Source organism: Topomyia yanbarensis, chromosome 2, assembly GCF_030247195.1.
Source record: "Topomyia yanbarensis strain Yona2022 chromosome 2, ASM3024719v1, whole genome shotgun sequence".
Lineage (NCBI taxonomy): Eukaryota > Metazoa > Arthropoda > Insecta > Diptera > Culicidae > Topomyia > Topomyia yanbarensis.
The window spans coordinates 116594905-116666993 of record NC_080671.1 but is presented as its reverse complement, the minus strand read 5'-3'; the positions used below and the strand labels follow the sequence as shown (position 1 = coordinate 116666993).

Below are 72089 nucleotides of genomic sequence, written 5' to 3'. Positions count from 1 at the left end.
CACCAAAAAATGCTACAATATTCCAATATGGACCTAACATAAGAGGAATTCCACGAAGATCCGTCTGAACATCTTTTAAGGCTCAAGTTACCTTTTTTAAGCATGTGTTAGAATTGAACGCTTGATAATATGTGTTGGAAAAAAATGGGTTAAGCTTTGCCATCGGATTATCCATATAAAACCTTTTCAAAACTCTGAAAGAAGAATATCAGTCCATCGGCTTAGCTGAATGGTGTTTTTGAAAAAGTGGCTGTTGTTTTTTCATTGCGCTGTTGTGTTGCGTACCCCTGCACGTTGTGGTAGTGTGGCAAAAAATCACAGTCACAAAAAAAAATCCAATGGGAATGTCACGCGGCGGTGACATTCCCATTGGAAACCAACATTACTCGACTAATTAGCCAGATACCACTTGAAATACTCGAATCCGTCATCAAAAATTGGACCAGTCGAATGGATTACCTCAAGTGCCAACATGGTCAACATTTAAATGAAATTGTTTTCAAACAATAAATGGCAAAAAATGTTCTTTCGATTGACAAATACACATTTCGCGATTTACTCCTTTTTTCAAATTTTTGCGATATCAAAAAGCATCATGATGAAACACACTGTATTAAATTATTCAGATCAACTTTCTTCCAAGAGAATCAATTTCAACTGTCAATTTTAAATACTTCCAGCGATTGTTTTAGTTGATGCATGCTCTCTGCGACTTATTCCAACCAAAAGTTCTTTTACTCAGAATTAACCAAAATTTGTTGGATAACTCGATATGAGGTTTAGCCAAAGTGGTTATCTTCGTTCAATATTAACACCAGAGTCTATTATTCTCATACCTATTCAATGAACGACGAAATTCAGAGAATTTATCTTCGTCCTTTCCCTGCCTCTTTCGAATCGATCATCGACAAATAAAGATCATTGCTAGTGTATTTTCGTTTCCCCAGCAGTAAGTTCAATATCGAGTTTAAAAATATCATTCTGAATCTCAAAGCGAAAACGAGCGTGCGGAGAGAATAATGAAAACGCTCTGCTACATGCTTGCTTTGTCCTAGCCCGTTGTCTCATTTTCGGTTTCGCAAAGTGCGCAAAGTGTATGGAAAGAAGCTTTGTTCTTTCGTCAGTTTCGCCTGATTTTGGCAAATGAAAAAAAAACATTTTCCGACTCTGATTGGCACTACACCATTCCAATTTGTCTCGATCAAGATTCAACGTCCCAGTTCAACTGCTGGAAAATAAGCCAGAATCCCGATTTTTTCAGAATTCTGGCTCTAGTGACAACTGATTCAGGCTCCAATTCCGAACAGATTTGAAAGGGATGTCCTTAATTTGCTCTAAGGCCATTTGGTAACCCTAACTAATGTGAGCAAACACTACTGCATTTTCATTTGAATAGATTGCAAATACTACGGAAAATGTAATGAATTTGATTTTAAATAAAGTATAATTATGGTTTTTTGATATTAAATCACACTACAAATAATCGTGATTGAGACCACCAGTTTCAGCTATTGACTTTTTGGTAGCATTTTGTTATGAAGAAAATATAAATTCGGGAGTTATAGATGCATACATACTAATTTGCTTTTGACATGTTTTGATAGCATATACTCTCGATATATTTCATAGAAATGTGAGTATTAAATCCTATTAAATCATTTCTAAATATATTTTTAATCCGTTTAGTATACCAGCAATTCATTTGAAACATATTGCAACTTTTAAAGGGGGCAGAAATTATAGTCCTAATCAAAATTATTTTTAGTTCCATTCAAGATAATTGCATTCCCAGTCATGATCCATATTCTTTAGTCAGTAAAACTGTTATTATGGTTCCAATCACAGATTAATTTATATTTCAATCCGCAAATTACCAAAATTATTAGTTTTGCGTGTCATCTAATACGTTTTTGCTAAAATATTTTCCTAATTTTATGCCGAAATCGGATATGTGTCGACGATACTGCAGAAAAAAAAACAAATTGTCCCACTTAAGATCATTTACCCTATTCAATTATCTTGTCTTTGATTATATATTAAAACAACTGGTTCACTTTCCAAAAAGTGTTCAGTGTTCCCCCGTTCCACGGTACTATCCATTGTGCTGTACATTGGAGTTTGTCTGTGTGTTGGACTTCAAACGGTAATCGTCGATTTTATGTCTATTTCGAGCGGGTACCCAAAGACGTTTCGGTAAATGTAGAGGGTCCACCAGGCTCGCTGTGCTAAGGTAGCAGGGAATCTTTGCAGCAATCTCTTAATCTTCGCCACATTAACTTAATTACGATAAACATCTTAATGCGCGGGGACAAGGAAATGGATACCTTCAAAGTGGGACTACCATAACGGGCAGTTTTGGTTTTAGAGTGGGCTGGCGTGTGTTGGGTCGATTGGAACGAGATGGGGACTGGTAAATGTTCGATTTGGTAAGATGAATTTTATTTTTTGCCATGTTAATTGAAGAATGAATAATACTTGAATTACGTTGTTACAGCAATTCACTTTCTGAGTAGAGAGAAAAGTGATCCTTTCAGATTTACTCCCTTCGGGCATTCGTTGGCAATTATCCAATGTTTCTGTTTATTTATGTTTAGCATGCCCCAGCGTTAAGCTAGGTTCCGATGTAAACTTGGAAGCATGCAGATTTATTTGTTTTTATTTACCACAGTAGTGCTACCGACTTCTGTTTTAGATGGTTGCCTAAAGATAAAGCTTCCGCCTGGGATGTCTGTTTTGGAAAAGGTATTATTTTCAATGGTGCTTTTCTATACGGTAATAGGGTTAGAAAACATAACCATGAATCCCGAGATGAACACTGTTGCTGGAGGGTTTGGTTGGATTTGTAAAGTTGGTGAAACACGTCGCATAAATATTTATTGTGGTGGTTCAGATAATTTTTTAGACACTGGAAAAAATATTTGTAAAATGATTGAAACTTTTCATCTGTCGGCATATGTTGTAATAAACTGTTAATTTATGGATGCATTTCTCTCCTTTTTCCCAATTCACAATTTTATGTTGTCACTCTTACTAAACCCTCTTCAAAACATTCCCACTTATCATACAAATATATTGTTTGCTTGTTAAAATCATTATATAAAACGATTTTTGTGTTGAAAGTTGGAAATTTTAGGGAAACGAAAAAAACTATTTTGCGTGTGATAGCACAATGCAACGTAAAAAATATCACACCTCAAAGTTTTCAAACAATTAAAATTATCGGTACGTTTCTTTACAGTAGTACTTCGACGTAGAATTAAAATTTAGTTGTATAATAAGTTGAAATTAGAGCTAAATAACTTACCCCGCAAAATTTCAACTAAACCACCTGCAAATGATTTGGTAGTTATTCAGGATTTATTAACTATACTTGTTGATCAGCTCAGAAAACCGGTACTTGACTTCCGAAGGTCTGTCAGAAGGCTAATACTCATATAACTTCTAACTTTAAGAGCGCCTTTGCATAACCTCAGTATAAATAAATAAAAACTGAATGTCAACCCTCTAAATTAATTTGGAGATATGTTTACTAGTTTTGGGTAACCTAAAACTAGAAACTGTCCCTGGTTTCGCGGTTCAAAGGCGTGGTGCTGGTCTCATAAATCTGCATTTGTCCTGTATACAAAGAATCATTGTATTCATTCGGTTCACATGTTAGCGAATCAGTCATTTATCTATCAACTTTTGTTTCCAATTTTCACTCTAGGGCTATGTTTACTACGAGGAACTTTATGTTAATAGCAGAGCTGCAAATTTTCAACAGTTTGTTTTGAACTTGAAGGAGGAAAAATTCTCAAATCATGCCCTACTATGTTCAATTCGCAGTTGTTCGTTTCCATTATTCATTCAAACAACCGACCTGCTCAATCATTTTCCATTCATTTTCAATGTCATTGACCCTGTGAATATATCTTTACTGGGGTATTGACTAGGTTTTTCAAGCAAAACTACTCTGAACATAGTTCTTACTGTCCATGTAAGCTTGAAAACGCAAAACATGACGACATTTAACCTAAACTGGACTCTACAGAGCAGATGACAGCTTTGGTTGGTGAATGATAAAGCATCAATTTGAAATTAAGACGTACGATTCAGTTATAAAAATCCCGCCAACTTGAAAGTGAATTATTGAGGGAGGCTTTGAATTTGAATCATGGTTGGGTTTGATTGAACTGAAAGTTGGCATTTGAAAATGAAAATTTGCACCACTGGTTAATAGCATTTACGGAGAGCGACTAAAATGTAGCGACTAATTGAATCTTTAAGTTAATAAGTTAGAATTGATGCTACGATTTCATTTCTTTAGTACGTGACAGCCCCGCAAACATCTTTAAGTTACTCGTTAGTACGTTGCCTTAGAAAGAAACAATCCCTTCTGATGCTTGAACAGTGAACACTGAACACGTCGCGGAGCAACTCTTATTCTCTATTGATGTTTAAAAAAAAACAGAAATCAAGAAAACCAATAGAGAAAGAATAATTAAAATGTAAAAAATGTCCGTTTTCACCTAAAAGATGCTATTTAAAAGAAATCGCAAAACTTTGGTTTTAAACTGTGAAGTACCGTTCCAATTTTTTTCAAAAATTTCTTCATGGTGATTTAGTTGGAATCACAAGTCGTTGCCATCTTTTTATTTGTTCTGCTCCCAAGCCCAGCGAAAATTCGATCAGAAATGTCCATTTTCACCTAAAAGATGCAATTTTTCAAAAATTTCGCGAAACTTTGGTTTTAAATTGTGAAGCCCCCATCCAATTTTTTTCAAAAATTTCTTATATTATGAAAACAATAATCAAACGTCGCACCCCTTAATGACGTCCGATTGGGCTAAAAACTTTCATAGATTACTTTTTCGATGTAATAAGCATTTTATGTAAGACTTTATACGAAAATTTAAGATGACCATTTTCATTGATATCTTGCCTCTTGAACACCCCTAGTTCTCCATACAAAATTTGGTATTAAACTGTGAAGTCCCGTTCCAATTTTTTTCAAAAATTTCTTCACCAGGGGTTTGCTGGGACCTCAAACTTTCGCCATTTTTTTCTAGTTCTGCTCCCAAATTTTTTTTTAATTTTGTTTCGCAGTTTGATCAATAAAATTGAATCGACAAAAGAGAGCCTCTTTTCCATACATTCAGTAATACAAATACTTTCAGAATTACGCTACGATCTTTTCCATACATTCAGTCATACAAATACTTTCAGAATTACGCTACGATCCTCTCATTCCGGGTTGAATAAAATGACATTTCCTAAGGTAGAATACATTTTCGCTATACTCACGACTTTGATGCGTCAGGTGCAATACCTTTAATTGAAGTTATTGCCTTTGGGCATAGTAAAGTAAAGTAAAGGTATAGTAAAGAGATACTTATCCTGAAACCAAACAAACAATATACACGGAAAAAATTGTCCCCAAAATCGTGACTGAAGTGCCATGAATTCTGGAACAATCACGTTTTTACGTTACGAAAACAGGACCATGACCAAAAATTATGGCTTTTATAATTTTAAAATGTTCAATTTACCTACAGTAACGCCCGCATAACGCTTTCATTTGTGGAAATATTTGATTTTGTTTTGTTAACTTCAGTCACGGTTTCCGCCAAGAACTAGTTCACAACTTTATGAACATTATTCATAAAACCAAAGGTGATCATGATTTTTTCTCATAGTTATAGGAACAATAGTTCATAGCATCGAAATATTCAGGTTATTTGTTCGTGCACTATTTCATGAAATTCGTAATTTTATTCATGAGCCCATTCAATTCTAGTGAACTAATTCATGATCCCTAATATATTAGTCCCAATCCAATATCCATGCTCGTGAAATGGTTCACAAAATCATTAAATATTATTCATGCATTCGTGAACTGGTTCATGATTCCTAATATATTAGTTACGATTCAATATCCGTGCTCGAAAAATAGTTCACAACATCATGAAATATTATTCATGTATTCGTGAACCGGTTCATGATTCCTAGTATAATAGTCACAACTTGCCATTCGTTTTCGTGATATAGTTCACAAAATCAAAATATTATTCATGTATTCGTGAACTGGTTCATGATTCCTAACATACTAGTCACGATACAATATGCGTACTCATGAAGTAGTTCACGAAATCATGAAGTATCATTCATGTATTCGTGAACTGGTTCATGATTTCTAATATGTTAGTTACGATCCAATATCCGTGCTCGTGAAATAGTTCACGAAATCATGAAATATTATTCATGTATTCGTGAACTGGTTCATGATACCTAGTTTAATAGTCACAACTTATCATTCGTTTTCGTGAAGAAGTTCACGAAATCATAAAATATTATTCATGTGTTCGTGAACTGGTTCATGATTCCTAGTACATGATCTACGAACTATCTAGTATCTACTTGCGTGCTTGTGATATTTAGAAGATATCTCCAATCATTTACAATTTCCTGCAACATGGTAATGCAATTTTTACGTGACTATCACAAAAGTTGGAGTATTACTCGTGCAATCATTTTTGTTCCATACACTTTTTAATGAAATACCCAGCTGCTAGCGACCAGTAATAGGTACGAGCAGTAGATATAAAAAAATATTAGAATCTCGAACATCATTATTCATCTGATAAGATTCATTGTGATGTCCGGACAGAAAACGAAAACTGCGCCGAGAACTTCAAATAGTGTGCGTGATATAGTTTACAAAACCAGATATCGCGAATGAGTCTTATTGTAACGATTAGTAAAATAAATTATAGACCACGATAAGGCGAAGAGAATTTACGAATACCATGATAAAACCGCTGATATCATGAACATTAGTTACATTACTCTTTGAAATAAACTCTAAAATAAAATATCATTATAACATGAACCGGAATTACGAAAATCGTGACTAAGATCCTGAAATCATGAACACAAATCACATAACTAGTGACAAAAATATCTAAAATCGTGGCCAAGATCCTGAAATCATGAACATGAATTGCTCTATTCATGACTAAAATGTCACGATAACATGAACAGAAGTTACAAAAATCGCGACTAAGATCCTGAAATCATGAGAACAAATTACACAACTAGTGACAAAAATATTCGAAATCGTGACAAAGATCATGAACTCATGAACATGAATTACTCTATTTATGACTAAAATATCACGATAACGTGAATGAAAATTACGAACATCGCGACTAAGATCTTGAAATCATGAACGTCATGAAAATTCACAAGAATCACGAATAAGCTCTTGAAATCATGAACAACGTTTGACTGTCGACTGTGTATTCCCAAATCATGAACAAGAATCACAACAAAAACTAAACAACAAGAGTAACCCAACCAAACATTCTAATGTAACGCCATGTATATATTCGGGGCGAACTGGTTCTTAGAAAACACAAATAGTTTCATGAATACGAGGTTTATTATTCATAATTTCAGGAACTTTCTCACGGTTTTCGTAAATCGTCCAGTTCATGAAATCGTGACCTTTTGTTCATGAATTTATGAACGGATTTTCTTCCGTGTAGATTTCTACAAGAAGCTGAATATTTTCTTCATATGATGGATTTGTGATTCTATTCCACTGGCCAGTTACTGACACCATCTTGGGCCTATAAATTTAAACGTTTAACACAACATATGCGTTACTTCTTTGTCAGACGGACTTCGACAATACCTCTGGTCCCTGGTCCAGCCACGGATATCGTCTGGGGTGGGATCTCAACGGGCTTTTAGCAAAGGCGAGCTCGAACGTGAGAGACGGAATTCTGAAGGTCGGCTATAGGGTCACCAATCAGTTACACAAGAATGCGAATCAATCAAATCAAACTTAATTTTATTACCTCCAATGTGTGGATGAGTGTATTGGCGGCCAGCCGGCGATGACTGAATTCGCATGTCTTTGGCTTTTCGAGGCGGGTGGGTGTTTTGTTGTGACGGGTTGAGCGTTCGCCGAAGCAAATCGTCGCTGTTGTGCTATCTTATGACAAACGCCATATTGGGGTAAACTGAGTTAGATATGCCACATTACTCGTCTAACGAGTCTCTATAAGATGGCGTTTCCAGAATTTTGGTTATTGAAATATAGCGAGAAAAGTGATTATAAATTGTGAGTTTTTTGCTTCAAATCATTATATCTTGGGATTGGCTCAAGTTATATTTGAGAGATTAATACAGAATAGGTAGAAGCATCAATTGTCTTTTCTTAATTGTTTCTACCATTTATAAGTTTCATTATATTCAATCTCAAACTTTAAAAATCGTTTTTCTCGAAATGTGCAAAATGGCGCTTGTCATAAGATAGCACAACAGTGACGAAATGGCAAATGAATAGGCGATGGTGTTTCCGCTGCTGGATCGGATGAACGCTAACGTTACAATAGCAACATTAGCTTGCTGGACCTCTGCTTTTCCAGTCAAGATCTTTCAGGTATGCTTAGAGTAGATGTTGCCTCAGTTAAACTTGTTAAACCTTGTTGCCATCATCCTCCACTTCAAACAACTATCGACAATTGATCAGCTGTTGTTTTTAAAAGCACCTCTGAAACTATGAAGGGGATCATGGGGATACTTGACCAAGCGCAGAATTCTATTATTGACTATAACGTGTTCTATTAAGTTCTCAAAAAATGTACAAAAATATGTTTATACTTGTTTCGGTCCCTTAAGCTAATTTTAAAAGTTTTGAATCAAAAATACTTTCCTTATAGAAAGTCTTTCATAATTAAAAAGTTTGCGTTAAATGATATAATTTTTTATCTAACTTTATATGGACATGTCTACTTGACTAATAATTCCTTTTAAAGTACTCATATATTATTTTATTCTTAATGAACTAGTGAAATAATTTTACATAAATCGGAACATTGAAATAGTTATTACCAAAATTTGTACGTCATTGAACGCAATAACTAATGTTGGGAGACTTGACCAAGATTTTATGGGGAGACTTGACCAACTGGCAATAAGTTGAAGAAATTTAATTTTTTTTCTGATATTTACTATGCTAGGGTAGCTACTGTTAATGTCAATCACGTCACAAAAAAATCCCATCTATATATTGCAGTACTAGTAATCAAAGTTAGCAGTAACATGGCTGATTTCGTGACGTGTGAACATGCATGTAAGCGGTGCAGTTAAACCTTAAAAGGAAATGCATTAAAAGCAGTCAAAATTTATGAAATGCAACGCTTTTATATATTTTACTGCTACCTAAGGAACTCGACAATATGGAAAAAAGGATACAGTATGTTTTATGTCATTATTTTTTGTACTGATTTTTCAAAATTCTCTTGGTCAAGTTTTCCCAGGCGATCACGGAAATTTTTTTATAACTTTTGAAAAAGTAAACTAAGAATTCTGCAAAAAATAAGAACACGCACATTATCTTTGCCCATTATATCTCAATAAATTTGGAAGGATTGAAAACTTTTTTAGAGATTTATGCAGGTTTAGCTAAAAACCTGGTCAAGTCTACCCTACTACGACCTTAAAAAAAAACGAAAAATTTGTGACCATGAATATTTTTTTTCAAGTTTAGACTCGAATTCTCTGTCATCCAATAGTGATTGCAACTCTACTGCTATGTCATGAACGCATATTGTATTGTGAGCCATTGACCAATTGAGCATGAGCCGTACAATTCGTAGTTGCTACTCCATGATTGACCAGAACAAGCGAAATTGCACAAAGAATCAACGAATGGGGCCTGAGAGTAGCTATCCATTCTCAATGTGCACGTTTTGAGAGTTATATCCTTTGCAATGTCAATAGCGGCGCCGGCCACGTTCTTACAGTCATCGGGGAAGGAAAGGAATGTTAGTGCAGCAAACGTTGTTATGGAGACCGTGTATACCTCTGCATATCCACGTTTGTCACGGGAAGGACTTTTTGTTAGTAGGATGGGATAAAGATTCACACAAATCTAGATTCACCTTGATAAGTGATACAATCTATGCAACTCTAAGAAGTGTTATCATGTGTTTATTTATGATAGATGTATCGTTTGTTGAATTAATTTGGAAATGATCGGTTTGTAAAAAAGCAACTTAAACTCCTGACTGCCGACAATCGACAGTGTTGCTCATGTTTAATTGAATCTAACGGTATGTTCACGATTTCATTATTCCTTGTTTCTTTATTCCGGCGAATCACGACATTACAATACCATGAAAAGCGATAATGGTCTTTCGAGACATTGGTCGATGTAATGGAAGATTTCATAATACAAGTATTATTTATCGTGTATAAACTTTGATATTTATATAGCAAATAAAATGAAATTTTATATATTGGTTTCTTTCTCCGCGAACAATTGAATAAGGTGCCGATTTTTATGTTATCATTATTCGCGCGCGTTGTTAAGCTAACTGAAATAAGCACTACTGAAATACCTGAAACGACTAGTTTTGTATATCGAATATGCAACCGATGACGCTAATTTTTACACTAATTACTAGAACAAGATTGCAGACAATATGAACGAAAAGAAAGTAACCTGTCACCTTTTACGTAAATAATCAAGCTAGAAAATTTCTATACTCATGAAGAAATATAGTTAACATGACAAGTTTAAAGTATTTAACACAATAAGAACAATTAATTAATTTGATTTCATTAAATTAATTAATGAGACTAAAAGTAAGGCAATGAATATGACAATAAAACATATGGTCGGTGTCAAGTCAAACCGGACTAATACTATGTTCACACTACAGAGTTAAAACACGTTATAATAATTAGCAACAAGAAAAACATCATCAAGATAGCGTTAAAACACGTTTTAACTCGTAGTGTGAACGTAGTATAAGTGACATTGTATTGGTATCGAGAAAAACGAGTTTAAAGCTTGAATTGCAGTGGTCTTTATATAATAATTTGAAATTAATTTTTGCTATAATTCTTGCTTATTGTGACATATTTCAAATCAGCTAAAAGTCGAATGTAGCTGATGAAATTCTTTATCCAGTGCTACTATGATCATATCATTTTTTGAAGTTTTGCGACTTAGTCCGGTCTAACCCAACACCGACCATATATTCTTCATGCTGTTTAATGTAAATTGGTAAATAGCTGCTGATTCTTCTCACGAGCTGCCAATTCTCAACCCCTAATATATTGATCAATAGTCATCATTTCACTCAGACAAAATCATGTGTATTCTCCACGTACATTAAATGCCGCGGATTAGTTTCCTAGTTGGTCAAATAAACACTAAACAGACAAAGTTATTAGTCTGATCAGTCCAAAGAAATGTCAGCTCAATTATCATCACGTGTTCCCTTACAATGCCATCAAATCAAAGAACATTTAAAATTACATACGACAAAATATGTGCAATTCTGCATAGGTCATTTCACGCGAAGTGATTAAGGCACGTGTAATCGACCTTCACGGATTTTAACCAAATTTGGAGGAATTGTTCATCTTGGGTCAATATATAAAAACCCAAATTTTTGGGTCAATTGAACCACCACTCGGGTCATGGGAGCACCCCCCGTTTTGGCAAATTGCCAAAACTCTTGATTTTCTTTTGATCATATCTCCGGTTCTTTTTACTCTAGAATCAAACCACAAGATGGCTTTTGAAGAAAATAGTTCAAGGAATCTAGAAAAAAATATTAATTTTTGGCGGCAATGCTGCCAACTGTGCGATTTTTTCAGTTGAATATTAAAAGGTTATTTTTCTTTCAATACATATATTTTAATTTTGAAAATTCTAATGCCATCGTGTTCCTCGGACATTTTTACCTAAAAACACTTATAATCTCAATATAATTTGAGCGTATCCTGTCGGATATAGGATATTGATGACATGATAACAGAACGACAAAACACCCGAAGAGATACAATTGTCATTCAAATACGGCTAAACTAAAGCTCTTTACCGCACTGGGTTAGGAACATTAGCATATCCTTCAGTTTGAACTCTCTGTACATAGGTTCATCTATGTATGGAGATCCAAAAATCTGGATACGCTATGCATTACTACAGGGCAATTGCATATCAAATGATATGATGTTCCGTTATCGGATTCACAAAGATCGCATGAAAAATACTCAGCGGGATGAATAGTAGACATGTGATAATTGGATTTGCAATGTGCGGTCAGTGCCCTGACTAGAATACTACAGTTGTGCATAGAAAAATGCCATAAATTATTTGACATTTTCGGACTCACATCCGGCACAAAAGTCTTTGTTTGAGCGCAAGTTAGCAAGCTACGCCAATGGTTGGCTTGTTCGGATGCAGCCCAGGAGCGAATCTTGTGATTTATCCAACTTATCAACAGTGGAAAAACTGGTTCTAGACCAACGAAAGTCAGTCGAAGAAACCAGCTCTAGCCAATTCCGCCCATTCATTTCCAGTAATACCGGAATGACCCGGTACCCATGGAAGGTAGATAGCATTAAGTATTCCATTAATTCGGTGCCTCTTAAATTGATATCTGAGCCGCCCCAAATTATGTGGTGGGCATTTGCATCACTACCGATAATGAGAGAAAACCCATTTCTGCCACAGTAGGATACAACCCTTTTTGAAATCATCAGAAGGTGATGGTTCATTATGCGGCGAGTATGCCGAACTATATACGTATTTTCTGTTTATGTTGTCAACAGTCATATTTACCGAGACAGCACAAATATCGCGAGTTGTGAGGTCGGATACAAGACGTGCGTCAATAGCACTATTCGCAAGTATGCATGAACGAGGCACTTCTCGTGGATTTGTCATGCATTTTTGTTGAAAGTTACGAAGACGGGGTTAAGTAGCTTTCCAATGTAGAAGTTTCCTTTATGGAAAAACGGCTCTTGAACCAAAGCCATGGAAGCCTTTCCTTCCTGCACAAGACGGGATAGATTCATAGTTGCTGTACGTTTATGCTGGAGATTAATTTGTGCTACTCTAACCATATTCGATTACAGCACTACACATTTCATCATCAGCATTTGTTGTACAGCAACTAGAAGATACCAAACACATTGGCTTATAATCGCCTATAGCGAACCCCGAAATGGGTATTAGGGACATGACCATCATTTGAATCCCACGTTTTGCGAAGAAACAAACGTCCACTGTGTCAGAGATTCGCCTAACACAGCAAGGGTAAGACCCACGTGTGCGACTGGCATATTTTAGTCCATTCAGTCCTTGGCACGGAGAATCACCTTCATCTGAGACTCCAGTTTTCAGTCGCTTCTTATGACGTGGGAACAGGAACCCAGTGGATCAATTCTTGGTTATTATACTTTAACCTGCCGGATGCCACATGGCCTAGAAAGATTGTCCGGAGAAAGATAGTAGACTGTTATCAACCTCCTAGTGGACCACAGCCGGTCCACAAGTTAGTTCATGCTGAACGGGTTGAAGGTGTAAATGGCTTGCGTACCCGCGACTCCGCATGGACCAACATGTCTGTTGCAGATTTTGTTGCATTATCAAACGATAATGAATAGAAGCGTGGCAAGCAAACGTGGTAAACATTTATCCACTTTCACTGAATTCTGGGAAAACACAGGAAACGAGAATTCTACTTTTTTTCTAGTAACTGTTGATACGTTGATTGTATTGATCGGATAATTTTCTAACGAGACTTACTTGATACTAGATGGGCAGCTGCTTCTCGAGGCGACTACGCCGAATGGAGTATCCTCATCCACTGGACTCGATCCTGGGCCAATCGCTTCCAGTCGCCCTGAACTTTAAGCACCATCAGGTCCTCCTCAGCAGCACGAAGCCATCGTGTACGCGGCCAGGCATGGGCTCCCTGTTGAATAATGTCTTCGCTTGACGCTCATCCGGCATTCGGAGCACGTGTCCAGCCTACCTCAGCCAACTCATGGTTTATGCGACGCCGCCAGATTTCATTCTCCTGTTTACCACCGAGTATTGTTCGCAGCACCTTACGCTGGAATACTCCGAACGCTGTACGGTCGGCTTCCTTTAACGTCCATGCTTCCTGACCGTATAAAACCACCGGAAGAATCAGGGTCGCATATAGAGCGAATTTCGTAGTCGTATGCAGACTGCGGGACTTAAGCTGGTTACGAAGCCTGCAGTAAGCTCTACTTGAAGCTGCAATATGCCTTTTCACCTCACTGGTAAGGGAGCATTCATAAACCACGTAGACCGAAATTTGAGATTTTTCAACCCCCCTCCCCACTAGTAGATTTTAGAAGACATTTACCAATACCCCCCCCCCCCCCTTCCCCAAAAGTCTACGTAGACTTTTCGAGTTTTTTACATTTGTGGAAAATGTTAATTAGAAAAAGCACTTGAAAAGATTAACTCGAGTAAACACTTTGCTGTAGGAGTTTAACTACATTATTGGAGCCGACTAAATTAATAAAAAAATAAATCAACCCACTTATTATTAAAATCATGACTTTTCCTTGTTAACATGGTGGTTTTAATGTATTTTCATTTTTGAACTTTCAACGGTTAATGCATTTAATGGTCTATACATGTCTGCTAACTAGCGGTGTCTTAGGTGATGATTCACAACTGCAGGATTTTCAGTCGAAATCTTCCTCGAAGAGGAATTTTGGGAGATCGTCTTTAGCACTATCATTTTGTGTTATTCCTATAATATTTTCATGAGTTAAAAAATATATCTGAATATACGCAAGAAACGTTTCCCGTTGTTGTATTGTACAAAAAATACGTAGATTCTAGGTTGAGTGGTCGCCTAAAGAGTAGTTACCTCAATAGTGTACTAGCTTTGAAGTGTCTTCATAAATACATTTAGCTGAATCGACTAGTATGTTGGACACAATACTTTAAATCTTATTTACAATTCGTAATATGAGACTAACAAAAAAAAATCAAAGTCTACGTAGACTTTTGCAAAAATCCCCCCTCCCCCCTCGTAGACAAACGTAGATTTTTGCTAGACCCCCGTCCCCGTCCCCCTACGAGTCTACGTGGTTTATGAACGGCCCCTAACATCGTTATCGCTTGTCACTAGAGTTCCAAGAGGTACATAAATTCATCTACAATTTCGAATATTTTATCATGTGTCACCACTACACTACCACTACCACTACTGGACCCATCACCTTGCTTCAATCCATCCAAGGTTACGAAGGATGTCGAAATTTCATCCGCAACCCTTATACTTGATTTCGATCCATCCATCATTGTACGAATCAGCCGTATTAGTTTCATCGGAAAACCATGTTCTAGCATAATTTGCCATAATTCATTTCGTTTCACTGAATCATACGCCGCCTTGAAATCTGTGAACATATGATGTGTCTGCAAGTTGTACTCCCAGAATTTGTCCCAAGGTAAACATTTGATCCTGCGTTGATCAACCCTCACGAAAGCCGGCTTGGTATTTACCGACGAAGTACTCCTCAAGTGGTCTCAATCTGTTGCTGTTGTGCTCTCCGCTACATGGATTGACTCCCATAGATCGTTCATGTTGAAATCACTCACGTTGATTTCACTAATCCGATATTCCAAATTAATGAGCCCACAGTGTATATGAACGCTGACAATATCTCACAAAACTCGTATCTCATTTTCGTGAGTTTCCTTTCATTTCGGAAACAGGACTTCAGTCAATTGACCGGAATAGTAATCAATGTTGTGCCAACGAAGACTAGGAGACCATAAATTTTGCACAACACTCCTGCTGACTAGTCTCCATCCACAGATTTGCTGTTCAACCATCCGGCTCGCCCGGAAGCATTTTTCTCGCGCAAAACGGAAGCGAACGCCATCAATTTCCTCCCACTCTAGTTTGGAATTTCGGATCTAAGTATAAAATGGAACAAAAAAACTGAAGCGAGAGCCTGAAAGTATGCTAATTAAAAGGTAAACAAGTACCTACCGCGACAGTGGAGCAAAAACTTTGCAAAAATGTAAACCGCATTCCGGCTACAGAGAGGCGTTGTGTCATGGAGTCCGGAATAGTAATGGAAAATGTAGAGACTTCAAAAATAATAGCTGGAATCTCTGCAGGACCGGAACAACCACTAGTTTGCTTTTCCGACGTGTACGGTGGCACGATCAGCGTCCGCTTTATGGCATCACGCTATATAATTTGTAAATTATGAAACCCATCGCCTGGTTGAAGATGGAAGTGGCAACATGTTTTCGCATCTTCACTGGATTTGGCTTGTGGACGTCTTTGGAAAGGGTCATCAACAACCGTTTCTGCTTTGACTACGTCCGGATTGAGTTGTTTGACTTGTTTCACTGAGGTTCAAACCAGACCGGATAGTCTGTTTTTATTATACTGTTTTACGGGGAAGCCCCCGGAAAGTGATTTTAATGGTCGGTAAACGTAATTAAAGCTTCCTTCCGTTGATCCTAGTGCCTTTCGAGAGCCAGCCAACGGCGGCGGGATGGTGTGAGGTGAACTTGCTAGTAAAGCTGGCTTTAGGGATGTTTTTATTTTTGTTGAAAAAATATTTTTGTCTATTACACCTAACATCTGATGAACAGAGTAACTTTTAAGGTCGAGATTGAGTCGGATTATCTTCTATATAGAATGAATGGATTGCAGGAATGTTTGCTGGAGATGTAAGAGCTATCGGTGACACTTTTTGTTTCTGTTCTGTTCACTTTCTGACATGTTCTTGGGGAAGTTTTTTTTTCTTTTGGGCGAAAAAAGGCAAAATTTATTTTTTGTGAAGTAATTAAAAGGCGTAAAAACTTTAGCTCCCTTTTTTGCCTCAACTTTGTATATAACTCCTTGAATTAGGACCAAATTCGGGAATAATTCAAATTTATCAATTTTGATTTTTGTTGGTTCATGTTATCTTCAGATTTTTAGGGTTTTGCACTCTTAATGCTATCCTCGAAAACATTGCACCACAAATTTTTCTTGGGACATCTTTGTAAAGTTTAAGAAATTTAGTGAGTTTTCTTTCTATAAATTAACATAACTAGAAAATTCAGCTCACACATCGCTTGATACCTAAATGATCCCATCGCAAATGCATATAGATTTAATATCGTTGAAAAATACTAGCAAACAATAATTCGAAATTGGTTGGGTTTTTTTTTGGTCTTGCAAGCAATCTGCAGTTACGGCAAACGAGGTTAGATTTATGTCAACCGAGATTATGAACCAGGGCAAGGAACTTACCACAAAGTGTGCCTATCTTTTTTTAACAAGATTGTAATTCTCCGGCTACTTGGTCTGATTTGACATCGTGCCGTTATACTAAATCAGTTATAGCATTCTATAGAGTCATCAAAATAAATTTTGTGCCCAAAGACTACAATACGCCAAACTGTCGAAAGATACTGAGCAATTAGCAGCAGCTAAAAATCCGATTTCGCTTAAAATGAAATGAAAATTTAATGAAAGTAGAAGATAGTTGAAAAAGAAGTTACAGAAACTACTGTGTAACAGTTTATGAGTACCATTCCAAACTGTTTTTAAATATCTCATATCAGAAACTGATTTTTTTTTCTAATTTGGAGAACGAATTAATTTTTGCCAACGGTTTCTACGAAGTGCAATAATTTCGTGAACAACATTTGGTTGTAAAATAAAATAAAAATCTGATATATTAGAATTACACACGATATAAACTACACCAATACCACTAAGTTTGACGCGTTTTACTGAGCTAAGTGAAATCCGCATATACCGAGTGTTCAAACTCTTCGATAGCTGCACGCGCGAGTACGGACCATCAGTGGCCACGGGAAACGTAGTCGGATTTCGGAATGTGACAAAAAATGTAAAACACGCGGTGCTATACGGCAGAAAAATATACGACCTGATCGTGCGGTGGTCTGGAGCCAAGAGACCGTTTATTTTAATCTTCTTTCTAGCTAAGCCTATGAGAGTTGAGATAAATCATATTTCTCTCTTGATCGACACAATGATAAGCACAGATATACATCGATAAATTTTAATTGAACTCTACACACGATGAACAGAAAGTCTAAGCCTAGGTTTATATTAGGATGTATCAATTCCCAACATGCTGCCCCCATTGAAATCAATAGATTTCAATTGCTACTCTCTTCGTTATCTACTGGAACCTGAGCAAGGTCGTTATCCTCAATTGGGAGCAGGCACAATTTAGCGATAGGTCGTCTGATCATTTTTCCACCCACACGAACATCGGCCACTCGCACCAAGCCGTCTGGGCCCGGAATGACGTTGTTGATTCTCCCTAGTCTCCACTGCATTGTCGGAAGATTGTCTTCGCGTACGATCACCATAAGCCCCGGTTTAACAGCGAAACGTTTGTGCCATTTATTTCGATTCTGTAGTGTTGTGATATAGTCGTGGGACCAGCGAGCCCAAAAATGCTGTACCATCTGCGTCTGTCGCTGCCAACGAGAAAGTGTCGTTTCCTTGCGGTCGGTGACGTCAGGTTCGGCGATATCGGTCAACGGGCGACCGACCAAGAAATGTCCTGGAGTAAGAGGTTGTATGTCGGTTGGATCCACTGACATCGGCGTGATTGGCCTCGAGTTGAGCACAGCTTCAATTCGAGTAAGTACTGTACTATATTCCTCGAAGTTCATGTTGGCAGTGCCAGTAATTCGCTTGAGGTGATATTTGGCGGATCGAACCCCGGCCTCCCAAAGGCCGCCAAAATGTGGAGCACTGGGCGGGATCAGATGCCATTCGATGGCCGTTTTTGAACAGAAATCGTCCAACTTGTGCTTAAAGAGCTGGGACTGGAACATGTCGTACATCTCCCTCAACTTGTTTTTGCTACCAACAAAATTAAGGCCATTATCGGAAAATAATTTCGCACATTTACCTCTGCGTGAGATGAATCGTTGCAAGGCCGCGATGAAGGCATCTGCCGTCATATCCCCAACCAGCTCCAGGTGGATTGCTCTGGTTGCGAAACATAGAAACACCGCCACATACACCTTGTACGTGATCGTTGATCGCTTATTATGCTGACGAATGTAGATCGGCCCGCAGAAGTCTACCCCAGCATTCAGGAATGCAAAGCCGCCTTCCAAACGGGACTTTGGCAAATCACCCATCATTTGCTGCATTATTACCGGCTTCGCCTTGAAGCAAGTAACACACCGTCTGAGTACCCATCGTGCTGTGCTGCGGCCGTGTACCAACCAAAACCGACGTTGCAGTATGCTAAGCAGCAACTGTTGAGGAGCGTGAAGGGATTCACTGTGGTAAGCTCGAACAACAGCATGTGTGAACGGATGTCGAGATGGTAGCACCATGGGATGTCGTTGACTCAATGGCATCCACGTCGCATGACGGCTCCGACCGCCAACTCGTAGCACCTTGAACCGTGATTTGTCTGGGAACACAGAATATGTGATAAGTTGACTATTTTTATGGATTACCTTTCCAGCTTCCAGGCAATCGAAATCCTGCGGGAATGCTTCCTTCTGGACGATTCTCGTCAGCGCCATTGTTGCATAATCAAGTTCTCGTATATTCAGATGTCCGTAGCGATGTTCTTTGCGGTCGTCTTGACGAAGATGATCAATAAACCGTAACATTAGCGCCATAACTCGTTGCATTCGGCGATAGTTACTTTCGATGGTGAACAGGGCGAACGTCGTTGGTTCTGTAACTGTGAGACTGATCGAGGGGTTTTTCGTTTCCGGGAGTTGCTCTGGCGGTATGTGTTGGATGCTCGTTGGCCAAGTATTATCGTTTTGGGACAGTAAACTTGCTCCCATCCACCAGAGTGTGCATGCTCGGATTTCGCAAGGCATAAGCCCTCGCGATATTACGTCAGCGGGATTATCATGAGTCCCAATATGTCTCCATTCTATGTTCTTCGTTAGTTCCTGGATTTCAATAACTCGGTTGCTTACGAACGTCATCAGTTTGGTGGGATCAGTTCTTATCCAGGATAGTACTGTGGTGGAATCTGACCAGAGAATGATTCTGGAAAAGGTAATATTTAAATTGTGCGTTATGTTAGAAATCAATCGTGCAAGTACAAGCGCTCCGCAAAGTTCAAGGCGCGGAATAGTCAGTTTAGCGTTCTTGAAGGGTGCGATTCGAGACTTTGAGGTGAGTAAGGCAACTTTGTAGTGACCGTTGTCGTCGATAGAGCGGATGTAGGCACATGCACCGTAGCCCAAATCGGAGGCATCGCAGAAGCCATGTAGTTCCACCTGACGTGGTGGCTGAGATGGCAATACGCCGCGTTGTATCGCTATTTCTCCCATCTGAACAAGTTGATTTCGGAAAGTTACCCACGATTCAGCATAAGTTTCGGCTAAAACTTCATCCCAGTCAACTTCCAGTTTCCACAATTTCTGTAGTCGCACCTTCGCCGCAAAAATTACTGGACCAAGGAGGCCCAACGGGTCATACAACTTTGCTATATCCGAATACACAGATCGCTTTGTTATAGGTCCTGAGTGGAAACTGATCTCGTGCAATTTGGTCAGGAACACATCCCTACGGGGTTGCCAAGTTAACCCCAACGTGCGTGTAGTTTTCTCGTCCTCAAAAAATGCAATCTGCTCTGAATCGGCGTTCGGTACCGACTGTAATAATTCGGGATGGTTAGAAGCCCATTTATGCAACTTGAACCCTCCAGAAGCCATCATCTGAATGAATTCGTTTTGCAATGCTAAAGCCTCGTCAACAGTATCAGCTCCACTCAACAGGTCGTCCACATAAAAATCTTCAGTCCCTGCCTTCGATGCCAAAGGAAACCGTTTGCTCTCATCCTTGCACAATTGCTCCAGCGTCCTCGTGGCCAAAAACGGTGCACAAGCCGTTCCGTACGTAACCGTGGTCAACTGAAAGATCTCCAATGGGTGTCCTTGCTCTATCCGCCAGAAAATTTGCTGATACTTCCAATCTTCGGGTCTAATTTGGATCTGTCGGAACATCTGAGTTATGTCTGCTGTAAACACTACCTTTGGGACACGAAATCTTAGCACGGTATCAGTCAGTTTTCGCTGTAGAACAGGACCAACAAATAAGTGATCATTTAGGGAGGATCCGCTTGTAGTAGCAGCGGATGCGTCGAATACGACTCGCGTCTTCGTGGTGGTGCTCGCGGGGTTGAACACCGCGTGATGGGGCATGAAATATCCTGTAGGACAATGCTGTTTCGGTTTGATCATATGACTCTGCTCTTGATAATCGTTCATGAATGTTCGATACTGATCTCGTAGGTTGGAATCATGCAACAATCGCTTCTCCATCTGCACAAATCTTCGCAACGCCATAGTCTGGCTATCTCCGAGCTTTTGAATAGCTTCTTTTATTGGGAGACCTACTTCATATCGTCCATCTGGAAGTCTCCGGCATGTATCCGAAAAACTTCGCTCTGCTGCTCTTTCTTCTTGAGTCAGTTTACGTGCTTCGGGAAGCGCTTCCATCTCCCAAAATCGATTAATCTGTTCACTTAATGCCTCGTTCGTCATGACTGCACAAAAATTCGTAGAAGTTGACCTTTCTTCTTGCTCGTTCACTACTCCGCCAACAACCCATCCAAAAATCGTTTCTTTGCACCAGAACGTACGATCATTCGTCAACGAAAAAGATTGGCCAGTAAATAATTCGTTGAACACTTGGATTCCCAACAGCATATCGATTCGTCGCGATCGATTGAACATAGGATCTGCCAGTACTACATCCGCTGGGATTCGCTCGGAGTCTATCGGAAATGATCTTAGGGGTAAGTCAGTAGTAACCTTCTTTATTACCAGGAACTCAAGCTTCATTGAAACGTCAGCGTTCACATTAGAGCGGATCGTTGCTCCTACTTTGCTCTTGATTAAATGCGGTGCTCCAGAAACGCCTTCTATGGCAAAATTAACTTTCATCATGCGCAAACGCAACGCGTTGACTAAGTGCGTAGTGATCAAATTGTGCATAGACCCACAGTCGAGAAGAATTCTACAATTAATCGAATTTCCATTTTCGTCTTCGACTAAACCCACTGCTGTGTAAAGAACATATTGACCTTTTCGATTGGTCGTTGATGATACAGTAGCAACGATCGAATTTGTCGATGAAGTGGAAGGTGCAGGGTTCGATCGATTGGATATGTTCGATGAGGTTGACGGTACTGGGTCCAATTCATGCAGTGTAGTGTGGTGACGACGGGCACATTTTCGACAGGAACTGGACTTACACTCCGGTACATGGTGCTTATTACTGAAGCAGTTCAAACAGAGACCCAAACCTTTAACTTTCGAAAAACGTTCTGATTGCGGTAGTCGAAGAAATTGCTCGCATCGACTCAGGTAGTGAGTCCCTTTACAAAGGAAACATGTTGGACTGGACTTGGTTGGAGCTGTGCTGACTGGGAACGATTTGGAGACATTCGACGAGCGATCGCTAAAGTTAGGCTTGGTACGAGAACCTAGACCATGTACAGAGGAGTCCTTGCCGTCTTGTTCAATATTCTCCAAACACCTACAGCGCGACTGGAGGAAATCGAGCAGTTTATCCCAAGACGGTAGCGAATTATCAATTAACTGTAGTTCGAAGTCCTTTCTGGTACGGGAATCCAAACGCGTACAGATAAGGTGAATAAGAAATTGTTCCGACAAAGGTTCAAGTTTTAACTCAAGATTGGATAAGGCACGAATGTTGCGAGTAACATCGTTTATCAAACATCGTAGCGCAGACCCTGACTCACGAATTATTGGTTTTAAGTGGAACAACTGAGCAATGTGCTTTTCGACCAGCAGTTTTTTATTCTCAAATTCACTGCTAAGGGCTTTCCAAAGGGACGCGAAAGTGTCTTCGGACGATTGAATATGGCGGGCGGCACCATCTTGAATGGCTGCCTTCAAATAAAACAATTTCTCACTTTCTGAAAGACCTTCCCGACGCTTTATCAGAGCATTGAACTGACCTTTGAAGGAAATCCAATCCTCCAACTGTCCGTTGAAACGAGGAAGAGGGATGTCTGGTAACTTTGCTTGGGTTTGTTGGGCAGTCGCAACTACAACCTGTGCACTCGTTGGCTTGGGAGGATCAATCGCACGAAGTTTGGTTCGAATAATGTGACGTATCTCATCGAACAGGTCTTCTAACTTCTCACTGGTCATTTGACACGACTGAACCTCATCTTCCTTGATAACGCCATACAACTTAACCTCAGTCTCATGAAACAAAGAACGCATGGCTTCAACCGACTCTAGCTTGTCTTCGAGAATCGACTTGTCTTGCTTCTCGGGATCAAAAGAACGCACAAAGATCAGCATTTTTTCCGAACGTGACTCAATAGAGTCAATCATACGGCTATATGACGTCACCAAAAGCTTCTTCTCGGCCGCCATCTTAGAAGACGCGCAAAATTAAATCTGATCAATATTTTTTAAAACTCCCAGAAATAATTCACCACTTGCACGATTTTACCTGATTTCTAAACCGTACCGATTCCACCTATACCAATCTGAAAGCATGAAAGGCATACATCAGTGATCAAGCCTAGCAACGTGGCGATCCAACTGGCATCGAGTAATTTTTGCACAGCACACCGCTCAAATCTCAACAGCACAATAACTTTTCTTCGCCAACCTTAGTTGGGTCATCACTGTACTATTTTTCATGTGTTTCATAGATCAGCGTCTCTTCTTATTTTTTAGCACTCATTGTCCATCCAGCACATTTATAGACGTGCATTGTTCGTAGCACGCATCACACAAATTTGTCCAACGTTCATGCACTGATTCCGTTCTCCGAAATCCACGTTCCTCGTGGTCACTTCACAAAAATGTTCTACCTTTCTTCACCGGCGCGATCCGGTTCGAAGGACCACTTTCATGTTCAAACTCTTCGATAGCTGCACGCGCGAGTACGGACCATCAGTGGCCACGGGAAACGTAGTCGGATTTCGGAATGTGACAAAAAATGTAAAACACGCGGTGCTATACGGCAGAAAAATATACGACCTGATCGTGCGGTGGTCTGGAGCCAAGAGACCGTTTATTTTAATCTTCTTTCTAGCTAAGCCTATGAGAGTTGAGATAAATCATATTTCTCTCTTGATCGACACAATGATAAGCACAGATATACATCGATAAATTTTAATTGAACTCTACACACGATGAACAGAAAGTCTAAGCCTAGGTTTATATTAGGATGTATCAATTCCCAACACCGAGGATTCGTTTGTCTTTTTAGTTTGACCATGCATTGTTGATATAAAATTATGACAATCTGCGAAAACCAAATAACAATATGCCAATAAATTTCAACTGTTAAAATTATGCATTGTTTACGATTTCAACACGAAGATGGCTTTAAACGAATTTATCAATCTCTATTTTTAAACTACGGGACTTACAAAAGAGTTATTTTTAACATATTGAGCCAGAGCAGTACCACATTCTTGATGTGATGAAACTGGATACAATGTGGCCTGAGAAATGCCATATTTTGCTTTACAATAAATATTCCTTTTCGCGAACAGAAGGCTTTGAAATTAATCAATACTGTGTTGGCGAATCCCTCTTCAAAAATTTAGAATCAAGATGATCATTTTTAAAGCTTCGTATTTCTTACTGCAGGATAAGGAATAAAGACTTTGGTAGGTCGAGTATATGTCGCCGTGACTTATAGTTTATCTTTGCGCTTGATATTAATCTGATTTAACTGGAACTGAAATCAGCAGCTCGAGAATATTCTATTTGTGATCGGTATATTAATCCAAGAATGCTCATCGAAATACTTTTTGAAAAAAAAAAATGAACATTGAGGCGCTCTCTTCTTTTGAAGTTTTCATGGCGCCAGTAGTGCAGACAGTCAGTATGATTTTATGCGCCTATCCTCATCGCGGGGCCCCTGAAATCCCGGGGCTCCTGGCCTGGCCCCATTATGCCCATGCATGAAGACGGTACTGATGACTTATACCTAATTGGCACAATGAACAGTTGAATTTTAAATAAAGTTTTTGTCGCTTTATTTCACTTGAACCTGGTTCAAAAATTATAAACAAATAATTGTTAATACTAGTCGTACAGAATATCTTACCTTTAAGAAATTATAATAAATTTTTAAGTTCAGTTCACAAGAGACTGCAGGCTTGTAGTTTTCGGACCATATTTCGAAGAGGCAGACGTAAATCGCCACTTTGAAGCCGCCATTTTGCATTTCACTGATTTTTACAAAGTCATGAATAATAAACGTAGACCATCAAAATCGGAAGCATTTCATGTAATTCCATGTAGTGGTGCCTAACGACTGGTTTATCGTTTATCTTCGGATGTGAAACTCTCATACACGAAAAAAAATTGTTCCCAAAATCGTGATTAAAGTGCCATGAATTCTGGAACAATCTAGTTTTTACGTTACGAAAACAGGACCATGACCAAAAATCATGGCTTTTATAATTATGTTCAATTTCCCTTCAGTAACGCCCTCATAACGCTTTCATTAGTGGAAATATTTCGTTTTGTTTTGTGAACTTCAGTCACGGTTTTCGCCAAGTTCACTAGTTCACAACTTTATGAACATTATTCATAAAACCAAAGGTTGACTCATGATTTTTTCATAGTTATAGGAATAATAGTTCACAAAATCAAAATATTCTGGCTATTTTTGCGTGATACCCAGTATTATAGTCACAATTTACCATTCGTTTTAATGAAATAGTTCACGAAATAATAAAGTATTATTCATGTATTCGTGAACTGGTTCATGATTCTTAACATATTAGTTGGAGAATTGGTTCATGATTCCTAATATATTAGTTGCGATCCAATATACGTGCTCGTGAAATAATTCACGAAATCATAAAATATTATTCATGTATTCGTGAACTGGTTCATGATACCTAGTTTAATAGTCACAACTTATCATTCGTTTTCGTGTAAAAGTTCACGAAATCATGAAATATTATTCATGTATTCGTGAACTGGTTCATGATACCTAGTTTAATAGACACAACTTATCATTAGTTCACGAAATCATAAAATTATTCATGTATTCGTGAATTGGTTCATGATTCCTAGTACATGATTTACGAACTATCTAGTATCTATTTGCGTGCTTGTTATATTTAGAAGATATCCCTAACCATTTACAATTTCATGCAACGTTGTAATGAATTGTTGTAATTTTACGTGAACTCTATCACAAAAGTTGGAGAATTATTCGTGGAATCATTTTTGTTCCATTCACTTTTTTATAAAATACCCAGCTGCTAGCGACTTACTGGGCCTACCTATTACTTTAGGTACGAGCAGTAGATATAAAAAAATATTACAACCTCGAACATCGTTATTCATTTGATAAGGTTCATTGTGATGTCCGGACAGAAAACGAAAACTGCAGTGAGAACCCCATATAGTGTGCGTGATATAGTTCACATAACCAGATATCGCGAATAAGTCTTATTTTAATGATTCAGTTCATATTGTCACGTCATTCCGAGTAAAAAAACCATAGGTAACCAAAAAATAATCGATCACGATAAGGCGAAGAGAATTTACGATTACCATAATAAAACTGCTGATATCATGAACATTAGTTACATTACTCTTTGAAAGTAAGCTCTAAAATAAAATATGATAGCATGAACAGAAACTACGAAAATCGTGACTAAAATCCTGAAATCATGAACACAAATCACACAACTAGTGACAAAAATATCTAAAATCGTGACCAAGATCCTGCAATCATTAACATGAATTGCTCTATTCATGACTAAAATATCACGATAACATGAACAGAAGTTACAAAAATCGCGACTAAGATCCTGAAACCATGAACATGAATCACACAACTCGTGACAAAAATATTTAAAATCGTGACAAAAATCCTGAAATCATGAACATGAACCACTCTACTCATGACTAAAATATCACGATAACGTGAATGGAAATTACGAGCATCGCGACTAAGATCTTGAAATCATGAACAACGTTTGACTGTCGACTGTGTATTCCCAAATCAAGAACAAGATTCCCAACAAAAAATAAACATGTCTAGGGAACAACAACAGTAACCCAACAAAACATTCTAATGTAACGCCATGTATATATTCGGGGCGAACTGAGTTTTAGAAAACACAAATAGTTTCATGAAAATTATTATTCATAATTTCAGGAACTTGGTCACGGTTTTCGTAAATCGTTCAGTTCACGAAATCGTGATCTTTTGACAATGAATTTATGAACGAATTTTTTTCCGTGACTGCTGTCTATATTTCTCCTGTAAAGCAACTTGACTGCAATATCATGCAACTTCACATGGATGCTGTGAATAACGCTTCTTCACAGGTTGGCTCAGATGGCGTGATGATTATCCTTGGTGATTTCAATCAACCAGGGCTGTGCTGCATGCCCAAGTGAGTGTTAATGCTGTAGTTGCCCTCTACAAGCGACTACTACTGAACTGTGTTGAGACTTCAGTGCCTAAATGTCAGCCTCCTAACAACAGCTGGTCGGCCATCTATGGAAGCTGTCCTTCAATGTCAGCTTCCTTCTTCAGATAGGCCATCTAGTGTTGGTACTGGTTGTTTCAACCGGCTAAGAATTACACTACGGACTTCCTGTTCCGGTGGTAAAAACCCACCTAACAGGGAACCCAAATTCCATAGTGTTATGCGACCGGTGCTATGGTTAAAATTATTGAGGGGTTTAAAATATTCTTAATGGCAAACGAAGCTTTTAGCGGCTGTGGTCCACTTGGAGGTTGATAACGGTCTATTATCTTTATCCGGACGAAACCAGCCTGGAGGCCGTGTGAAGTATTACAACCAAGAATTGATCCACTGGGTTCCTGTTCCTTGGTCGTAAGAGGCGACTGAAAACAGAAGTTCTCAAGTCAAGGTGTTTCTCCGTGCCGAGGACTGAATGGCTGGCAGGACTAAAATATGCCAGTCGCGAACGGAGTGTCGTGGGTCTTACCCTCACTGTGTTAAGCGAATCTCTGATACAGTGGACGTTTGTTTCATCGCAAATCGTGGGATCCAAATGATGGTCATGTCTCTAATACCCATTTCGGGGTTCGCTTTAGGCGATTATAAACCAACGTGTTTGGTATCTTCTAGTTGCTGTACAACAAATGCTGATGATGTAGTGCCGTAATCGAGTATGGTTAGAGTAGCACAAATTAATCTTCAGCATAAGCGTACATCAACTATGAATCTATCTCGCCTTGTGCAGGAAGGAAAAGCTTCCATAGCTTGATTCAAGAACCATATTTCCAAAAAGGAAACTTCTATGTTGGAAAGCTACTGTACCCTGTAATCGCAGCTTTCAAAAAAAATGGCATGACGAATCCACGTGAAATGCCTCACTATTGACGCATGTCTTATATCCGACCTCACAACTCGCGATATTTGTGCTGTCACGGTAAATATGATTGTTGACAACATAAACAAGAAATACTTCCATTGTTCAGCTTATTTGCCGCATAATGAATCATCCCCCTCTGATGATTTCAAAAGGGTTGCTTCCTACTGATGCAGAAATAGGTTTCCTCTCATAATCGGCAGTGATGCAAATGTCCAACACATAATTTGGGGCAGCTCAGATATAAATTTGAGAGGTACCGAATTAATGGACTACTTAAGTAGTACAAATCTGCATATACGTAATGCAGGAAAGCGCCCAACATTTGCACGAGCAAGCAGAGAAGAAGCGTTAGATGTAACTCTCTGCTCGGACAGTATTACGCATGAGTTGACAAACTGGCTCGTATCAAACGAGCTCGAAACGTCGTTATCTGATCATAAGTACATCGTCTTTGATCATTAAAACGTCGCACTAGATAACGTCACATATCGTAATCCCAAATCTACGAGCTGGGACCTCTACGAAGAGGGCTTGGCGACTAGGTTTCATGGGTATCTTGCGACGATTGAATCTCCAAGTGACTTGAATGATGTCATGGACAAAACAAGCTCACTCATAGTAGCAGCATACCATGAGGCTTGTTCGCTTCTAGAGGAACACCTTGGTGGAATTGCGAACTTGTTCGACTCAAAAAGTTATGTAGAAGAGCTTGGAATCGCAGACGCAGGGACGGGTCGGATGCCTTTAAGTTGGCTCGCAAAGCATACAGAAATGCTCTTCGATCCTCTGAGCGAAGTAGATAGAAAAGCCTCTCAAGTCTCAACGAGACTAGTAGATTAAATAAGTTATTTTCGAAATCGAAAGACTTTCATGTCAGTTCGATTAGAACTGCTAATGGTGAATACTCGTCTGACGAAGATGTAGTACTCAACTCTCTTTTTGACACACACTTTCCAAGCTGTACGGAGCCATCACTGACAACTGGCTCTGAGTTCTTTTCCGGAACTTCTGATTCTTGACTGATTGTGACAACCGAATCGATCAAATGGGCGATTGAAAGTTTTGCTCCGTATAAGTCTCCGGGAAAGGATGGAATCATTCCAGTTCTACTACAAAAATAATTTGAATACTTCAAGCATATTTTGAAAAAGATTCTTACTTGTAGTCTAGCAAAAGGATACAGTCCATTAGCGTGGCGGGAAACAACTGTCAAATTCATTCCCAAATGCAACCTTATGAGGAGGCAAAGAGCTTTAGAGCAGTTTGACCTCCTTCCTTCTCAAATCAGTGGAACGTTTAATCGACCACTACATTCGGGATGTTAGCTTGGGCGAGCACCCGCTGCATGGAATGCAACATGCATATCAGCGGGGGAAGTCTACTAGCACCCTGTTACACAATATTGTCTACAACATTGAAAAAGCTTTTTCACAAAAGCAATCAAGTTTAGGAGTTTTTCTCGATATTGAAGGTGCTTTTGATAACGTGTCTTCCGAATCCATTTTGGAAGCAGCACGAGGTCATGGAGTCATATATCACGAACTGGATACACGCAATGCTTAGCAACCGGCATCTGTGCTCATCGTTAGGACAAGTAGATATAAGGAAACTGAGTATCTGCGGATGTCCTCAAGGTGGTGTACTGTCACTACTTCTAGGGGCCGTACACAAATGACGTAGCTTTTTTTCGGCGATTTTTGACCCCTCCCTCCCCCCTCGTAGCATTTGGTCACAAAATTCTAACCTCTCCCTCGTAAATAACGTAGCATTTACCTACCCCCTCCTCCTAGTCCCATGCAAAGCGGCCGGGGATGAAAATACATATGTTTTTCCATTATTTTAAATACATGTCCTTTTAAAATGTTTGACGACTTTTATCAATATTTTCATTATAACAGCAAATTGCGTGGAAAATAAGGCCACTTCTTGACAAATATAGTGTTGATAGTTTTGTTTTGAATTTTATATGTCAAGGGGAGTATGCAGAGAAGTTCCCTCAGTTCACAATCCTGCAGCTGCCAATGATTCTGAGAAGCATACGTTCATCTAAATTACTAAATTTTGTTTAGTTGAATCCGAAGTCAAAATTTAATTCAGCTTCCAAACTAAGTCTACTAGTTAGCAACATTAGCTAACTAATGTAGCAAGTTAAATCCGCATACAAAATCATTTCGTTTTTTTACGAACTTGTAATTCCGCGAATTTACCTCATGAAAAACCGCATCAACCGAATTTACCTCATGAAAAACCGCATGAATTTAAATTTACTTCTCTTGGGAATGGAGTATCATTAAATTGTTGTCTGTAAACAATGGGTCTTAAACTTAATGCTACGTCGCACAACTTTTGACCCTACCCTCCCCCTCGTCACACTTCGTCACAAATTTGGTATACCCTCCCTACCCCCCAAAATGCTACGTCATTTATGCATGGCCCCCTATGGAACCTCCGTTGCCGATGGCTTGTTGAGGAAACTTAATGAGTTTGGGTTTCCGACGAATTGTTTCGTCGATGATCATCATATAATGATCACCGGTATTTGCATTAACACACTTTTTGATTTGATGCAACAAGCCTTATGTGTTGTTGAGCAATGGTGTCTTCATGTTAGGCTATCAGTTAATCCAAATAAAACATCAATGGTGCTTTTCACGCAACGAAGGATGCAGTTTTTTTGACACTGAAATTATTATCGCAGTTTGGCGTATTTTGCAAACTACTGCTCAAACTAAAACTTTTCTATGGGATGTGAGTCAGAAAATGTCAAAGAATTTGTTGCATTTTTTCAAGCTGGACATTGCAAACTCAATTATCACATGGCTACTATTCAGCGTGCAGAGAATTATTCATGCGATCTTTGTGAATCCGATTACAGAACTTCATATCATTCGATATGTAACTGCCCTGCAATAATGCTATTGCGTGTCCTTATTTCTGGCACTTCTTATATAGATATACCTGTTTATAGGGAGCTGAAACTCAAGGATAAGCTCTTAACCTTAACCTAGAGCTATTGAGTTTGTTGGGAAATTCTGAAAACCAAGCCGATCACAGAGAAAATGCAGCAGCATTTTTATGGTATCGACGATCGATCTTTGAAATTTCTGGCGATAAAAGGGTTATGAACTGAACCATGGCTACTAAAAATCACGAGAATGTTTATAAATCGATATCAGATTAAGCCGTATTTGAATGACAATATCTCGTCAAGGGTGTTGTCGTTCCGTCATCACAATATCCCTTCGGGGGTGTTAATATATTCGCTCATCGAGAAATTTTTTTTATTCTTTTGGGAGTCTAGAATACTTCCATAGTGTCTATATTGCTCTGTCGTTATTTTCCTTATCCCTAACCTTATAACTTCCCCAATCTTTCACATCAGGAAAAATGTTGAAATGAATGCACGGCAAGGCACAAATGTCCGTTCAACATGGGGAACGTGTCATTTGTAGCATCGATACTGATTCTGTTTCGAAAATCTCTAGGGTATTTTATGTATTCAACTTTTTTATAGGGCAGATTTATCCTATTGACCATTTCCCTCAATGGACTCCAATTTATAATGACAGACTTGTAACCAAAGTTATGAATATTTAACCCATTCATGCCCATGTTGTTTGTGGACAACACCGTTTTTAAACGGCTATAACTTTTGATTGAGGCGAGATTTGCTCACAAAAACAAGTAAGGCTCATTAATATGATTGTTGCCTTTAATTTGAGTATTAACAGTTACAAGGATCAGCTCTAGAACTGAAGCTATTGCAATTAGTCTGATTGGATTCCGATGGAGCAGTGCTGCCAGGGACAGTTTGCGTTGACGACAGAAAATGATTTTTTCATATATCTTCGTTATGGTGCAATATTATTGAAAACTGATAAAACTTACCAATTTAGACTGTAGTTGGCTACGTTTTCCACGTAATTGGACTATTGTAATAATTCTAGGAGAATTGTATTGAGCATTAGAAGGTAAAAATTGACCAGCTTCTAGCACTGCCATGGAAGCACCTATCTTTATGAAAATAGGCTTTTCGTGTTTCTTGACCCCACCGTTTTCAAGGTAAAATAGTTTTGAAACCCTACATGCGCTAGAAAAAAGTTGGGCATGAAAGGGTTAACCAAGCAATGTGTGACTCCCGTGGGCATAAATGAGAAGCTTCTTGCAAATTTGAGTTATCGCGCAGCTTTTCAAAGAATAAACCACTTTTTCGTTAACAAAACCTAGAAATAGGTTCCCATAAACGCTGATGGCTACAGAATTAGTCCAAATTGAACATCCTTACGGAGGGGAGGTCTATTTTCCGGTAGTAATCAAGTATTCCAGTCTTGCTGGTCCTGTCGGCAGCACTACTATTCTAATAAAGCCGTGAAGGTGAGAGAGAGCTATGCCCTGCCCGGTGCCAATAAAATTTCCCAACGAAACTGTTTACGAACAGCTCGGACTAAGGTGAGAGTAATTCAGTTTGTAAAGTGAGGTTATTTATGGGAGGAATGTAAATTAATTTTTGCGGGCATTTGCCGTACAAGTGGCGCTCTGGTGCAGCCGGTTTTGCTTCGGCTGATGGGATTCTGATGCTGGTTTTAATGGATAGCAGTATGATTTTTGAGCATTCAATTAATTTTGTTTGTTTGTTTGTTGGTTGGTTTGTGCACCTCGACGCATTGGTTTTGAGTAACTATCTAGTTTCGTATTAGCAATATTTGGACCGCTGATAAACCACGATTGAAATGTATAAATGCAATTGAACAATGCTAATTGCGAATTTACACCGAAACATGATAGTATGACTGTTCGAGCTACAGCTAGGAAGGATTTTTGGTGTCGGTGGGAACCATTTTGTTCGATATTATCCACCTTATTCAACTTTGAAGGGTGGAACACAATGCTTTGTTACTGAAATTCTGACTGTCCATGGAGTCATTCCATGACAAGCGAGGTAATGCTGTTCCAATAATTTTGAAGCTTTTAAATTAGGCTTGACGTTGCGTTAACGTTTGACGCTCAACTCACTACGATGCATCCGGATAAAGTCTGGTTCTTTTAGAATATACACATAAAAACATTTTTTCTCGAGACTCGTTTGACTAAGGGGAATGTAATTGAGTCAAAATGAAGGTATTTTAATGTATGCAGTGAAAAACAGAAAAAAAACAATTGTTGCTGATGGATTACCGCGAATAACTTATGGAAAGGTCGTAATAAAACAAAATAATTGTGTTGTTAGAACAAAATTAAAAATATTTCGAGAACTACTACATTTCAGAAATTTTTGTTACGAGCATTTTGATTTAAAATTGCATTTAGAACCACATTCAAGAAGAAAATTGTTTTTTTTTACTGCAAAAAGTATGAATTATAAAAATATGTTGAAAGTTGTTCATAGGACAACTGTTTTCATTTAAAGCTTCTACAATATCCAAGTACACTGAAAAATTTTCTTTTATGTCTTTAAAGCGATTGTTGACATTTTATGATGGAAAACCGCTAATAATTTTTTAAAAGGGCATAATTACACGAACTAATTGTTTTAATTGAAGCAAAATTTCAAATATCTCGACAAATATTGTATTTTGAAAGGTTTTTGTTAAATGCATTTTGTTTTGAAACGATACTTAAAATCATGTTCTGTAAAAAAAGACAGTTTTGTATGTCAGTTAGTATAAAATTTAATAATATGTAAAAAGTGATCGTTTGGAAAAAATTTCTAGCGATAAGCTCTCCTTCGTGCAATCACATTCAAAATGTTTCTTTTCTCTTTAGGTTTTTGTTGCTGAAATATATAAAATCAAATAAATTATTTTTGCAATTTAATTTTCTATCGAAAACTTTTATTTTTGTGAAAAATCACAACAATTTTTTTTCAGTGTATATATTTTTTCGTAAAGAAGTATTCATTCCCTTCCCTGTAACTCGTTCTCACATAGTTTTGCTGTTTAAAAAACAGTAATAGAACAAAATTTGAAAGTGATGCACGCAGAAACGTCTACTCCCTTTTGGAAAAATGATCTTGTATCAAAATATTGCAATTGCCAGAGAAAATCATGGAAATTCATAAACCGAACACAGCTGCAAAGTTTCGTTCGATTTGGCTATAGTCATATTTTACATCGAAACTGCACAAAGTCGTTTCGATTATAGCGGTTTTAAATTTATGCTCATTTGCCTCTTTTTCGGGTTAGGAAAAATTTATTTTTAGAATAATCTCTAAACTCTATGTACGGGGTTGGGAATCGAATAGTAGTAGGTTGTTGATTACAGTGCATTCCCCCCTCGGCAGATTTGAAATGTCAGTCTATGTTCCATCACTACATTCCAGTTATGTCCCAGACATTAATCACCCATTTTTTTGATAAGCCAAATGATGCTTTTATGATCTGTTGCTGATCAAGTTTTTACAAATTATTCGTGCCAGATGCTAAGAAAAGAAGATATGTTACAACAATTTTTCTTCACTTACTTTCAATTTATTATATCTTCCGTAATTTCTGTCTCTTTTTCGTATTCTTGAAGTTCTCTTTTTGCACCGAACTCTGGCTTGTGTATGAATAAACTTTCCTTAGAAGACCAGTTAATGGTAAAATGGATGTCGAACATCCTTTGAACTCGGGCGAACCTTCTACTTCGAGACCAAAGATAGCCCGCTGCATATTTAGAATGAATTCGAAAGAAATGACGAAGAAATAGTCAGTTGCGACATATGTCTTGAAAGTTCTCCCAGATACGCTCAGAATTGTCATATTCTGTCCAAAGCAAGCAAATGACGTTGCTGACAACATGCCTTTTATGACGGACTACTGCGTCTACATGCCCGCTTATGGAGTTGAGATCGATGGTGTCGAGTTTGTCATGAGTATATTTAGTGAAGCAGTTGGTTGTTTCGGGACATCTTGCTCCAGTGAGCGAAGATTTTGAATGGTAATCGAACTGGACGGGACTAAAATATGTGTCGCTTTAAAATCGGATTGGGTAAACTTTGGCGGGACTGCTTTGCGTTTAATCACGTCTTCTTTGATAAGGATCGCATGCCTGTTCAGTTGTTTGAATCGCACGTCATGCATTGCACACCAGGTGTATAAGCTAAAATCCGCTGTTTTTTATCGAAAAAAACGGATTTTTTATATAAAACCAAAAAAAAAAATTATTCAAAGTATTTGCCCTCGCTAGCTATACATGTTCCTCATCTTACGGGTAATTTGTATATACCACGTCAAAATAATTTTTGACCTTTCGAGAAAATCCATTGGTAAAGCCATTTTCGGACGTCTTCGTACGAATCTAAGTCTTGTTCTCCGAGTGCGTGAGCCATCGATAAAAATAGATGATAATCGGAATGGGTCAGTTGAGTGTCTCCAAGTAGTTTTGGACCATTTTTGCGATGGGAGTTTCTTATGTCTTTCTTCATAATCTGGCCTTTTCCACGCAAAGCACGGCGCAATTTGATTAGTTGTTGGTAGCGGTGAACATTGGCAGTTTGTTTCTTAATTCTTTTTAAAAAATTTTTAAATCTTTTTTTTCCATAACGCCCTGTCGCTATAGGCTTTCACATTCCATTTATTCAAATCAAAGCAAAAAAGTAGAGCTTCCCGCATATGCTCTTTTTGTTACACAAACTTAGACCTGATTACGCAAGTGAAAATGAAAGTTGTTATATGATGATGTGCAATGATTGATGTAAACAGATGTCGAACTCACACAAAAAAATTATGCATTAATCTATTGCCATGACACACGTACAAACAGCGCCTAAGGAATTTGAAGCGTTTCCTTAAAAAACGTTCCAAGCACCCATTTGGGGAAGTACTAAAAGGAGTTACGCCACTCTCTACGACTCTCGTGGCTCAGAAAGTGTATGACTCTGATGATTCTAATGTGGGGATATCGTCTCTTGCTCCTGAAAACTTTAAAATATTTTCTCTTTAGAGGTTCTCAAATATAACAGCTCGAGGAAGCTATGACGTAAAGTCGGAACAAACTGCAACTAGCCTTAGAAATTTGATATCAAAGATAGAGCTTTCAACTCTTTCTGAAACTCCGACAATTAATGTGATAACTCAGTGTAAGATTGGTAGGGCTAGGCTAGGCACCGGAAACTTTGTGGTATTGCACCGAGTACGCTTCAACGCTCACTGTACGGCATAGGGTTTTCTTCTCAAAGATAAGCTTTTGTTTACCATTTGGGCCAATTTCTTTACCCACGCTGCGCAACCGGCAAACCTGGTTTAAAAGTATAAAATATTCTTAAAGTTCCAAAAAGCAAAACAAAGAATATTCAAACGTGACTGATATCTCGAAAGTTTGACTAAATAAGCATTAAATTGTGATATCTTGTCCAAAGCATGAAGGTGGCAGGCCTTTTATTAAGGACTACCGCGTCTTCGTGCCCGTTTACATAGGTGAAATCGACAGAGTGGTCACCGATTCCAGTTGGTCATGCGTGGATCTACTGAAGTTTCCTGTTCATCTCAACAAGGCTCGTCTGCCTGTTTGTACCGCGCGTCACACTGATAGAATATATTCGTAAATCGCCAGGAATTTGTTTCGTACAGACAATTTTCATAAAATATACGATTGTTTTTCGTACATATGATGAATCGTTCGTAGTTCTATAGAAACATTTTTATTTTTTTATTACGAATTTTTCGTGAATACCATGAAACGACTTTCGTTGGCTTATTACGAAACAGCTTCTTTCGGCAAACGAATTGTTCGCTGCTATATACGAACCTCTTTGTAATATTTACGAGTACTATTCGTCAAACCGTCAACGTCAAAAAGCTTCAATGGAGGTAGAATACGTCAACAATTCATCACGACGGTCTCAGTCTGACTATACAGTAGCCGTATCCATGACCGCCGGTTTCAGGAAGATTTCCTAAATCTCTTCCAGTTGATCCAGAATCCGGAGATGTACGGATTCAGTTTTGTACGAATAAGATTGAGTTTTTCTCTGCCGGAGCAATATCAAAATAGTATGCCATTTTTCCTGCTCATTATTTTATTGAACAATTTATAAAAAGAACAAGTTAACGCGCATCACTATCTTTAACCTTTTAAATATACGATCAAACATATTCGTCATCGAACCTATCCCCCGCCTTCTAACCATCCTTCTCCCGGCGGCTCAAACAATCTAGTGGCTTTTACACTTCATCCATCTTAGTCGTTGCAATCGGTGACCCGAAGAAGGCCAAATGATCGATAATGATCGTCTCGTCACCAGAATGGTTATCCTTCACGAACAGCTGCATATTTTGCACGTTCTGAAATTTAACGAAGTGCAACGGAATCGGCGATCCCGACACAATATCCTTCTGCCCCAGTACCAGATCCTGCACCGAAACTTGCGATTCGGCCATATCGAAATCGATGGTGCTTGGTTGATTGATAGATAAAGATTCTCACCTTTTTTCGGTCCGTGAGAGGGCGATGCTTTGAACTTGATGGCACTGATTTTGACAAACTGATTGAAGGTAATCGAAATGATCAACTGTTCGTCACAATCGGACACCAGATGACCACCGCTGGAACTGAGCGCATTCTCCATCGGGTGGTCGTTCGATTCGTTCAAACATTCGCACTGGATCTTCTGGATGAAGGTGTTCAAGTCCAACATTCAATGACCGTAATCTTCTCCAGATTCATACAAGCTGGCGACGTAATGTTTCTGTATTTTGGCTTCAAGTCCATTAATATCTGCACCCTGCATCCTGCCAATCTTTGTTCTGGCTCGGTAGAAAATAAATATTGGCATGGTCGACATGCCCTGGGACGGCGCCGTTTCGGTACATCTGTCGACGTCCACCTTGAGAAACACAGCCTTTGGATATTTCGCCGGAAGCTGATCGAACAAATGCGATATGTTTCGGCACGGTCCACACCAAGCTGCGGTAAAATCCACAACAACCAATTTTCCTCCTGCTGCGGCTAGTTTGGGTTGGAAGTGAGCTTCATCGGTGATTGTTTTAACAGCCATGCTGTATGGTTTCTTGCGCTGCTATCGGTTAGATGAAGATTCTAGTTATAGGGCCACTATTTTACCCGGAGAAACTACTTAATTAACTGCACTTTACTCCTTATAAAATTTAACTAATCGAGAATGACGAGAGATGAACGATGACAGATGATTACGAAAACTTCTCTTAGATGAACGAAATGAATTCGTGCGACCAACGAGATTGTTCGTAATATTCACAAATGTTTATTAAAATAAGCAAAACATTTCGTTTCATTCACGAAAAATAATGTCGTTTTCAACGACAACATTCGTGCAATGTACACTAAATAAGTAAAATTTACGAAAACTTTCGTTCATCAAGCGGCCATTTCTTCACACCACAGTAAAATCGATTTGGCCACATCGATTTTTTTAAATTAAAAAAATCGAAGTTGTCAAACATCGATCCCAAAAGATCGACTGAAAACAATAAGAGGCTAACAAATACGAAAACTTTTCTAAAATAAACGAAATGAATTCGTGCGACCAACGAAGTCGTTCGTAATATACGCAAACATTTATTGAAACAAACGAATCATTTCGTTTCATTCGTGCCATGTACACTAGATAAGTAAAATTTACTAAAACTTGTGTTCATCAAGCGTCCATTTCATCACACCACAGTCCTCAATACAGGTGAGCAGGTTGAAATAAAATCGATTTTGCCAGATCGATTCTTTTATTTAGTTTAAAAAATCGTTGTCATCAAACATCGATCCTAAAATATCGATTGCAAAAAAAAATGAATACGAAAACTTTCCTAAGATGAACGAATTAAATTCGTGTGAGTAATGAAATCGTTCGTATTATACACAAACGTGTATTAAAATCAACGAAACATTTCGTTTCGTTCACGAAAATTAGTGTCGTTATCAACGATTACATTCGTGCAGTGTACTTTAAACGAGTAAAATTTACGAAAGCCTTCGTTCACCAAGCGGCCATTCTTTTTCATGAAATGAACGAAACCTACTAGTTATAATGCACGAAAGTACTTCGTTGCAGAAAACAACGAATGAATTCGTGCATTGCATGATCGATTTCATTATATTTACGAAGTTATATTATCAGTGCATGTTTTGCAATAAATACATACAAATGGGCAATTGTAGTAATAAGGCCCGGTGTGGCAATTGCGCATAGAATCATGAGTATAACTCTTGCATCGGGAATGCTGAAAAGTGTGCGTATTTTGGGGAAAGTCCACGTAATCTATCACCATTGCTGGCGTACAAATACCGCGTGGAAAATATGATGTGTTGCCTGAAAAGACACTCTAAGCGCTATTTTGAAGCAATACTTAATATGCTGCTCACTATGATCTCTTGGCTCAAGAAGAGTCCGAAGATACTCATGTGGTTACATCTGTTACTGTTCCTATAAACTATATGCAAATGAGATTCCTGGTAAAGGCTAAGGCTCTTGGGAGGTCGTTAATTATAACCGCTCGATTTAGGTCTGACACAAACCCGAAGCAAACAGCTCTTGGTCTTAGAAATCAAGATTTCAACGTCTTCACAAGATTGGTGCCCTGGGCGGGGGACAATTTGACCAACAGCACGCTACGGGCCTGAGCATTGAGTCTGCAGCTGCGAATTCCTTGACAGGTCATCAGTTTGGAATCTATCAGCAAAAAAAAAACTTGAATTAACTGGGAACATCATCCCGTGGTGTGGTTAGGATAAAACCATCTAGGTATCTAGCAGAAATTCTTTAAGTGCTGGAATTAGTTATCGAGACACAACTTGACGAACCGTTCTGTACAAGTTCAAATTGGATCGACAACATCAGAATCTTTCTCAAACCGATCCGGAGTTCCACAAGGTAGTAATCTCGGTCCGTTGCTGTTCTCGCTTCTTATAAACGACGTATCCACCCTGCTTCCACCGGGCTGTCGTTTCTTTTATGCGAATGACACGAAAATTTTCAAAATCATCAAGTGCCTTTCAGATTGCTTGGAGCAATATGTTGCATATGTTCGAGGTCTGGTGCAAAAATAACTTTATGTGTTTCAGTATCGCAAAATGCAGCATTATTTTCTTCCATCGGAAAAGTTCGCCAATCGTGTACGATTATGAAGTTAGCGGAAGCCCTCTTACACGAGTAGAGCACATTAAAGATCTTGGCGTCTCTCTAGACCGAGAAATGACTTTTAGACTTTACTAAGACGATATCCTGTCAAAAGCAAACCGACAATTGGGGTATCTTCAAAATTGCAGCAGAATTTCGAGACCCTCTATGCTTACGATCATTGTACTGTTCACTTGTACGCTCATTGCTGGAATATAACGCTGTTGTATGGTGTCCTTACCATGCTAATTGGATCGCGAGGTTTGAGAGTGTTCAACGTAAATTTATAAGGGACGCTCTGCGCTTACGAGGACCGCTGTCGGTTGCTACGAATCGAGCCACTGCACATAAGACGGATCACTTCACAAGCATTATTTGTAGCAAAACTACTCACGGGCGACATCGACTGCTCTGTTTTGTTGACTCAACTGAATGTGTACGCTCCTGAGAGACCTCTTCGTCGCCGTAACCTGCTGTTCCTTGAATCACGCAACACGCAATATGGTCAGCATGATCCGCTTCGATTTGCTTGCACGCGGTTCAACGAATTTGCAGAACTATTCGATTTTAATGTGTCGTCCAAGGTCTTTCATCAGCGACTACTTGACCCTTTTAATGTTGTTCGTGACAATTAGTTTTAAGTTTTTTATTCATTAAGACAATATATGTCAGATGAATGTTTCAAATACAAATAAACAAATAAACAAATAAACAAATAAACATATAAACAAATAAACAAATAAACAAATAAACAAATAAACAAATAAACAAATAAACAAATAAACAAATAAACAAATAAACAAATAAACAAATAAACAAATAAGCAAATAAACAAATAAACAAATGTACAAATAAACAAATAAACGAATAAACAAATAAACAAATAAACAAATAAACAAATAAACAAATAAACAAATAAACAAATAAACAAATAAACAAATAAACAAATAAACAAATAAACAAATAAACAAATAAACAGATAAACAAATAAACAAATAAACAAATAAACAAATAAACAAATAAACAAATAAACAAATAAACAAATAAACAAATAAACAAATAAACAAATAAACAAATAAACAAATAAACAAATAAACAAATAAACAAATAAACAAATAAACAAATAAACAAATAAACAAATAAACAAATAAACAAATAAACAAATAAACAAATAAACAAATAAACAAATAAACAAATAAACAAATAAACAAATAAACAAATAAACAAATAAACAAATAAACAAATAAACAAATAAACAAATAAACAAATAAACAAATAAACAAATAAACAAATAAACAAATAAACAAATAAACAAATAAACAAATAAACAAATAAACAAATAAACAAATAAACAAATAAACAAATAAACAAATAAACAAATAAACAAATAAACAAATAAACAAATAAACAAATAAACAAATAAACAAATAAACAAATAAACAAATAAACAAATAAACAAATAAACAAATAAACAAATAAACAAATAAACAAATAAACAAATAAACAAATAAACAAATAAACAAATAAACAAATAAACAAATAAACAAATAAACAAATAAACAAATAAACAAATAAACAAATAAACAAATAAACAAATAAACAAATAAACAAATAAACAAATAAACAAATAAACAAATAAACAAATAAACAAATAAACAAATAAACAAATAAACAAATAAACAAATAAACAAATAAACAAATAAACAAATAAACAAATAAACAAATAAACAAATAAACAAATAAACAAATAAACAAATAAACAAATAAACAAATAAACAAATAAACAAATAAACAAATCAACAAATAAACGAATAAACGAATAAACAAATAAACAAATAAACGAATAAACAAATAAACAAATAAACAAATAAACGAATAAACGAATAAACAAATAAACAAATAAACAAATAAACAAATAAACAAATAAACAAATAAACAAATAAACAAATAAACAAATAAACAAATAAACAAATAAACAAATAAACAAATAAACAAATAAACAAATAAACAAATAAACAAATAAACAAATAAACAAATAAACAAATGAACAAATAAACAAATAAACAAATAAACAATAAACAAATAAACAAATAAACAAATAAACAAATAAACAAATAAACAAATAAACAAATAAACAAATAAACAAATAAACAAATAAACAAATAAACAAATAAACAAATAAACAAATAAACAAATAAACAAATAAACAAATAAACAAATAAACAAATAAACAAATAAACAAATAAACAAATAAACAAATAAACAAATAAACAAATAAACAAATAAACAAATAAACAAATAAACAAATAAACAAATAAACAAATAAACAAATAAACAAATAAACAAATAAACAAATAAACAAATATACAAAAAAACAAAAAAACAAATAAACAAATAAACAAATAAACAAATAAACAAATAAACAAATAAACAAATAAACATATAAACAAATAAACAAATAAACAAATAAACAAATAAACAAATAAACAAATAAACAAATAAACAAATAAACAAATAAACAAATAAACAAATAAACAAATAAACAAATAAACAAATAAACAAATAAACAAATAAACAAATAAACAAATAAACAAATAAACAAATAAACAAATAAACAAATAAACAAATAAACAAATAAACAAATAAACAAATAAACAAATAAACAAATGAACAAATAAACAAACAAACAAATAAACAAATAAACAAATAAACAAATAAACAAATAAACAAATAAACAAATAAACAAATAAACAAATAAACAAATAAACAAATAAACAAATAAACAAATAAACAAATAAACAAATAAACAAATAAACAAATAAACAAATAAACAAATAAACAAATAAACAAATAAACAAATAAACAAATAAACAAATAAACAAATAAACAAATAAACAAATAAACAAATAAACAAATAAACAAATAAACAAATAAACAAATAAACAAATAAACAAATAAACAAATAAACAAATAAACAAATAAACAAATAAACAAATAAACAAATAAACAAATAAACAAATAAACAAATAAACAAATAAACAAATAAACAAATAAACAAATAAACAAATAAACAAATAAACAAATAAACAAATAAACAAATAAACAAATAAACAAATAAACAAATAAACAAATAAACAAATAAACAAATAAACAAATAAACTTTAATCACTGAAATACCTGTATGTACTTAGAGAACAACGCGCTGTTAATGCATTCCCAATTCGATCACTATGACGCTTTACCGCAGAATATATAAAGTGTTCGGATTTTAAGTTTACCAGACTTTGTGAAAAAGCTCAACTCAACAAACTAATGAAATGTTGTGGTACGAACAAATCACTCTAGGTGGATAATAGAAAATCTATCTTCTTGATTTTATTGCCACCTCGTGTCCATAAAAGCACCCTGTTCGCATTTCTCGTGCGGCCACACATTACTCAAACAGCGCGCGCTGGAGGGACCGAATGAAAAACTAGAATCAAACCAACACGCACCAGACCGCCCTGCTCCGATTGTGTGTTTGCGGGTATTACGCCTGGTGCGCTGTGGTTTGGTCGCCCGGGGTGCTACGAATCGACGAAATAAATACATTTCTATCGATATTTTATGTATTATGCCGCGATAAATTTATTTTCGGCAGCCATCAAACAGCAGTAATTCCCGGCGCGGAATAAATTTTGAAATTGTTGGAAAACCATTTTGCTCGTTCTGTACAGCGGTGACGGTCGGAATGATGACTTCCGGTTAGGCATGTTTGAGGCTGTCGTTGCTGGGTCAGATAATACATATTTCGCATTTGCTCGAGTGATAGGAGAAATAAATCAGGTTAGTAATGGTTTAGAGTTTCCGCCAGCACATGATTAAGTGTAACAATAGTGTAAACATATTTGTTCTGACTGATAACGGCTTTTATGTATGTAGATGTGCAGTGCGTGATCCGTGGTTACGGATTTGCTAAACTCGAGACGTAAGTTGCAAACGGGCCTTCTCGTGGGTACAAAGTCACGTATTTTAAACATAAATAACAAGAATATGTACCCAGCCGAAGCTTTACACAGCTAAAATTTTTTTGCAACTGTAGGTTTTGTAAGATGCACATAAAAGAAGCTTTGAATTCACATAAATTTACATCCCATGTCATGTAAAAATGTGAGTTGTTCGCCTTTCCCTGGATCAAAAAATCTGAATTTTACATCAAAGGGGTCACAATATGCCACAATATGTAATTTTACATATGTGCACATGTAATTATCAGAAAGAAAATTACGTCGCTGCGTTGTTTACGACAATCGCAATTTTAATTTTTTCTATGAGTTTAGAAATGCAAAACTACTAGCTGGTTAAGGATATTAAAGAATGTGCCGATTCAGTCAGTGCTTTCCTATCTCATACAGATCAGAAATAAAAAAAAACGACCGCTTGTGAACAGCATGCAGCCAAAAAATATTACTCGCGCCGCGCCACTCCAACGTGTACGTGCAATATATAGACACAACAAAGATCCGTTACCCCAACTGCGAGTGTAACGAGTGAACCGCAACATAAATTCTAATCAATACGGGAGAATGGAATCGCGATTGACTTTTCGCAGACCCGTCTATGACCTACAGTGCGCGAGGTGGAACAGTTGATCAAAGTGAAAACAGAAGTTTCACGCACATAGTTACATCATACGAGACAAGTAGTACTAACACAATTCAACTACTTAGTCGAGCCAGAAAGTTTCGTAGCGAAGAACAACATGCAACACGATGTCGAATATGAATATGTGAAAACCGCGATCCCCGTGTATATGGAAATTTGCCTACATGATTTTCCACTTCGTACTAGCACGTATTGTATTAAAAGATTTATGTCGAAGTATGGAGAAGTGGAATCCGTCTCAAACAACACTTGAAGAAACTTTTTCCTTGGTATTCTCAACGGTGTTCGGGTTTTCCAAATGTGGCTGAACCAACCTATACGCTCGTACTTGACTTTCGAGGACAGATCATCTGAAGGTGTTAACTACATACAAAGAATCCGATGCACATATCCTGGGCAGATACCAACGTGCCAGTTTTGTAACCAGACGGCACAGTACAAAGTTGCGCCAAAGCAACTAAAAAAATCATCTACTATAACTAACACCATCCAACAGCTTTCGACAGACAGCCGGACATACAATATTCCACGGTCCTTGTCTAAACTGAATTTATTTTCAGTGTAAGTTTATCGAAAACTAAACCAATGAAAGTCATAATCAGAATTCAATTTACTAACTGCTAGTTGCCTGATTATGCAAAAAATATCAGTAACGAACTTGGTATAGCATCTCGGACTGGACTGGAAAGAGACCAAAGGGATTCGTTTAACGGAGATCTGGTACTAGAACACTTAGCGCACGACCAGACAACATGTTTAATATCGCGATAACCGCCACCACAAGTGCAGAGACCGCTTTCCACGACCTCAACACGCCGAAGATGGCCATTCTACTATAATGATTGTATATGATTCGAGATATCACCCGAATGAAGTCATGACCCTCATCCATTTTCTTGCACCAAAGTAATCATTGGGATTCTAATGCCCAAATGTCCACCTTCTCATTATCATTCTAATCCAAGTGTCCGCCTGCTCATTACTCGGAATAGAGCACTGCGAAAGATCTCAAACTAAGGTAACCTACTATGATTTTTCAGATAATGTACGCAAAAACTTCCATGTTTTCTTCAGGAAATACAAAGAGTGCTTCCCATGCTCCATCAAACGGAGAGCCTCCTGTAATTGTGACGATGTGGGCATGGTCGTTGATAGGTAAATATACTCACCACTACTGTCATAATAATTAGCATAAATGCAATGCATAGCTGTCATCATATGACGATCTTTCCGTATACTCCAATCACAGGATGAATCGAATACACAACGAAGGCCCTAGTCACCAGACAAAACATTGTTTCTCTGATGATCCGTCCGTTAGTCTGTCGACGGACCGGTGCCAATAATCGCGTTTTTCAGCTTTCATTAAGTTTTCCATTTGCATTTGTAGCGTCGCGTATATTGGGAAAAATTTGGGCGATCCGACGTTCAAAAGTCCCTTTCGCGTACAATTCTAAGCAATCTCTGCCCACCACGAAGTAGGAGACTGTACACAGTTGTTCTTGTCGGGTACTTGTTTCGCCTGACCTTTAATCGTAGTGCAAATGCATTGTGTAAAACCTAGCGGGAAATGTAGGGACTGAAATATAGGGACACTTGGGGTTTTTGATGTCCCATGTGGAAAGGGACCATTCATAAATTACGTAACGTGAAAATCGCCCAAAATTGACTCCCCCCTCCCCCCATGTAACAAATTGTCACAAAATTCTCTATCCCCCCCTCCCCTATTACGTAACAAATTCCTCGAAAAAAATTTTTTTGTTCAGTAAAAACATGTTACGTAACGATCTAGCTTACTCCCCCTCCCCCATATGTCACAACATGTCACAACTTCTCGTACCCCCTCCCCCCCCTAAACGCGTTACGTAATTTATGAATGGTCCCAAAGTCTTGCTAGTTTCTAAGATTACCGAGACCAGGAATCACTTACTTCGATTTTGTAACAGCACCCTTCAAGGAACACTCACAAGCCTTTACGAGGAAGCTTAGAAATGAAAACTGATTTTCCTCTTTCGGAAATTTATAGGCACATTAAAGATGTTCCCACAATGGGATGGTCAGAATCTTGCTCTTTAGTGTACAAGAAAACGTAGAAATTATTCGTTGTCGGTGGCGTAGCGCTCTTTTGCGTTTCTTATCGAAGCGTTCTTTAAAAAAAATTTCATTTTGTCCCCACATAATTCATATGCGGGATATGTCGAGAGATCATACGGAATCTCTCCACCGTTGGAAAACTTTTCATGATTCTCTCAGCATTTTGTTTCTACAATAAGTCGCTGTAGGCACAATTGTTTGAAACGACGGCAGTTCATGCCTCGCGGCACAAAAAGGCGTACAGGTAGACTAGCCCCGTCCAAAAGATAAAGGTTGGAAGACAAATTTCAGCGAAAGGTTCGAAATGAGGCTGATGGAAAATAAGTTTTTTCATGTACTCCTTGATTTTCCTGAAGGCAATTGCTTGCAAACCAGAATTTTCACTGGCCGAAGCAAAGGGTTCTTGAAGGAGCGAACCCCATACTTCGCAATTATGGTCCTTGCTGGAGACTACACCATCAATCTCTACTTCCCGGGCGGATACATAGATAAGATACTACTTCGTACACGGCAAAGTGGTATTTAGTTAAATCTCGCGTATATCGATGATGTTAAATGCTTTTTATTTGCCCTCATTCAAGTGTGCTATGAATACATACCAAATTCGTTACTGATACTTTTTGCATGTATCAGGCAACAAGCAGTTGGAAAATTGGATTCTGAGATGATTTTGACTTTTATTGGTGTAGTTTTCGATAAAAATACACTTAAAAAAAATCAGCTTGGACAAGGAATTTTTTTTTTAAATAACTTTTTTTCTTTGAAAGTGCCCAACTCGAATTTTTGACGGTAGGCAGGGAACATAATTTCCTACCTAGGAACAAAATTTCATCCAAAACGAAGACGGATTTTTTTGTAAATAGGCTTTAAATTTTTAAATTAAATTTTTTTCAGTGTAGGAGTCAATGAAGAATTTTTTCAATATTATTATTTAAAAACTAGTTTTGTGAATATCACTCCTACAACATTTTTTTGAAGGATCTGTCATTGTTAGACTATAGCCATTTGAAAAAAATTGGCAAAATAAGTTTGACCCTTTTCAAAAGACAGTCTAGATCATTTTTGGAAAAACAAAGTATGCAAAGTGGCTTTTTGTGACAAAGTCTTCATGTACAGGAAGTTTCATTAAAATCTGGGAGGGTGCTGCCAACTCTGAACACGATTTTGCGCGAAATTCGTCTAAAGCTAAAGAATGTTCTATCTACCAAAAATGATGTGACATACAACATTCATGATGTGATGAAACTAGACAAAGTCGACATCCATCTACGGAAAATGCCATGTATTCTTTTCCAATGAACATTCTGGTAATTTTGATTCTAAGCATACAACACCGCCTTGAGGTTCACTCATATTGCGTCCTCGCTGTAGAAATAGAAATAACTCTATTTTTAATCTTTTTAATAGTTTCCACTATTTTATTGTTGGGATATTTTGACGTAAGACTACGTCTTTGTTTTCGATATGGGGGTGCACTTTGCAAATTCTACAAAATAGTATGTATCGAAAGGTGGTCCAATTTTAAACGCATATAATTCAGCCATCTCTCTCAATTTTTTGCGCATATCACCTCGAAATACTTCTAAGAATTGATTCCAATAGATAAACCCAAAGATTTTTGATATCATGACATTAAAAATTTAAGTAACGTACAACCTAGTCAAAATATCGCGCATTTACACACAGAAGATAGCGCTTCCTAAGTCCGGCACGACAGATTTGTGAACGTAGCGCGCTACGCTTCTATGAACGACGTCATTATCGACTATTTAAAGAACGGATTTGGCCGGACAAGCTCAGTTGCCTGTTGAACGGCAGGCGGAGCAGATCACAGCACTGTGTGTTTTCACAGCCAGCGTAGCTGAGTTAGAACTCTGTTACACTGGCTGTGGAGGTACGCTACTCAGTTCCGTCCAACACGCGACTGAGCTTGTCCGTTCACACACTATGCTTTCTTTTGTGTTGTGCTCGTTTCCAGCACACTTTTTCGTACAATCTTGAACACAATTATTCGTATACAAAGTTGCTTGTACATTCGAGCTCCATTTGCAAAAACAGTTAACATAGTGTCTACTAGTCTCTTTCGCTCTACCCATCATCATTTTGCTTTGTGCGCTTGGGTTCAATGCTTGAGGCGAATGTGTAGGTAGGTATATCTAATTTGTTAGTAGGTTTACCATGTTCACAGACTTTTCTGTAATGCCACAGATTTTTTTTACAATTTTTGATCACAGATTCTTTTTTACAGATGAAAATTTCCCAGATTTTTAGAAATATTGTGATTGTCCACAGATTTTTTGGAAATTTATCACAGATTTTTTTCTGTTTCAGTTATCACAGATGGTAAAAAAATATTTTTGATTGAAACACAGATTTCAATGTGGCATCCCTGTTTGTTAGCGGTTGCATGTGTAACCTTCACGATAGAAATCCGTGCTTTCGTTGCGCAAAGACGAAAACTTTCTTAGCAACAAATTTCCGCGGATCGATGGAAAGCACAATGAAAGTTTATTATTTACGTTCGATTAATTCAATGTTTCATTTCCACTCCAGTCCAACTTTAATCGGATTCGATCACCTACTACAAACGAAATGACCTAATAACCAGAACGTTTGGATCAATATGTAACATTCGATGTTGATTGGTTGTGCTTAAACTATACGTAAGAAATATATTTGATTTTATTATTACTCTAAATGTACTAAAAAATAAATATTTTACATTAGGTAGTATAGTCCTACGTCTACAGTTCGTGCAACCCTATAGGGCTGACTCTTGTAGTTTTTTTTCTCTAAACGGTAAACACCAGAAACATGGATAGTGCTATTATAATTTCAAGAATGTTAAATGATTTACCAAAAAGTATAATGAAAATTTCTCGCAGACATTAAGATCTAAAATAAACAAAATCTACAAAATAATTGAAATAACTACCGTGGGCATGAGGAAAACCTCCACATGGCGATTCAACCGCAGAATGAACACGCATAGAGACAATTCTAATGCACTTCAATGTGCAAGAGGTTTTGGAAGCAGTATGATATAAATAATATTGAAATCTGCCTGTTCAAATCACATTAGAACTGCCTGCGGGATAGCCTACTTAAGAAATTCATGCCCAAACTCTACCCAAACACGCCTGCCAACTTCATCAAAACTGATATGGGAAGCACCCTTTGATCATGTTTACGAATCGCCCCCTCACATAGGAGACGAGAAAAATGCTCGTAACACCTCGTAAACAAATTTTACTTCTAACTTTCGCCTAGCAAAGTGATTTGTTTGCCTTTACAAACACAATATTCGCCGGCTGACACCTTCATCCCATCAGCGCTGGGTGCCGACCGGAGTGTTTATTTAGTACTTGCCTGGTAGCATAAAGGTTTCCAGCCAGCAGCGTCCAAAGCCCAAAGTTGAAGTTGGTGAAAACAAAAACATCATAAATCTAAACGTAAACTTTGGCGAACGCATTTGTGATTTACCACAAGCCTGTGTAGTGTAGGGGACAGGTTGATGCTGTAGTTTTGCCGACAGAGAAGTTGTTGTGGTGGAAAATTCGTTAGAACAATGCATATAGAAGAATTTTGTGGTTAGTGGGGTGTAGGGAGCTATTAAGGTCAATATGGTTAGAAAATCTTGTTTGTTTTACTTAGTTATGTGTACCTTGCTCAACGGTTGAAGTAATCGTAGCACATGGTTGGTGGGGAATCAAAATGTATTATTATTATTATTTCCATCCATTTGGTTAAATAGTTAACGTAGTTTGTTCAACGCTTAATTTTGAGTTTGAATGAATAATCGATGTTTGTTCTAAAAAAGCCAACTAATTTCTATTAAACGGATATGGGTATTGCATTGTTTTCATAAGCCACTTGTTGTATGTTCTAACCCCAGTTAGGAAGGATTCTTAGTGATCAGTTGGATCGTATCGCTAGCCCTGCAATTGCCCTTTGAGCTATGAATCGGCTGCGAAATTTATCGAAACAGAAGGTCAAGCTCCGCAACGGAATGTAGTACAACGACATTGTTTTAAATGAAAAGCTCTTTTGAGAATTAATAGCAGCATTTAAAATTTTAGTTATCAGATCTTTTCATAATTTGCCTAACGATTAAATATGACCAACAGTGTAAAGATGCAGAACATCTTGGAAGCGGATCCAGAAAACTTTTGTTTCCAATTTTACTAAAAGCAAACTGTATAGAAATTATATACATTCTGCATATAGTTATGTTTTTGTGTAGTTTTCAGAAAATGTATACATATACATAGCACACTCGGCGCATTGCTGTAGGGAAATTTCTTTATTTTGCTCATAGATCTTCATCGTGGGGTAACTCAGCAGAGTTACTATCTTGTCACAGAGTATATTCCAGGTAGGGTGTGGAGACTATTTTCGCCCTATTTCTATTATCGCCCTACCCATTTGAAGCCGTTAGACCAGCGTCTGCCATCTTTGTTCAACGCATTAGCTCAAATGGTAGTGCGAAAATAGGAGCATTCGATTCGAGTTTTCGGGGCTCTCAAACAGAATAGTTTCCTTTTTTCAGGACATTTTTGTTATTATATTGGTTCTTGGGAATGAAGCAAGGATACTGACGCCAATTTATGCGCATTTTAACGAGTGTAGGCTGCGTAATTAATAGAATGGTGTGGTACCCTCCCCAATGGGGCCAAAATTAGGTCTTTACCCTACGTGTTTCTCGGAATAAAATTGTCAGGACAAATTGATATTCTACATGTTTCATTGGCCCCAACCTCCTCAAAACTTAGATACCACCACCTTATTCATATTTAACATAGACACAAAAAACATCTTTTTCCCCTTCATGGACTAGTGTGGACAATTATTTTATCGCCAATTCAGCATGTTTGCAATTATCAGTCGACAAAAATGTCCATCAACTTTGAATTGAATTATGAAGTGTTCGTGATTTCTATAATGCAAATACTGATTTTCAGAAAATTTTTCGAAAGCGACAAAGAAAACGAAATTACCCTGCCTATTTCAGGTAGAGCCGTCATACGGGACACCTAAGAGACCCAATCGAATACTGGGAGGTTATTCAAGTCACGCGAGTCCGTTTTATACTATTCCTCTATGGGAAGGTCCCATACAAACAGGTTGCCAAAAATATTTTATCTCATATTTTTTCGCAAAAAGCTTGTTTGAGTTGTTAATAATGTACGTCACTCATAATGGGCGTATCCAGGTTTAAAAACCTTAAGTGAGAGGAAGGGGGGGGGGATTACCGTAAGTTATTAAGGCGAAAAAAATATTTTTCACGTAGGACTATGTCTTTGTTTTCGATATGAGGGTGCACTTTGCAAATTCTACAAAAATGGTATGTAACGAAAACTACTTATCTTACCGTTCAGGCTAGAGCCTTGTTGTCTCTTGCTGTATGCAAAAGCCGTCTGCACTCCACTCGGTCCATTTCTGCTTGTCGCCAGCCTCGCAGTCTTTGAAGGGTCCACTGGTCGTCCTCTATCTGGTCGATCCACCGTGCTCGTTGTGCGCCCCGTTTTCTTGTTCCTGTAGGGTCGCCCTCAAGAACCATCTTCACCGGGTCGTCGTCCGACATTCTTACGACATGTCCAGCCCACCGCAAATGTCCTATTTTTGCGGTATGCGCGATGGATGGTTCTTCCAGCAGCTGATGCACCTCATGGTTCATTCGTTCACCACGTTCTGTCTTCCATCTGCACACCACCATAGATGGTACGCAACACCTTTCGTTCGAAAACTCCAAGAGCGCGTTGGTCCTCTACGAGCATAGTCTAGGTCTCGTGGCCGTAAGGACCACCGTTCTGATCAGCGTCTTGTAGATAATCAACTTCGTGCGGCAGCGAATTTTGTTCGACCGGAGCGTCCTCCGGAGTCCAAAGTAGGCACGATTTCCAGCCAAGATGCGTCTCTGAATTTCTCTGCTGGTATCATTGTCAGCAGTTACCAGCGAGCCCAAATACACGAATTCGTCGACCATCTCGATTTCGTCACCGTCAATCCGAACTCGGGATGGGAGGTCCACATTGTCGTCTCTAGAACCTCTTCCTCTCATGTATTTTGTCTTCGAAACGTTGATGGCAAGTCCAATCCTGCTGGCTTCAGCCTTCAGTCTGATGTACGTTTCTGACATCGCCTCAAAGTTCCGCGTCATTATGTCAATGTCGTCGGCGAAGCCAAGAAGCTGGGCAGACTTCCTGAAGATCGTGCCACTCGTGTCTATCCCCGCTCTCCGTATTACACCTTCTATCGCAACGTTGAACAGCAGACACGATAGACCTTGCCGTAATCCTCTTCGAGATTCAAAGGGACTCGAGAGTGTCCCTGATACTCGAACAACGCACATCACCCGATCCATCGTCGCTTTGGCTAATCGTATTAGCTTATGCGGAGAACTGTACTCGTGCATTATCTGCCATAGCTGATCTCGATCGATTGTGTCATACGCCGATTTGAAATCGATGAACAAATGATGTGTGGGCACATTGTATTCGCGGCACTTCTGCAGAACCTGCCGAATCACGAATATTTGGTCCGCGATGGCGCGAGAACCCATGTATCCCGCTTGGTAGTGTACCACGAACTTCCTTGCAAATGGTGACAATCGGCGTGACAATGTAACGAAAAGTGACCCAATTTTAAACGCATATAATTCAGCCATCTCTCGATAAATTTTCATTTTTTTTGCAAATATCGCTAATCAAAATATCGCGCATTTACACACAGAAGTTAGTGCTTCCCAAGTCCGACACGACAGATTTGTGTACCTAGCGCACTACACTTCTATGAATGACGTTATCATCGACTACTTAAAGAAAGGATTTGGCCGGACAAGTTAAGTTGCCTGTTGAACGCAAGGCGGAGCAGATTCGCAAGGCGGAGCACTCCTGTGTGTTTTCACAGCCAGTGTAGCTGAGTTAGAAGTTCGTTACACTGATAAATCAATTTTTTTGGTCTTTTGGCTTAAGTGCCAATACCTTATTTAGGACTGGTGGTATCCAACGGGGAAAAACGATCGGAAATGGTGATGAAGCTAAGCAATCATGAGAAAAAAAATCCCCACCCAGAGGCGAGACTCGAACTCGCAAACCTTTGAGACTCCGGCCCAATGCACTAACCCTTATGCTATCCCTGGGTATGGTGACATCCCAGAAAGAACATATGATTATCCCACTGGCGACGGTGATCGTACCCCGCCTGCAAAGCGAGGAATCACACACAACGGCAGCTGATCACCCCAACACATTTGATCTATTTAATTTCCCCGCTAGATACCAAGGCCCGGGTTTTTATAATCGTCTGATGTCTAATTTTTAGTTCATTACCCATCGTACTTCGGTGGGTGACAGAGCTAATGAAGACTGTCGATTTCTGGTCCCTTGTCCCGGGCCTTGGTATCTAGCGGGGAAATTAAATAGATCAAATGTACACAAAATCGCTTGTACATTCGAGCTCCATTTGCACAGACGGTTAACATAGTGTCGTGGTACTAGTTGTCTCTTTCGCTCTACCCATCATCATCAGCGTTGACTCATTTTGCTTTGTGCGCTTGGGTTCAATGTTTGAGGCAAATGTGTAGGTAGGTATATTCAATTTGTTACTAAATTGTTAGCGGTTGCATGCGTAACCTGCATTCTAGCAATCTGTGCTTTCGTTGCTCAAAGACGAAAACTTTCTTAGCAACAAATTTCCGCGGATCGATGGAAAGCACAACGAAAGTTTATTACATTCCATCAATTCATTGATTTATTACCACTTCACGTGATTCATTTCCAATCAGCCTATCCTATTTTGATTCTGCTAATAGATACACACTACAAAGCCTATTTATGAATGAATACACTGCCACTCGAGAAACCGTTGCAAAAACGCATCTAGGTCCATAAATAAAATTGTTTTCAACCTTGTATATATATATATATATATATATATATATATATATATATATATATATATATATATATATATATATATATATATATATATATATATATATATATATATATATATATATATATATATATATATATATATATATATATATATATATATATATATATATATATATATATATATATATATATATATATATATATATATATATATATATATATATATATATATATATATATATATATATATATATATATATATATATATATATATATATATATATAGTTTCGATATATGATTAAGACTGCATTCGCTATATGTATATGCGTACTTTAGGAAAGTTACAATAATGGCAAAATATAAGCTTCACCGGTCCGGGTTTTTCACCACACACAATCGAAAAGTTTTTACGTGTGCTATAAAGATGTAGTTCCAGATATTAGTTCGATCATGGTTTTCTGTCTTCTTTCCTCAGATAAGATTCTCAAATAAGTTTAATCGGATTCGATCCTTTATTAAAATGAAATGACCTGATAACCAAGAAGGTTTGGTTCAATATGTAACATTCGATGTTGCTTGGTTGTGCTTAAATATAGGGTAAGGTGGGGCAAACCCGAACTAGTAAATGGTTTTGGCTGTAAAATGCTCACTTTACAACGGATCAAGTCGTTTTATATACCAAATTTAGGGCTAGACTCCTAGGCAACTTTCTATCTATAGCATTTTATTTAAAGCTTCGAAATATCTTGAGATACAAGCATTTTACAAAAATGTTCATTTTTGCTGTTTTCAAAAATGGTGGGGTAAACCCGACCCCCTATGTTTTTGGTTGATTTAGTGCAGATATTACTCAAATTTTATGGTTTTTCAATGATAAATCAATGAATGTTGTATTATTGAATTGTAACATGAAGAAAATGGAGTTCAATATCAATCTTGGAATGCTAAAATCACGAGCAGTAGCACGTAATGATATTCCCATTAGCATCGGAGCAATTGCTCGACGAATACTATAACCATCACGTTTTTGTGTCTTTCGTTTGTAATTATGAATCATTTAATATAAAAATAATAAATAATAACAATAAAAATATATTTCAATGTGATAAATAAAAATTTTCTTAGCAAAACGCGGTCGGATTTACCTCAATATTTTGAGGTCGGATTTGCCCCACCGCGTCATTTTTCATTACAATGCAATTAAAAAATATATGAAAAAGGTTGAACTAAATTCATCTATGCACTTTGTAGGACTTAAATAAAAGAATTTAAATCCACTTACATTTATTATGTAATCACTTTAAGAATCAGAAATATGCTGTAGTCAATGATGCACAAAAGTCAAATCAAAAATTGTAAAAACACACTTTTTGTCGTATGAGCATCTTAATGTAGACTAATAAAATGCTGTTATAGCACCATTATGATTATTTTCGATGCTCTACACGACAACATTGATATTAGTTCGCGTAGTGCTTCTGATTTTCGGTAACAGAGGGGGGTCGGGTTTACCCAACGGTCGGATTTGCCCCACCTTACCCTACGTAAGAAATACATTTGATTTATTATTACTTTAAATGTTCTAAGAAAATATTATATTTTACATTAAGTAGTATAGTCTTACGTCTACAGTTCGTGCAACCCCATAGGGTTGCCCCTTGTAGTTTTGTTTTCCAAAATGGCTACTTTTTCGACGAGAAAAATATTTTAAAAAAATCATAACATTGACATTTCATGAAAAATAGGAATCGTTCAAGGACACGGCAAATACAGGTGTGTTGATCAATGAGATCAAAATCATTTCTGCGATCGGGTGAAATGTAAATCACACAAATACAATGCATAAAAACACTGAGCGTGAGAGCGATCCAAAAGTGTTCAGCGATGGAACCGTTAGAGAGAAACACTAGACGTGCTTTGAATTTCGAACACAATGCTATAAGCACTCAACCACCACTCTTCTTATTGCTGCTTTGTTCGTTCCCTCCTAAACACAGAATAAGAACTTGTAAACATCGGCTTATCCTAAAGTTGCCAGAATTTACTGTGATGTTTTAGCGCTGATGGCATTCTGGAACGGTGCTTTGGAGTGCGGGAATAGGGTTGTCGAATTGGCCGAGATGCGCTTATAATAGAATGTGGTTAATAATTTTGCTGCTTTACGCTCGTCCGGACATGCCGCAGACTCAGGTGCTTCGCATTTCTAATGCCAAAAGATCCTGACTCCTGCGGTAGCATACAAAGGTTTAAGTCGCCGGTAAACTATAAGCTTGCTCATATGACCCTTTTCCACGATTTTCTAAACTTTTCTCCTTCAACTCCTTGCTCTCCTTTGAGTACTATGGCTCGTAGATGTTAAGGGGAAATTAGGCGTGTCAGCGCGGAAAAAAACACATTTTTTGCGATTTTTTTTAACTTTGTGTGAAGCGAATTGCTCAAAACTTTTATACTTTGTAAATTAAAAAAAGGGATAAAAGTTGGAATGTTTACTTCAAAAGGTCATATCTCAATGGTTTGTTGACCGATTCTAATTATTTTTTCATTATTGAACAGGTAGACTTTTCATCGTTAATTTTCATTAAGAAGAATATAAAATAGAGTTGTCTAATTCAAACAATAGACAACATAATTATTCTCAACTATACGTATTATCACTATTTAGTGAATATCTTTATATTCAAATCAACGACCTATCAATGTCTATACATTACTTGAATGCAACGAATGCAAACTACAAATCATGGAAGAACAAAACCATAAATTTTAAAAATATGAAGGTATTTGCTGATTCAGATCAATTTATGTCAGTTTTACTGTCGAATTGAACTTATCATGAGAATTTGACATTCAGATGTTTATACAGCAATTGCAATCAACTAGTATAGAAAAATGGATAGGCCGCTATTTTTAAAACAAAAATATTCACTAAATAATGATAATACATATAGTTGAGATCAATTATATTGTCTATTTATTGATGTAGATGACTCTATTTTATATTCTTCTTAATGAAAATTAACGATAAAACGTCTACCTGTTCAATAATGAAAAAATAATTAGAATCGATCAACAAACCATTGAGATATGGCCTTTTGAAGTAAACATTCCAACTTTTACCCATTTTTTTAATTTACACATTATATTTAACGTTTGGTAGACAACCCTATTTTCACACTTTTCCAGTGCACCATATAAATAATACCTTTTGTACATTATATTTATGTAATTAAATGGTAAGGTTTTCCTTTAAAAACCGCGACACGTATAAACGATCTAAATAGTCAATGAACAAACATGGATTCACGCTTGAAGTCTGATAGAAAACCCATCTATGACCGCATACTACACCCAAACCGTTATAAATTTCGATTCCGTCAATGAAATATTTTCAAACTTGCAGGGGATATACTTGATTACTATATCTTTCGAATGCCATATACTAAATAAGTAGACAAATTTTTTTTTGTTTATAGAGATACAGTGGTGGATCCAGGGGGAGGGTCCTGGGGGTCCGGAACCCTCCCGAAATTTTTTAACTTGCTGAGAAATTTTTAAATAATTTTTATTTTAGTTCGTTCTAAACTCAAAATCATTCCAAACAATATTAGACCACCAAAAATTAAATGAGTTTATTACATAATACTTATTGTACAATGAACATTTCAAAAGCGAAATTTCGGACCCCCTCCGAAATTTTTTCTGGATCCGCCCCTGTAGAGATAGGACCAAACCCGTGGGTCAGTTCGAATCGTGTAGTCCAAAGAGACGGTTGTGTTTGCGTGTCCTCTCGTGTTTTTTTTAAGTTCGTAGGTGCTGTAGTAGAGCAAATGTGCGCCCGGGTGGACGATTTATTGGTTGTTGTTGAGCAAGGGAGCAGTGCAGTGATTGTGAATGCCGTGGAAGAGGCGAGGAATGAAAAAGATTGGTCCTATGATCACAATTAGTGAAATAAAGTGAATTGCATAACGGAGCTCGACGCAAAAAATCTATAGTGTAGAGAAGCGGCGGTTGCTTTTAGTGCTAGAATCAACGCAGTATGTGTGAAGTAAACCAACATCTGAGAGAGAGAGAGAGAGAGAGAGAGAGAGAGAGAGAGAGAGAGAGTAAAACGGTCAATCGCTATGTGTTTGTGCTCGACAAGCGGAGATGAAATTGTGTACAGTCTATCAACACGATCAACACATGTTACCACTATTATGCCTGCTACGGGGCGCACGTGGTAGTGAGTGTTGGTAGTGTTCGCACGCGGGAGTCGAAGTGCAGAATTTGGACACATGCTACCAATACCAGTGGGTAGGAGCGGATGTTGCTGCATACGAAAGCGCAAACGGTGACTTCTTTCTTATTTATCATTCTATCGTTCTATTCTCTCTAGCACACGACATAGCGGGCCGATAGTAATAAGCGGACTTCAACCATGTAATTTTTGCATGTGGATTAAATATATGTACGGATAGTGCTAGGTGGGCTAAAGCACTACACCTTTCCAAATTGTTTCTGTAGTGGTTCGGCGCCGACACGGATACCAGTTTTCTTTCATAATTTATTCAGCTGACCAGAAAAATTCGCAACATTTCACCACCACATTCTTGATAGGTCTTCCGTTTAAGATGGTGCGATGACGCTGGGTGTCTTCAAAGAACCGCCAGTTACTGAGTGCTTTTCCTGTGACAAGCAACTGGTTGCGTATTTTATGTTGTATATTGTGATTTTATAATATTTTGCAGCATATGTAATATGTAATCTTATGAACCAGGTATATCGTATTATATTCGATACATTCATCTTTTTAATTATTTACATTATATTACATATAATATATTATATTATATGTATTTCTTTTAGGGTTCAAGGGGCCTTTTTGGGCGTGCGTGGGGGTGAGCGCTTGGTGATGTGCGTGGGAGAGGTTGTGCTTGGCTTTGGCACCGGTTTATCCGTGTAGGACCTTTACGGAACTCTAGAGAGGGAGCATCGGTCGATTCGTTGGATTGTCGCGATTCGGATTGTGCGTGGTAAATGGTGGGGGAGCGGTTGGCCCGGCGGACTGATGCTTTGGGGGGGGGGGGGGGGGTTGGGTGACTGTGTTTTTGCCACACTACCACACTGTGCTGGGGCAAGGCAGAGTTGTAGGTTTTACCATGATAGCTTACATGCGGGTTTCGGTTGCGATGAGGAATCGCGGGCTGCAGCCAGTTGACTTAGGTTCTTGTATGGTTCAGTGAAAGCCGCGAAGTGAAGCAATAAGAAGCTGCTGCGAGAATAAATCTCGACAAACGTATGATTACGGCCTAAAAGCCAACTGTCAAAATCCACTTTGAATGGAAATTTCGGACAAACCGTTACACGCCAATCACAGATGTTGGTAGTAAACGAAAGAGTAAAGTTTTCTCTTTCATAAACTGTTGTGAACTGTGTTCGACTAGTAACGGTTTGTCCGGAATTTCCATTCAAAGTGGATTTTGACAGTTGGCTTTTAGGCCGTAATCATATGTTTGTCGAGAAATAACCTTATCCCATCCTAATAAATATCAAAAATATTTTTATGTTAATCTTTTCCATTATATTCATCCAATACTTTTTTTTTATTTTGATTATGGAGGTTTTAGCCTTAGAGTCATTCGCCTCTTTGTTGGGTTAGAGAAATCTCTTTAGAAAAATCTCTAGCCCTATGTGCGGGGTTGGGAATTGAACCCAGGTGATCTGCGTACAAGGCAATCGATTTACCAACTACGCTATTTCCACCCCCATCCAATACTTTATTTACGTTGATTCATATTATTCTGGTCCATTTATCAAATATCGTTCTATTTTTTTATTTTTTCATTTAGTCTATAGGAACCGTCGCATTCTAGGTGTTACTTACGTTTAATTTAGTTTGTTTGTTAAATTTTTAGTTCAAATAAGTACTTTTTTAATCCATAATAGTATGCAAGTTTCATGTTGACTATATTGCTTGAATTTACCATATTCATTTTAATTGTAGAAAGAAGTTTCATAATATTTATTATTGATTGTTATTTAATATTTCCTTGAAAATTACATTTTAACATACAGTGAAGGCCCGCTTTTGCTAACATGACATGAAATTTTTTTGTCACTATTGTGTTGGCCTCACTTGAAAATCCGCCTGATGGTTGCTAGTAGACACACATAACAATATTCGAGTAAATCCTTGATTGAGCAAATCTATAAAATCTATCTATTTTATAGATGTGAAACATGCAAAATAAAATTGAAATTTGAATTGGACGACCTGATTATAGGTAATGAGCCAAGGTTTTCAATGTCTACACTTCATCGGCAGTAAATACACCAGGAGACTAATAAAAACGGGTCTTTTCTGTACTGGTATCATTTATTTTCAGCAACACATGGATTGTCTCTATCATCACAATATTATCCCTGTGATTTCATTACTCATTATATGCACTATATTGTTTTATATTGCTCATTAACATAATTAAATTCATTTTTTTATAATTATTAAATTTATTTAGGCCCAAATGCGGTAGCCCAACGAGGCCGATTGTTCGTTTTTTACAATAAATAAAAAAAACAGCTATGTTAAGTTTTTTGTCTCGTTTAGACGCAGCTTTCTGCTACGTGTTGAGATCCTTTTTCTAGGGGGCGAAATATTGCCAGTATTGTCCACTGCCATTTGAGGTTCGATCCGTTTGTCTTCTTTTGCGTTGTCGTTCATGTCCATGTCCTCATCCGTACTACTTTCCTGCTGCTCGCGGTCAGATGTTCCAGTTTGTGTCTTACTCTTATCGGTCGTCATTGTATGTTCGTATTTTTCGGCATTCGTTTCGTTGTTGTTGTTGCTGGTTGTTGGTGCTTGATCCGAAGATGTTGGTTTTGCAGCTGTTAGTGGTTTAGCGTAAGATGGTTCTGGGCTGATTTCAGTTGGATTGGTTAAGTTTTCCTTAACAGTTTCTACGCAAGGTTTTCCGAGGTGCAGCTTCTTCGTGCAGAACTGGCACGTAGGAATTTGCCCTGGGTACGTGACTAGTGATGTTTGATGAATGAGAACATCGTCACTTCCTAACGCTGTGACGGTTATGTATGAGGGAATTGGCTTGGTCACACGTATTCTCACCACACGAACACCGTTAGGGATGCCCGGGAAAAAATTCCTCCAAGTCTCATGTGTAACGGAGTCTACTTCTCCGTATTTTTGCAAGCATTTTTTAATCGCGCCGTCAGGGATACGCGTAGCCAAATCATGGACACGAACTTCTACAGCGCCGTTCTCGATGTATACGGGAATGCTATATTTAACATTGCCGCATTCGGCGGTGTGCTGCATGTTGTTTCGCGAGGCAAATGACTCAGCTTGGTTAATGTTGTTGAACGAAATCAGCACGCAATGTTTGATATGATGCATTTGTAGGGTTTTCACTTCAGCCAGATTGAGTTTCATCTGCACTTTTAATAACTGTTCCACTTCCCGAATGGCTGGTCTTACGGGGCATTTCGAAAAATCAACAGCAACACAGTTCGGCCGTATCTGGGTTGCTTTTTGCTGGGCACCGTCACTCATCACTAAATCGCACAGTAGGTATAGGCTATTGTTATATGGACTGCTTGTGTGATAGGCACCGATTGATTTTTAGGTAGAATTGACTGTTTCACTTGCGCGGGACGATTTTTTGCTTCTGCTCAGGGCGAGATGTGAAGACAAACTCAATTAAATTCATGGTATACGTTATATTAATTGCATGTTGTTATATGATATTCATTATGAATCATAATTTCCATTATAAACATTATCCTGATAACATGTAATGCTATAAACACACTATATAACAATTGACTACTGGGAAGGGATGGGAGCAACAGGGTATCATACGAATTGAGGACTGGACGAGGGAACGTGGATAGCCAGCCCAAGTCACTTGAAGGGAACTTGTTTTCTTCAGAAGGTCTTATATGAGTTTGACGCACCCTTCTCAAAACAAACCATCAGGTGGGTAAAGCATGTAGCGAAATTTTTTACCTTTTGACTGGAATATTATTGTTGGAAGGGACTCTTTTCCACCTTTTTCCCCTGCGGGGTGTGCGTAAGTGTCTGCTTACGGGCCCGTCCAACCCTTTTTGAGTTCCCTTTAGTAACAGCAATAATGTGAAGGTTTGACGATAAACTATTTCGGGGCTACTGTAAGTCTACCCGCATACACTGGAAAAACCTTGAGCTGATGGTGGCTTCAAATCACATCACATCATCATCATCATAGGACCAAACCCGTGGGTGTTTGCTGGTAGCCTTATGAAACGTGTCATAAAACTTCATATCGCAATTTTTCTCGAATCTCTTGATGGATCATTTTGAAATTCACTGAGAAGATGCTTGGATACTGTATCTTTCGAATGCCGTATGACAAATTTATGGTCATTTTTTGTTAATAACGGTTTTAGGAACACCGTGAACACGATTTTTAACATGAGTTTAAACGTAGTAAAGTCCGGACTTTTTAATGATGTTCCTTTCCGAAACCACCTGTTCACTTCAAATGCATGTTGCTCTTTTGATTTTGGTCTGAATTCAGCACAACTAGGTTCATTGGGTAGAGGAACGAAAGAACTTGGTTAGTGAATAAAATACATTTGGTAAATTTGCTTGGAACTATGACTTTTCAGTTTAAATATGTTTGAGGTGGTCAGATCAAAAATACTATTTTCACTAATGTATTCTGTATAAATTTTGGAAGCATTTCGGAACGGTCACATGGTACACGTTCTATGGGAAATAACCTTCACTTTTCGAATATCATGGACTCGTTCTACGCCTAGGTGCGCAAAAAGGTTTAAGGAGATTTTGAAGCTTTGTTGCTGATGTGGAGGCGCATGATGTTTTGTGTAAAATAGTTAGACAATCTACAGTAAACCAACACGTTATACAATGGATTTAAAGTAGTGTGCTTCATTTTTTATGATATTACTGACATTGGTGAACAGTTCAATGACACTATATGGAAAAATGCATTCAATATTTTACGATTTTTAAGATCAAAAATGAGCTCAGTACCTCAAAATTAGCATATATTGTGTTTTTCAGCCAAATTAGGTAACATTTGAGGTTTTGTCCGACTTTTATTGGAAGATCCGCCACTGTGCACCGTTCTGATCATCGTCTTGTAGATAATCAACTTTGTGCGGCGGCGAATTTTGTTCGACCGGAGCGTCCTCCGGAGTCCAAAGTAGGCACGATTTCCAGCCAAGATCCGTGCCTGAATTTCTCTGCTGGTATCATTGTAGACCAGTCATTACCAGTGAGCCCAAATACACGAGTTCGTCGACCATTTCGATTTCGTAACTGTTAATCCGAACTCGGGATGGGAGGTCCACATTGTCGTCTCTAGAACCTCTTCCTCTCATGTATTTTGTCTTCGAAACGTTGATGGCAAGTCCAATCCTGCTGGCTTCAGCCTTCTGTCTGATGTACGTTTCTGACATCGCCTCAAAGTTCCGTGCTATTATGTCAATGTCGTCGGCGAAGCCAAGAAGCTGGACGGACTTCCTGAAGATCGTGCCACTCGTGTCTATCCGCGCTCTCCGTATTACACCTTCTAACGCAACGTTGAACAGCAGACACGATAGACCATAACCTTGCCGTAACCCTCTTCGAGATTCAAAGGGACTCGAGAGTGTCCCTGATACTCGAACAACGCACATCACCCGATTCATCGTCGCTTTGACTAATCGTAGTAGCTTATCCGGAAAACCGTGCATTATCTGCCATAGCTGATCTCGATCGATTGTGTCACACGCCGATTTGAAATCGATGAACAAATGATGTGTGGGCACATTGTATTTGCGGCACTTTTGCAGAACCTGCCGAATCACGAATATTTGGTCCGTGGTGGCCGCGGGAACCCATGAATCCCGCTTGGTAGTGTCCCACGAACTCCTTTGAAAATGGTGACAATCGACATGACAATGTAACGAAAAGTGACCCAATTTGAAACGCATATAATTCAGCCATCTCACGATAAATTTTCAATTTTTTGCGAATTTCGCTCCAAAACACTTCTAAGAATAGATACCAATGGATAATCCCAAAGATTTTTGATATCATAGCATTAAAACTTTAAATAATGTACAAGCTAGTCAAAATATCGCGCATTTACACACAGAAGATAGCGCTTCCCAAGTCCGGCTCGACAGATTTGTGTACCTAGCGCACTACACTTCTATGAATGACCTCATCATCGACTATTTAAAGAAAGGATTTGGCTCAGTTGCCTGTTGAACGGCAGGCGGAGCAGATCAATGCGCTTCTGTGTGTTTTCATAACCAGTGTAGCTGAGTTAGAAGTCCGTTACACTGGCTGTGGTGGTACGCTACCCAGTTCCGTCCAACACGCGACTGAGCTTGTCCGTTCAAACACTATGCTTTCTTTTGTGTTGTGCTCGTTTCCAGCAAACTTTTATGTACAATCTCGAACACAATTATTCGTACACAAAATCGCTTGTACGTTCGAGCTCCATTTGCAAACACGGTTAACATAGTATCGTGGTACTAGTTGTGTCTTTCGCTGTGCCCATCACTCACTTTTGCTTTGTGCGCTTGGGTTCAATGTTTGAGGTGAATGTGTAGGTAGGTATATCTAATTTGTTACTAAATTGTTAGCGGTTGCATGCGTAGCCTGCATCCTAGCAATCTGTCCTTTCGTTGCCCAAAGACGAAAACTTTCTTAGCAACAAATTTACGTGGATCGATGGAAAGCACAACGAAAGTTGTTTACCATCGATCAATTCATTAATTCATTACCACTTCACGTGATTCATTTCCAATCAGCCTATCCTATTTTGATTCTGCTAATAGATACACACTACAAAGCCTATTTATGAATGAATACACTGCCACTCGAGAAACCGAGAAAATTGTTTTCAATCTTGTATATTTATAGTTTCGATATATGATTAAGACTGCAATCGCTATATTTATATGCGTACTTTAGGAACGTTACAATAATGACAAAATATAACTAGAAAGCTTCACCGGCCCGGGTTTTTTACTACATACAATCGAAAAGTTTTTACAATTTTTAAAAGCTGATCGTGTGTTTTGAAAATGTAGTTCCAGTTATTAGTTCGGTCACGGTTTTCTGTATTCTTTCCTCAGATAAGATTCTCAAATAAGTTTAATCGGATTCGATCCCCTACTAAAAATGAAATGACCTGATAACCAAGAAGGTTTGGTTCAATATGTAGCATTCGATGTTGATTGGTTGTGCTTAAACTATACGTAAGAAATACATTTGATTTATTATTACTTTAAGTGTTCTAAGAAAATAAATATTTTACATTAAGTAGTATAGTCCTACGTCTACAGTTCGAGCAACCCCATAGGGTTGCCCCTTGTAGTTTTGTTTTCCAAAATGGCTACTTTTTCGACGAGAAAAAGATTTAAAAAAATTCATAACATTGACATTTCATAAAAAAATGGAATCGTTCAAGAACACGGCAAATACAGGTGTGTTGATCAATGAGATCAAAATCATTTATGCGATCGGGGGAAATGTAAATCCCACAAATACAATGCATAAAATGACTAAGCGTGAGAGCGATCCAAAAGTGCTTTGAATTTCGAACACAATGCTATAAGCACTCAACCACCACTCTTCTTATTGATACTTTGTTCGTTTTTATCCTACCTAAACACAGAATAAGAACTTGTAAACATCGGCTTGCATGACGCATTACTGTTCAACCAAGTTTTTGTAAACGCATAAGATCGTGCTCGTAGTCGGAGCAGGCTAGGTTTACGTCCAAAAAATTGTTTCAAAAACGTTCAACACGGGTCCAACGATGGACGTTAGTTGAACGGTTATTTGGACGTTGTCCAAATTGGTCCAACGTCCTTCATTGGACGATTTTGAAACCAACCATTCTTAGAGGGTTGTCACGCCACTAATATTTTAATATAGTAAATGTTTATCCTAGTGTTGCCAGAATTTCCTGTGATGTTTTAGCGCTGATGGCATTCTTGAACGGAGTATTGGGGTGCGGGAATAGGGATATCGAATTGGCCGAGATGCCCTTGTAATAGAATGTGGTTAGTAATTTTGCTGCTTTACGCTCGTCCGGACATGCCGCAGACTCAGGTGATTCGCATTTCTAATGCCAAAAGATCCTGACTCCTGCGGTAGCAGACAAAGGGTTAAGGCACCGGTAAACTCTAAGCTTGGTCATATGACCCTTTTTCACGCTTTTCTAAACTTTGTTCATTCAACTCCTTGCTCTCCTTTGAGTACTATGGCTCTTAATATTGAAACATATACTGCACTTTCCAATCCCTTGCTAATTGAATGTCGTTAAAAACATAAAAAAGGAAAATTGACTGTTAAGCGTTTCAGCGGAAAAAACACATTTTTTGCGATTTTTTTTTAACTTTGTGTGGAGCGATTGAGCAACTTTTATACATAATAGTGTATCATTTCAATAACATGCTAATTTTTCTATGAAAAAATATCGACAAACGATTCGGTACGAAGCTTTTTGTAGAACGTCTCTGAAAATACATGATTTGCTGTGTTACATGCCATTGAAAAACTGCTTTATCGATTTCTTTCAAACTGTGCATTCACATTCTATGTAAAAAAAATACCTAACCCCAACTTTGAGTTTTCGAGATAAACTTTTAATTACATGAATTATCAATAGTAGAACTCAATTACCGTAACATGTTGTGTTATAAATTAGGTCTCGTTAGTAGTTGAAATAATAGAAATTTATAACAAGTATCAATGCGAGATATAGTTTTGAAATGTTTCTGTTATGTGTTTCTGATCGGGATGGGTTCCGTAGAACGGGGTATCTTTGACCAAATGAGACTTTTTTCAGTAACGTTCGATAAGATGATTCCCAGGGCCATCTTAAGGCCACTCGGGGCCCATGGGCACAAGCCCAGGGGCTGAGCTGAGGGGCCCCCATAATTGAACAGGTATAAACCGTTATAGAGTAGGATGATCTAAAAATGAAAAAAGCATCAGGGAACAATCTACGCCAACTTGAGATTTATTTTTCAAATTCAAAAAAATATATGGAGAAAGAAATTTAGAATTCCATCACTTGGTGGCATTGTAAATGTCCAGGTACCGTCGAAAAACGGAAAATAATTTTGATAGACCTTAAAAAGATATTAGCATTTCTGACCAATCTGATCGAAAGTGACAAAGGGCCTAACACACTATCTGCGGTTCTGGGAGTTCGAACTCAGATGAGCTGCATACAGTGTAATGGATTTACTAGCTACGCTATTCCCTCCCAATATGATATAATTTGAGCTTCATTGTTCTAAGACGTGATTTGAGGCTGAAGAGAGTCTCCGTCAATAATGAGGAATGATGGAGTAAGGCGGGTTAAACGTCAACACTTCAATGTCGACGATTCATTCAAAAATTGTCCTCGCATTATGACAATCTAGGAAAAATAAATAGCAATAAGCCAATAAAATTCATCTTATTAAAAGATGACAACTACATGATTTGCAAAAGTTACATTGCCGGCCATGTTGTTCTCAATTTCTTATTGTTCCTGATATGATGCAGCTGGAAAAAGTCAATTTCCGGCTTTAAAAAACCATATTTTTTCAATCCTAATTCAACTACATTTACAGTTGACAATATTGAAAATTGCAGTCAATTAAATCAGGTAGATTTTTGTTATAAGTAAGGGTAAGGTGGGACAAATCCGACCTAGTAAATGATTTTGGCCGCAAAATGCTCATTTTACATCGGATTAAGTCGTTATATATACCAAATTCAAGGTTAGGCTTCTGCGCAACGTTTTATATACAGCATTTTTTTTTTCATATTTTGATAAAATTCGAGATACAAGCGTTTTAAAAAAAAATCGTTTTTGACCGCCTATGTTATGATTAAATGATAAATCATTTAATGTTATGTAATTCAATGGTAATAAAATAATATGCAGTTTAATATCCATTTTGGAATGTCAAAACCACGAGCAGCGGCACGTAAAGATATTCCAACTGCATCGCAGAAACTACTCCACGAATCAAGGAGTTTTTATTCTCAGGTAAAACGATCCTCAAAAACGCTGATCAGCCATGTTGGTTTTAGAAACGACAGCTAACAATATTGTTTACTAGTTCTCTCCATATGTTTGCTTGGATTTCAGTAGGTAAACAAAGTTGTTCGCTGTCATTTTTCTTCCCCGCAGTCTGCTGCACGCTTACCCCACTTCACACCTAGTTACTTCAAAAGATGAATCACCTTAGAACTCTAAGCACCTTGCAACGAATACTATTTTCATCAGTTTTTTGTTTCATTTGTTTGTTTGATTGCGCCAAAAAAAATTAAACAATTTCATAGCACAGGAAGGGGTTAAATTTATCCCACTATTTAGAGATCGGACTTGCCCCACCTCGTCATTGTTCATTACAACGCTATTTAAGAAAATGAACCAAATTCATCAATGCACTTTTTAAAACTTTAATTAAAGAATCTAAATCCACTTACCTTTTTTATGCGATCACTTTAACAAAAAGAAATATCATGTAGTCATGATTATGCAAAACAAATCAAATCAAAAGTTGTAAAATCATACTTGTTGTCGTTTGAGCATCTCAATGTACCCACATGGTCGGATTTGCCCCACCTTACTCTAATATTAATATTTTCATATAAGTATTGTGCTTTTCACCGAAGATTAGCACACGACGGAATCGAACCAAAATAGCGAAAGGATTAAAAATATATAGGGGAATTATTATTAAAACCGATACCTTAATCTTAACTCTTTTTTTGGGTTACCACAAAATCAATAAAATTATAATTTCTCCTTCGGAAAATTCTTAACAAGGCTTAATTTTGTCAGCGCTCCGAAAAATTAATTTCATTAAAAATTATTGATTGCAAAACTTGGAAAACAAAGTGGCTTCTTTTAGGCACTGCGGGTAAAACCGACACCCCATAGGGGTAAAATCGACACCCCATTTAATTTATTTTCTCTCCACTTTATTAAAATCTTTATCTTTACTAAAAATGTGTTATAGGCGTGATTAATAAAGTGAGAGTATGTGTGATGCAAAAATGTGCTTTTTGTAGCTTCGTCATGTAGTGAGGAGAAGAGAGTTCGAAGGCGTAGTATTATAAACCAGAGTATTTTATGCTATAGGATTATTTCTTGGTATTGATATTTCCAAGTAATCCTTATGCACATCATTGAAACCGTCAGTGTCATTTTATTTCGTAAGAGAAGATTTGCAAGTGTTCTACATTTTGCTAATAGGATTCATTCATTTGTGAGTGACACACACTGCTTAGTAAAATTATCTGGTTCAGACTTTCATTTTACGGGACTCTGATAATCCACGATCTACCGGGGTATACAAAAGATCATTATCATCACTGTGATAAAGTTCATCTATGAGAAACCAATAGAACACTAGAAATTCGGTTTAATGAGCTTTTTGCAGAAATAGCAAAAGCTTCAATAGAATATGATAAGAAAAAAATCAAGATTTTTAATTTTTAATGAGACTCATAAGAAATAAACACAATAAAAGTATTTCTGTGTATCTTTACTATTACTATAGTGTGCTAATAGTGTAATTGAAGTGTCACTAAAGATCACAGCCTTTTGTAATGAATCGCAAATAATTACAACCATGTTAACAGCGTGTCGGTTTTACCCTAACAAAAGGGTGTCGGTTTTACCCCAACAGCGAACATTTTTTCTTAAAAGCAATAAAAAATATTGAATACCTCAAACTCGTCTTCAATACACCCAGTTAATCACAAGAAAGGCCGATAATCACAGTGCCAATCTGGGCAAGTTGTTGTGCTACTAGGAAGAAAACGCTTCAAAGGATTCAGAATAAAATTCTGAAAATGATTTTGAAACGTCCTCCCTGGTTTAGCACAAATGAGTTGCACAGACTTGCAAACATAGAAACATTAGAAATTATGACGAACAGTATTATAAGCAACTTCCGACAAAAATCGTTGCAATCTTCAATTGTAACGATTAGCTCTCTTTATAGTTTATAAGCTAGTTTATAAGATTTGTTTAGCTCCTTATTCAGAAGACAAGTAGGTTTAAAACATCCTACTGAAAAAAAACTTAACTGCGAAAGCATATTATAACTTAATGTAAACAATAGGGAGGAAAAAGTCAATTGCCGGCTTTAAAAAAACCACATTTTTCAATCCTAATTCAACTACATTTACAGTTGACAATATTGAAAATTGCAGCCATTGAAATCAGGTAGATTTTTGTTATAAGTAAGGGTAAGGTGGGGCAAATCCGTTTTGGCCGCAAAATACTCATTTTACATCGGATTAAGTCGTTATATATACCAAATTAAAGGTTTCGCTTCTGCGCAACCTTTTATATACAGCATTTTTTCATATTTTGGGAAAATTCGAGATACAAGCGTTTTACCAAAAAAAATATTTTTGACCGCCCATGTTTGATGTTTGATTTAGTACAGATATTACCAAAATTTAATGATTTTTCAATGATAAATCAATTAATGTTATGTAATTGAATGGTAATAAAATAATATGCAGCTTAATGTCCATTTCGGAATGTCAAAACCACGAGCAGCGGCACGTAAAGATATTCCAATTGCATCGCAGAAACTACTCAACGAATCAAGGAGTTTTATTCTCAGGTAAAACGATCCTCAAAAACGCCGATCAGCCATATTGGTTTTAGAAACGACAGCTAACAATATTGTATACTAGTTCTCTCCAAATGTTTGCTTGAATTTCAGTGGGTAAACAAAGTTGTTTACTGTCATTTTTCTTCCCCGCAGTCTGCTGCACGCTTACCCCACTTCACAGTTACTAGTTACTTCAAAAGATGAATCACCTAGTTACTTCAAAAGATGAATCACCTTAGAACTCTAAGCACCTTGCAACGAATACTATTTTCATCAGGTTTTTGTTTCATTTGTTTGTTTGATTGCGCCAAAAACAAAATTAACAATTTCATAGCACAAGAGGGGGTTAAATTTATCCCACTATTTAGAGATCGGACTTGCCCCACTTCGTCATTGTTCATTACAACGCTATTTAAGAAAATGAACCAAATTCATCAATGCACTTTTTAGAACTTTAATTAAAGAATCTAAATCCACTTGCCTTTTTTATGCGATCACTTTAACAAAAAGAAATATCATGTAGTCATGATTATGCAATACAAATCAAATCAA

The 72089-nt window shown here is 37.5% G+C and overlaps 4 protein-coding genes across 4 annotated transcripts; all 4 read right to left on the bottom strand.

Moving 5' to 3' along the window:
- Window positions 1-17630: 17630 nt before the first annotated feature.
- On the bottom strand, window positions 17631-18581 carry LOC131685742 (uncharacterized). Its single transcript, XM_058969654.1, has one exon. The coding sequence runs from the start codon at window positions 18500-18502 to the stop codon at window positions 17978-17980; it is 525 nt and encodes a 174-aa protein (XP_058825637.1). The 5' UTR covers window positions 18503-18581; the 3' UTR covers window positions 17631-17977.
- A 100-nt stretch (window positions 18582-18681) lies between these two features.
- On the bottom strand, window positions 18682-23230 carry LOC131679688 (uncharacterized). The gene is made up of 2 exons (XM_058960425.1): window positions 18745-23230; window positions 18682-18695 (listed from the first exon to the last, which is right to left on the bottom strand). The coding sequence occupies exons 1-2, from the start codon at window positions 23228-23230 to the stop codon at window positions 18682-18684; spliced, it is 4500 nt and encodes a 1499-aa protein (XP_058816408.1).
- A 14108-nt stretch (window positions 23231-37338) lies between these two features.
- On the bottom strand, window positions 37339-37811 carry LOC131679687 (thioredoxin-like protein 1). The gene is made up of 2 exons (XM_058960424.1): window positions 37601-37811; window positions 37339-37538 (listed from the first exon to the last, which is right to left on the bottom strand). Exons 1-2 carry the CDS (start codon window positions 37809-37811, stop codon window positions 37339-37341), a joined length of 411 nt encoding a protein of 136 aa, XP_058816407.1.
- LOC131679686 (thioredoxin-like) lies at window positions 37812-38171 on the bottom strand. The gene has a single exon (XM_058960422.1). The coding sequence runs from the start codon at window positions 38169-38171 to the stop codon at window positions 37812-37814; it is 360 nt and encodes a 119-aa protein (XP_058816405.1).
- Between the last annotated feature and the right edge of the window lie 33918 nt (window positions 38172-72089).

Excerpts from the sequence above, each read along its gene's own strand:
- LOC131685742 (XM_058969654.1), bottom strand. The coding sequence starts at position 18,502 with ATGAACTTCGAGGAATATAGTACAGTACTTACTCGAATTGAAGCTGTG.
- LOC131679686 (XM_058960422.1), bottom strand. The coding sequence starts at position 38,171 with ATGGCTGTTAAAACAATCACCGATGAAGCTCACTTCCAACCCAAACTA.
- LOC131679687 (XM_058960424.1), bottom strand. The coding sequence starts at position 37,811 with ATGTTGGACTTGAACACCTTCATCCAGAAGATCCAGTGCGAATGTTTG. Across the intron at positions 37,539-37,600 it reads CTCTCACGGACCGAAAAAAG|TTTCGGTGCAGGATCTGGTA; the intron begins GTGAGAATCTTT and ends CCGAATCGCAAG.
- LOC131679688 (XM_058960425.1), bottom strand. The coding sequence starts at position 23,230 with ATGGCGGCCGAGAAGAAGCTTTTGGTGACGTCATATAGCCGTATGATT.